Raw genomic sequence first — 71124 nt, 5'->3', positions numbered from 1 at the left:
GTGAACACGAGTCAATTTGATGGTCATGCAAAGAAAAAAAAATTACTCATCTTCGCACTGGATTTGCTCAAGTAGGGGCCCCAAGGGGCAATGCACAGTGGGCCCCACCAACCAGACCAATTGTTCACTCTTGTATGTTGTGCATGTACAAAGAGAGGATACGGCCCCTCTTAAGGTCCTATCGGTTCATTTGATATTGTTTAAATGGTGTATATTCCCAAATAAATTTGCATTCAATCAAATTACCACAAAGCAATTGACACTGTGGCGAACCTGAACCTTGCAGTCATCATGTTGGCCTGAACAAATGTGAACACCTCAAGCGGTTTCCACTGTACTTTAAGGCAGGATGCAGGCATCTTTAGCCATTCAAATTATTCCCGTATACACAAAATGAACAGAATAGCTCACATATTGCCATGAATACAGAACTTACACAGACAGCAAAAACCTATGCCAACAGTAAATAGTATAGTGTTTACACATTGCAGAATCCCAGCTAATATTAGCATATCCCATCCCTCATAATTGGCATATGACCTCCTCGTTGTAAATGTGGTATGTGAGGTAAACTTATTCCATGGTATAACAGAGCATTATGAATAATATAGCAGTTTAAAGTGTGCGTGTAAAGACAGTCTTTGGCTCTTGGAGTATTTGGGTGAATAGGACAATGTCAGCCGGGTTTCATACTGATGGCCTTAACAATAGCTCAGGTATCTGACAAGTCAGATAACGGACCATCCTTATGTTGTCCTTTTTACGGCTCATCAAAACTATTGGGACTAGTAGAATGTACACTTTCAGCTTAATATAACTAAGGGGCCTTTAAAACAACATTTCTCTAGATTTTTTTTACATTTTTTTGATATACTCTGTTCACACCAATCTGTCTTATCTTACCGATTGTGTTGGCTCTGTGTGCTGAAATGCTCTCAATGGAGGGGGACGTTTCTGTTGAAATTTGAATGAACCGGTGGGTAAAAAGAAGCTTACATGTTCAGTTTTGGAAGAATCATGTTCGCTAAGTCATTTCCGTCCAAACAATACTTGCACTTATTGCTTGACTTTTGAGATATTGGAAACAGATTTTGTGTGTGTGTGTTTGTGCGTGTGTGTGTGTGTGTGTGTGTGTGTGTGTGTGTACTGTAGGTCAGTAGGGCTTAAACCAGTGTTTTCTGAAAATTCACATATAGCGCCTTTCAGACTTATGACAGCACAGCTGACTGTGATTTTTCTTTCCCGAGCAAGTCCTCTCTGTTTCTTGACGTTTTGATACGGTATTTTTTTCCTCTTTTGTGAAGGCATTTCTAAGTTGTGGTTCTTTAAAAAAAGAAAAAAAAAGAAACCCATTAAAATGGAAAGCTCGGTTCACGACATGTGGCTCTAATAAAAAGAAATGATGGGCTGGAGCCATGTGAATTAAACACATTGGCACATTGGATTAGGCACATTGGCCCACTCGGTGCTGGCTCGGTGATCAACAGCAGACGCCAATGTTAGACAATGTCTGAGGAGTTGGCAATCAAATAGAGAAACTGAAAAAATCTGAAGGATGACAAGAAGACAGATGGAGGAGTCAAAATCATACTCATGAGATTATGGTGTTGAAATTGCTTAAATGCGTTGCAGTGGTGGAGCAAGTTGTCCGCAACTCCATTCAATTGTTACTCCGTGGGGTTTTTAACAGACAGTTTTGACTCTGCTATTCTTTGTCCTTTATCGTCGGTATTGGAAGTTACATCCAAAAGTAATGTTATAGATTACATGTTGGATTTCAATCAAAGTTACTAACGTACATGATGGTTACATTACCTTTTATGCATTATGTTGTGTATCAGTGTTAGAAATATATTTCTGTACTTCATGTTACTTTAAAAAAGTAACTGTTACTCTTCCCAGTATAAAGGCAAATATCTTATTATACTGTAAGTTGCTGAGGTAATGTTCTTTTCATTGTAACTTGTAGTTACACAGTGAGATACCCTCAGTACATATCGTAATCAGTCTTGCTTTAAGGGCTTTCTTGCAGATGTGTCCCGATTGTGCCGTTCTGACAATTCAACGGATAATTCTCACTGAAAAGTGAAATGAAAAACTTAAGTAATTCATTGGTTTTGCCCTGAAAACTCATCTATGGATGATTTTTTTTTTATACCACACCTCCTGGTTGGTTACAGTAGCAAACAGATGACATCCGGTCCACATTGCTGTCTCAGTTGAAGCACTCCACACCTGCCTTTGAACCTTAAACCGGACCAGGAAATGATGCAAATTAAAAAAATTAAAAATTATAACAAACATTTCATGGTCCGCATTACAGGCGAGTGGCTCAAGATCTGGTGTTGTTTGTTTGTGCATCTTTGTCCTTATAATTTAAATGCATTAATATTTGATGAATTACCACTACCTTTAAGCCATTAATTTGATATAAACACCTTTGATACCATATCCCACAAGGCTTGTTTTATACAATGTTAAAATATGTTAAACTTATATAAACTCTTGTATTTCTTTAATTTTACTGTCCATTTTTATACAAAGATCTTTGGCTTCTTGGTTTGGGCCTGGATACATGATGTATTCATCCATTTTCTGGTTTTATATGTTGTCGTTTTTTTCTATACAGCATCATTTTATACAAATGTTTCATAAGGCCTCAAATTGTGTGTATTTTTATGTCCGATTTTAAGCCTTTTTATCCATGTTTATACTTTAAGTAGATTTATATACAGTAATAAATGTCCAATACAAATGTGAAAGTTGTGTTGGCTTTACTGTGTTTACATGTAGGATTGGCCAACGTGTACCCTGGCTCTGCTGAATGTCAGAAGCTAAGCACGCGTAGGCTTGGCTAGTACTTGGATGGGAGACTTGTCGGGGAAGGGCCAGTAGAGGGCAGGCTTTCCTCTGAGCCTACCAAAAAACCAAAAAAAGTCCCGGTGCAGTGACAGGGATCCTGTGCTGTAGGAGATGCCGTACTCCCGATGAGATGTTGAATCAAGGCTTACTTACTGTGGTCATTAAAGATCCCATGGCACTTATCGCAAAGAGTATACGGGGTCTCCCAGTGTCCTGGCAAAATTCCCAACCTGGCCATCTCCAGCTGACCACCTAATCATCCCCCAGTGTAATTCACGCAATCATTTCTCTTTCGCCACCTCAAGCTGATATGTGGCGAGCGTTCTGGTGCAAAATGGCTGCCGTGCATCACCCAGGTGGGTGCTACACATTGGTGGTGGTGGTGGTGGTTTAGGCGAGTGTGCCCCCTTCAGTGTGAAGCGCTTTGGGTGTCTAGATAAAGCGCTATATAAATGTAATCCATTGTTGTTGTTATTAAAAGAGACAAGCTACTCGAGTTGAGACAAAATGCAGCAACAAGCCACAGAAAGTTGAATCTGTTCATCTGGACACAACGTTTATTGAGACAAACGTTTCATCACTCTAATAAAGTGACTTCTTCAGTCTCAACTGACTGCAGGTATCCCCACCCTTGTAAACAATACAGTGGCATTGTGTACTAGTCACAGAGGATTTGGGAATAGTTGCAGTTACAGCATTGTAAGATGGTGACAGATGTACTCGTGGCCCCGTCCGCCTCCTCCTCCTCCTCCCGGGTTCAGGGATGATATTAGCGTAACCGGTTATTTTCTTGCCCGGTGCGGGATTCGATACGGGGTGTACTGCACCACAAGGCGACATCACTAACCGCTCGGCTAAAGGGTTAGACCCGCTAGCTAAGGACTAATGTGTCTTATTAGTAGTTTACATTAGTATTGGCTTATTTATTTTAATTTTGGTTCCTTGTCTGTTGTGTTTATTGCTTTGATTGTATTTCTTCGTTTGGTAGAAGCATTAGCGAGGGTAGAGCTTTAGCTTACACTCCAGATCAATGGATGGCGGTAATGCGCCTAAAAGCCATTTTCCAACCGCCAATAAAATCAAAAGAAGACGAAGAAGAGGCGGCGCAGCGTCGCGGCTCACTCGCCCTGTGTTCGTTCAACATGGCGGCGGGACCAATATCCGAACGAAACCAAGGTAATTTGGTCGGGATATTTCAATTGGGCTTTCCTTTTGAGAAAATGTAAGCTTTCTAAAGTTTCCGGCAGGACTTTTCGTGCCCACAGTCTTAAACCCTTAACCTGGCTGTGCTATTGTTTCACAAGCCAGAGGATTAAGTCGGGACTTTGTCAATCGGGGGATCACATGGGGATACCCTCTTCTCGTTTGTATGGCTCTGCTGCTAAGTTAGCCATCCCAAGCGCCGTTTCAGTGATTTAATTGTCATTCCGTTGCATGGTTTCGCTATGGGCTTTCTGCTCATTGAGTCCATTTTCTAAAAAGTGATTTGAAGGGTTGAAGACGACTTGATAAGCGCTATTCTTATACTTTAGCTTATCAAGCTAACGCTGCTATTGGTCACCTTTCCGACAAAACAAAGATAGACGTCCAGCGGGGTTTATTCTTCGTTCGCTCATTTCATTTTAAAGTGGGTTTTTATTGCTCATTTTTTCTGGTCGTCACTGTTTTAATTTGTCCGTTTCTCTCTCATTTTAAGTATTATTATGGTAGTACTCCGGACATAGGGTTTTGAGATATTAATGTTCTCCATTCTCGCCTTTATTGAAATGTAGTTACGATAGAGCAGACAATTCAGCAAATGGTGCTGGATTATATCAAGTTATTTGTATTTATAAAATATAAAACCGGATTGAATCACGGCGCAATGCCGAATAATTGTGTCAAAGCCAAGAATGTATTGCAACTTAATTACACTTTACTTTGCTAGTCTTAGTATGTAGTTTTTACAGTAACTAGAGGCACTAAATCTGAAGATAAACCTGACCAAATGTGTTTTGTGTATCTCATTCGTGTTCTCAAATAGATGCCACTGTGTATGTGGGTGGCTTGGATGAGAAAGTATCAGAGCCTCTATTATGGGAGCTCTTCCTGCAGGCCGGGCCTGTGGTCAACACACACATGCCCAAGGACAGGGTAACTGGCCAACATCAAGGTGAGTATTGGCTTACTTCACGGTTTATGAGTACCCAAATTAAAATTTCCAATCGCTGAGACAGAATTTCGTCGTATCGTGTATTACTGTAGATCACAAAGATAATAAAATAAACATGTAAATCCACTGTGGCTGTTCGATATAGCTGTAAGGGCAGCACCTCTTTCTCTGTAGTCCTCTTGAGCAAGGCTAATGGCACAGCTTGCATGTGCCCTAAACAGGTTTTGTAGGCTTTATGTAACTTAAGCAAATTGTTTGATTATGCGGGTTAACACAGTTATTAGCTAACATGACAACCTTTTGGTAGATATGCATAGAAAAGTATTTGCAGGGCCAATTTCAAGGTAATGTGACTTGCAGGAGAAAAAAACGTTTTAAAGTGACTTGCGGCATTTAAAATGTCAACTTTATTATCGTGTTTTGGGATACAATGAAACTTTATTATCGTGTATTGGGATACAATGAAATTCTTATGCTCTGGCTCTCTCTGCCTTAACACAAAGGACGCAATGACAGAGCACACAAGGACACTTCACCCCCCCCCCCCAAAAAAACATCACAGACCGACATAAACTATGTGCACAGAATACATACATTATATACACCATATAGGAAAGTACACGATAACGCAACAATATAAGGTGCATATGGGGGCGTCAGTTGTTCAGCAACCTGACTGTCTGTGGAAAGAAACTATTGCTGAGACAGCTGGTGTGTGATCTGATGCTCTGGTAAAAAAATTTTAGATGGAAGGCACGAGAACAGAACATGAGCGGTGTGGCTGTTGGCCTTAATGATGTTTGGGCTTTCTTTTTGCAGCGAGTGGTGTAAATATCATTAAGTTGTGGTAGTTCCATGCCAATGATTTTTGCTGCTGTCTTTACATTCCATTGAAGCAGTTTGCAGTCCTGAGCAGTCAGGTTTCCAAACCACACTGTGATACAGCCTGTCAAGACATTCTCGATGGTACTATCATACACGTTCATAAGAGTTTTGGTACATACCAAAACGCTTGAGACGTCTCAGAAAATTCAGTCTCTGCTGTGCCTTCTTCAGGATACAATTGGTGTTGAGAGACCATGTGAGGGTGTCTGTGACCAAGAAATCTAAAACTGTCTACAATTTCAACAGATGACCCATTGATGGAAATGGGAATGTGATTTTCTCTGATCTTTCTAAACTCAACAATGATTTATTTTGTCGTATTGATATTTAGAGAGAGGTCATTATCATGGCACCAAATGGTTAAATCTTCCCCTTCTCCCCTGTAGGCCCTCTCATTACTGGCACTTTTTAGTCCAACTGCGGCGTCAAATCCGAAAATTTAACGATACTGTTGTCATATTTGGCAACATAACCATGTGTAAATGGACTGTATAATGGGGAACTGAGATGTTGTTGACATTAATGGTTTTCTTAAAACACAGTGGAAACACACAGTGGCAGGGAAAGGTTTAAAATGTCAGTTAAAACCTGAGCTAGCTGTGTGTAACATGCCTTGAGGACACAGGAAGGGGTACTATCTGAGCCAGAACCTTAAGAGCCTTAACCCTTATAAAAGGTTTACTCGCATCAGCCTCTGTCACCCGTAGATCAACTTCATCAGGTGGGCACTGCACTGCTGTCACTGGGTCCAAGGTATAAGCTTCAAAGTTGGCATAAAAGTTGTTAAGCTCATCCGGGAGAGAGGCAGATGTGTTGATAGGCACACAGGGTTTAGATGTATAGTCTGTAATCACCTGCAGCCCCCTCCACATGCACTGTGAGTCAAAGCCACTGATGTCATTTTCCAGTTTGTCCCTCTTGTCTTTTGGGGGCTTTGATGGCTCTCCTTAAGTCACAACCTGTATTTTTTTGTAACATTCTTTGCCCCCCATTTAAAAGCAGTGGTACACTCCCTCAGCCTCAGGTGAATGTCGGTGTTAATCCAGGGCTTCTGGTTGAGGTAGGAGCAACTAGTCCATACTGGGCTACAGTTATCCACACAGAATCTAACCTAGCCAGTGACCGATTCAGCATACTCGAGGCTGAATCCTTAAAGATTGACCAGTCTGTTGATTCAAAACATCCCTGAAGTTTGGATTCATGTTCTGTAGTCCAGCACTGTACTGTCCTCACAGTGGGCTGCATGTGCTTCACTTTCTGCTTGTAGGCAGGAAGCAAGCGCACTGACAGTTGGTCGGGTTTCCCAAAGTGAGGTCGTGGGATAGACCTATAAGCTCCCTTGACTGTGGAGTAACAGTGGTCAAGAATCTTATTGCCTCTGGTTGGGTAGGTGACATGTTGGTGAATTTTGGTAGCACAGATTTGAGGTTACAGTGGTTAAAGTCCCCCACCACAATTGAAATGGCCTCAGGCTCAGGGTGCAAGTTCTCCTGCCTGCTAATGGCTCCATACAGTATACAGTTTGTCCAGCACCACTGCGGCAGTAGCTTGTGGCGGTATGTAGACAGTTAACAACACGCAGAATTCTCTCAGGAGATAGAATGGTCTGCACCTTATTGTTAGTTGTTCCAACACTGGTTAACAGGACTGAGAGACTATTTTCATGTCAGTACACCATGAATTCTTAATAAAGAAGCATGCACCATCTCCCTTTACCTTGCCAGTTGTCGTCATGGAATGGTCCATGCGGTGCACAGAAAAACCCTCTGATTGTATAGCCCTGTCAGGTGCATTAGGGCCCAGCCAAGTCTCTGTAAAGCAGAACACACAACTGTCCTTCATGTCCCCTTGCGAGCTTATTCGGCAATGTAGTTCATCCAGCTTTTTGCCGAGGGACTGGACATTAGACAGCAATATGCTGGGAATCAGGGGCCAGGTAGGATGCCCTCGTAGCCTCACCAGGGAGCCACCTCGTTTACCTCACCTCCAGTAGTGCTGTTGGCGGCCACTACTCCATGGTGGTACCTGTTTGTCGGGAAGTCTCGTGGCTTGCAGCAGTTCGGAACATCTAATCTTAAGTCCAGTAGAGTCTGGCGATCATAGGTAATTGTGGAAAATGCATTTTGTGCAACAAAAGCGACATATTAACATTAAAACAAACAAAAAATGTGAGAGCAGCTTGTAGGGAGTTGCTATAGTATGGCACCATCTTCAATTTCATTACCCTCCAAAAGCAGTTCTTTCTGGAATGGGGTTCTTGTGGTAAAATAATAATTATTCTCTTTCCCTCCACCCCAGGATATGGCTTTGTAGAGTTCCTTAGTGAAGAGGATGCTGACTACGCCATCAAAATTATGAATATGATAAAGCTCTATGGCAAACCCATACGTGTCAACAAGGCCTCTGCGCATAACAAAAACCTGGATGTGGGTGCCAACATTTTCATTGGCAACCTGGACCCGGAGATTGACGAGAAACTTCTCTACGACACTTTCAGTGCCTTTGGTGTGATCCTCCAGACCCCCAAAATCATGCGCGACCCCGATACCGGCAACTCCAAGGGTTACGCCTTCATTAACTTTGCCAGCTTTGATGCGTCAGACGCTGCTATTGAGGCCATGAATGGCCAGTACCTCTGCAACAGGCCCATCACGGTTTCCTACGCATTTAAGAAGGATTCTAAAGGAGAGCGACACGGCTCGGCTGCTGAGCGTCTCCTCGCTGCCCAGAACCCTCTCTCCCAAGCTGACAGACCGCATCAGCTGTTCGCAGATGCACCACCACCTCCCTCTGCCCCCACACCGGTCCTCACCACGTTGGGGGCTGGAATCCCCATGCCAGGTAAGAATGAGAAAATCACTTTTCGATTTCCAATACTTTTCAGGACAATAGTCTGTGCATTTTTATTAGACTATTAAACTTGTGTAGTGATTACATGTAATTTTGACAGACTTATTGGTTAACAATAGCCCAGTTTTATTGACCACGTTGCATTGTTGTCTGGTTAACATAAGGACACAACATGATACATCAGAATTTGTTCAGTTCATTAGCTAAGCAAAGTGGCGGTAATGCCACAGGACATGTTGGTTTAACATCTGTACCCTATACATCTTCATAATCTATAATATTCTTAGGTCTAATTGAAGTTTTTGAATGTGACCATCGTGGTAGCATACCAGTCACACCACATGTGTGGAGATGGAGTGGGATAATAAAGTACTGAGGCATATGCAATCATTGGCGCAGTGGTTAACACTGTCGCTTCACAGCAAGAAGGTCCTGGGTTCGAACCCCGGGGTTGTCCAACCTTGGGGGTCATCCCAGGTCGTCCTCTGTGTGGAGTTTGCATGCTCTCCCGGTGTCTGCGGTGGGTTTTCTCCAGGAGCTCTGGTTTCCCCCCGCCATCAAAAAGACATGCATGTTAGGGTTAATACTCCCTACTGTCTGTGCCCCTAACCAAGGCATGGCAAGATGAACTGGTGTTGGTCCTCAGGCGCTGCACTAGTGGCTGCCCACTGCTCCTAGCTACACAGCTGGGATGGGTTAAATGCAGAGGAAGAATTTCCCCACGGGGATTTATAAAGTAGAAAAAAAAATCTCTTCTGGTGCATTTATCCTTTTTATAGCTGTGGTATTAAAAGTTAGATTCTGTTTTTTGAAGATATAAGTGGAATATGACACAAATTGGCATCTGAAAAATACTGTCTTCATGAGTTGTTAGCAAGATTACGATGTAATATTGCCAGGTAGAAATCCATCAGTCATGGTAGGACTGCATGTTATAGGCCTGTAAAGTGGATGAATTGAGCAGCAAATTGTAAAACGTCTGAATGGTAAGTTCCACTTTTTCCTTCCCGCACAGGTATGCCTCCTCCTGTTGCTTTTCCACCTGTGCCTCCCCCGGGATCGATGCCCCCAGGGATGCCCCCTTCCATGTCGATGCCCCCAAATGCAGGGGCACCAGGACCGCAGGCTGCTGCTTCAGGCCCTCCTCCTGGACCACCTCCCTTCCCCCCAGGTGGCATGCATCCAGGTAAAAAAACAAACAAAAAAAACACATGGTTGAAATCATATAATTGGGTCATGGTTCGAATTATTGATGTTGTTATTCTCCAAAACAGATTCCATGGCTTTATATGGTATGACCAAGTCACACCTACACCCTATTTATATTGCATTTAAAATGAATTCAAAGTAAATCTAGACTAAAAATAACTAAACCCTCTGCAACTGTGGAATTAGAAAATATTCCAGTCTGAAACATGACAACTCAGCATGTTTTTAAAAGCATTCTTTGGCAATCCAAAGTTAAAATGGACTGAATTTATGAAGAATGTATCATCCAGTCGAACCTTCATTCATTCCACGAATCTGTGTAACAACCCCGTAAAGATGGACACATAGATGAGAATCTGTATCTTAAGGACCTTGGTCCTCCGGTACAACGGCCATTACAAAGTCTCGTAGTCAATAATATAGAAACACATCCATCCACAATTGTTAGATTTCTAAACTTTGTGTACCACCAGTTTATGAAAATCATTAACAGTGAAAGGTGTTTAATATTTACACCATGTTTACTCATGCAATTAGCCACAAATCACAGCTTTAATGCACATGCAATTATTTAAGTGGAAGTACGAAGCAGCAGAAATGTGAACCGCCTCATGTCTGCCCATTCATTGGAGACTGCCACATGGAGGTGTATGGCATTTCAAATGAATTTTTTTAAATGTTAAGCGGTAATGTGACCATAATGGGGAAAACAAACTTAGAGCTTATTTTGCTAAACTTTTAAATTGGAGTTCAAGTTTTTTTTTTCTTCCAATAAATTCAAAATGGTCATTAGGCATAAGCCCAACTACCATATAATAACAGCAGTTTCTGAACTGGCTGTTCTGGGAAAGGAATAATGATTGAGATAATAAGGACACACACACTGTTTTTAGAGGACATTGTTTGGCTTGGACCACACTTTTTTATGAGCAGAATAATAAACAAGAAGTTGTGAGATTTCACATCATCTAGACGGGTGACAATTTGTGTGCAAGCGCCTTCTTTGGCTCATATTTACATCGAGTCATCCCTTTCTCTATGGTCATACAAAACTAAAGCAACAAAGCTCCTTATGCATGCAACATGAGTCCATCAATTGACTTTTTGTAAAACTGAGAGCCCCGCCCGTGAAATGTCCATTGAACCTTAAAGACAAACTCCGCTATTGTAAGTTTGATGTTGCATCAGCACTGTTGGTGGGCTCAGAATGATGTGAATCTGTTACAGTTTGCTCTGTGGCATTTTCCCTATCTTTCAGCTGTTTCTTAATCTAGCATAAACTATTGTAAATGCTTCAGAGCTCCTCTCTTTTGCTCCTGCTGGGGCATCATAATATTGTCAGATGTTGGCGAACACCGAGACAGTTGCTGTAAGTGCTGACTGGATGATCGCTACGTCAATCATTGTTGCAAATGAGCAATTGTTTATTTATGAAGCCTACATCTGTGTTTGATGTGAGCAAAATGTTGCCTGCCAACCCCAGCTGAATGGAGCGTCTAACATTTCTATGTAGGAAGTGTTTTGTGCAGCCTTTTTTATTTATTATCAGCACAGAAAGAGGCTGAGGCAGAGGGAAATGAGGTTTGTGCTCAATGTGCTTGGAAATGGCTTAGCTTTTGCAACTCACATTAAATCCTTGACTTGCATCGAAAGGCTTGTTTACGTGTTTCCCAGTAACACGGACCATTTATACAAAGTCCCCAATCGGTAATTGTCTACTCAGTGTAAATACGACGCCTCACAATAAAAATGTAATGTAATGAAACTCACGAGGCATCAGGTAGTTTACTCAAGAATGTATGATTTTATGTTTATTCCACAGGTATGCCGCAGATGCCCATGCCACCTCCTGCACCACCTGGTATGGTGCCCCCACCACCTGGTCCTCCAGGAGCTAACCAGCACCGGGCACCACCTCCACCCGGCATGCCACCGCCCATGGGCATGCCACCAAGAGGACCATATGGACCTCCCATGGGTGAGTACCGTGCCTGCTCATTAACTTTATCATAACAACAAAAAAAAACATTTTAAGCCTCAGAATAACAGGAGTGAAATACTGCCGTTGTGTAACTGATCAGATGAAGTATAGCCTAACACGAGGCATCTGAAGTGTTCACTCAGTCTTAACATACATTATGCACGGGAACATTCTCATCTGTCAAAATGAGGGTTACTGGTCAACCTTGTCATTGCTTGTTTTCAGCTAACACTGAGAATGCTGTTTACACTAAATTGTTTTTATAAGATGGCAGTTTATTAAAATTCCAATATCTTTCTGATGTAGAGTTGTAGGCACCTGATTGGATCACATCTCTACCTTGTTAATTTAACTCTTAATTGTAATTGCTGCCCTAATCTGATTATTTGTATCAATCTGTTTATTGTGTGCAGGTAAATGTGTTGATAGTCACTCCCTCTTTCCTCTCCTTTCCCCTCACATGATCATTAGGTCCCCCCATGCATCCGGGAATGAGAGGACCACCTCCCCCTATGCCTCCCCCTGGTTACGGCACTGGTCCTCCTCGCCCACCTCCCTTCGGCTTCCAGAGGGGGCCTCCTATGCCCCCGAGGCCCCCCGGCGCCCCACCACCACGGGTTCCCATGAGAGGGCCGATGCCGCCATAGCCTGCTGAAAGCTGCAGCAAGATGCTGCCATTTTGTTATTGTTTTTTTTCTGTTTAATCATTTCCACATCCACCCTGGTTTATATTCGTAAAAGTAATTTAACCATCACTTTGTATCTTTTGTCGTCATTGTACAGATGCCAGAGCTGGGAGGAATAAAGTTTTTAATACAAGTGTTGCACCTTTTTATTTTTTAAAGGGATGTTTTCTTTGATAGTTTTTATGTCTTTGAATCGTTTTTACTGTTTTCTAAAACAGATGGGTTCATCTATTTTTATTTTTTTGTTTTAATGGTGACCTGCCCAATGAAAATGTTGAAATGCCAAACTACTTTTCAGGGATACAAAGGTCAAAGTTTTAGTTTGGATTCAATTCTTTATTTTATATCAGTTGTAATTCAGGGGCCACTAATTTCTAGTTAGTAAATGCTTCTAGTAAAATAAATTTCTACAAGTCTGATTATTATTGCAGTTGGTTTATTCAAGAGTTGTCTCGATTTGCTCTCATCTCACAGTTCTACAATTTTTGGCTTTGATATTTTTATCTTCTGTGTTTTTTTGAAAAAGCAAAAAAATTGAAATGTCAGTTTGTCTTATGTTACAAGAATGAACAAGTAGGCCTAATCCATGAGTGGGCCGTCGTGCTACCCAGTCATCGTTTGGTATGTGCGAGGCAGTGGTCCCTGAAAATGTGAAGGTTGAAGATTATGCAGATTTTGATTTCAGCCAAACTGCACCTGCAGATGTAGACTCCCAACTGATTGACATGAAACCATTTAGTCATTTGGCGAGTGGCAAAAATTCACCACTCAGTGAAGCTGACGTAATGAAAAAGCCCTGAGGCGAGGAATGATGAAAGGTAGACTGTTGGGCACAGGAATAAACGAAAAAAAACATTTATAGGCCTTTATCGGCGATAATGATCCATGGCTATGAAAAACTTAAGATGTGTAAATAATTTCAGCCCCTCGCCCTAATGGGTCAATTTGAAAACCAGGTTTGACAAGGATATTGGGTTGGGCGCAGTGTAAAATTACAGGTTTTTATTTAAAATTAGATGAACAGCTCTCAGTAAGTGCCGTGTGTACTTTGTCGAACGATGCCTAATCTAAATGCACAAACCTAAATGATGCAAACGTGTCAATATCTTGTCAAACGTCTCTCCACCACAGGGTTTACAGGAGGCATTGACATGTATGGAGGGTCTCCATCTTGGAGCAAGACGACTGGTGTTTTCTGGGGAGACATTCTGTTTTTGCCCCCTCTTCTTCCTAACAGGCCTTAAGTGGGGCAGGGTGAGTTTCAAAACAACAGATTCAGGGTCTTGCCAGCATTAGCAGGGGGTTGATGTTTGCAGACCCGGGGCTTTTGAACCCCGGAAAACTGGCTGAAAAACACTACGGTTGGGGTGCCTTGCCCAAGCCAGGGAAAGAAAGAGTGGCTTTGCAGGAGGCTCAACCCACCCAGACTTGCACAGTCACTGGCTTGTGAGAACAGTAAGATCAGTTGTACTTCTGAATTCATACCTGCATGTACAGCCAACAAAGACAGCAGCCTATCAACCTGCCCAGAAACCCTTCAGCTGGGAACCCCCAACTAGGCTACCAAGAGTAACAAATTGGCTGTGTCCTGCTGTGGTATGGCACCCAAACCTACCCACAAGCCGACACGACCGGAGATGGTAGCAGTTACAGTTGGAAGTGGCCTGGGTGAGCAGCATGCCCCCTGGAATCAACGCACGTTTCTGGTTTGAATAGAGGTCCCCCCCCCCCCCACTATTTATAGAATTGAGGCGATCACATCATTGGCTGTCAAAGGAAGCTCACGTTTCTTTCGCGGGTCCTGATGCAATATACGGGATGAAGGCGAGCGAGTGGTTGGCATGGCAACGGGAGTCAGGTGAGCGCTCCGGGACACGTTTTCGCCCTGGTACGCACGCGCCATTTGATATTTATCGCCACACAGGGACGCGACCGGTCTCGAGCTGCGTGCCCGACACGAGAGCAGCCTCGCGAATTTCGGCGAACGTTGCCCCCGTCTGATCCCAGAGCGGCCGCGTGTGGGAGCCTCGCAGCTGCGACCGCGTTGCATTTCATCCCTGCGTAAAAACCAAAAGAGGCAAGAGAGGAGGAGGAAATTAGGTGCTGCGCCAAAGTCACGGTTGGGATGTTATAAAGACGGTGTATGAAGGTAAGTGGTCGTCACAGCCAAGCTCTGCTGCTGCTGCTGCTGCTGCAAGCAAGGAAAGCGGGGCAGATTGTGTGAAGATGTGCACCAATAACCCCCGAAGATGGGGGGGCGGGGGGGAGGCGTTAATGTGTTTCTTTTAAGGGGGGGTTGCATGGGGGAGGGGATCCCTGCGCAGTGTGTAGGCTTCCTGACGTTGCTGGCATCACTGTATATCACTGGGGTGGCGTGGATCTCTGGCCACACGTTGCACTATAGCCGCCACTCGGTTTTCCTAGCAGCGACACCGTCCTCCCCCCCCCCTCTCCCCCCCCCTCTCCCCCCCTCTCTCTCTCTCTCTCTCGTCTGGGAAACGCAGGGAGTGAGATTAAGAGGTGGCATTCATCGCTGCAGGATAAAGGTGAGACCGAGTCGTTTTGTGTCAAATTAGGCGATTTAATTTCATTGTGAATATATAGATATATATATATAGAGATATATAGATATATCTCTATATATATGTTATTTTGTTACATTAGGATCAAAGCTGCAAGCCCATGCATTGGGGCGTTTTAAGGAATAAAACGATGGGCGTGCTCTCCAAACCGTTTGCTCTACACAGCAATTAAAATCGATTTGTGAATGAAACGGGGGGGCCTATAATCCCGTCACAGAGTCGTGACAAAATTCTTGCAGCGTGATTTCTGTGAATTAGCCCGGGGGGGGGGGTCCGGCTACGGGGCTAGCAGACAGTGGGCTCGTATTAGTGATTATGGGGTGTTTTTTTGGGGGGGGGTTTCATCAGTAATGAGTCATGTGAGCTATCGTCGACCAGGCCGTTTTTAATCATCATCATCACCATCATCATCATCATCATCACCATCATCATCATCATCATCACTCAAGACCAGTAGCATATCAAAGCCGAATTGGGGGGCTAAAATATTGGGTTGATTGGTGTCAGAGAGGGATTTACTAGGGGGCGCAGGCTAATAAACGGGCTCTTGGGCTTGCCCGGTCGTTGGCGGGGCATTTCGCCAGCCGGAGGAGGCGCGCGTCGGGGAGCGACCTGTAGACGCTCCGTTACCAGCCTCACGACGCAGCCCGCAGGCCGGCCGGCCGCCCGTGCAGTGCGTCAGTACGGCTGTCTGCCTTCACGTGCGGCGGTGCCATCTTATATGTGAGAGCGGAAATACCTTCTTCATCCTGCGGCCTTCCTCCTCCTCCTCCTCCTCTTCATCTGGCCCTCGCTGCTAAAGTGATGCATCATGCAGGCCGAAGGCTTGTTCAGACGTCCTCAAATGGACGTCGATGAATGGACGGGGCAGTGGGGGAGTGGAAGCTTAGGTCTGGGTGGGCTATAGCACAGCCCTCTGGGTCCGTTCATGAGCCTTTTTGCCCTTTATATAAGGGGGGGGGGTGCAGGGGTAGGGTAAACAGGGCCCTTGCACTCTACCTGTTGCATAATAAATACAAAATCTTATGCACCCATCTGAGAGATCGTCACACGTGAAGCCTTATTTGGGACTTTCTTTGCTTTTTTTCCCCTTCCTCCTTATTTGGACCAAATTTTTTTTTCTTTTTTCAGAAACAGTTTTATTAGTTACTTGTTCACTATGCCCTTTTTTTTACGGCTCTTACTTTTATTCTTCTATAAATGACTAAAAAGCGTAGTTTTTACGGTCTGCACTGCTTCCCGTCCTGCGTCCAAGCCTTTCTGGCGTAGGCCCCACGAGGCACCAGGCCTCGTCCACTCCAGCTTATTTGTCAGCAGTGGTAATGGTGCATTTATATACTGCAAGTTTCTAGTTCACGGCATGTCGAAGGGACCAAATGCACCGCTTGTTTGGTCTCGGCAGGTTTAATTTCTTCTTGAAAACACAGATATAAACACTGTATGTCTGAGTAGACCTTCTTCCACAATCGGTCCCAAACAGTAATTATAATGATCAGTTTAATCCAAACAAAAAAAACATGCAGCATGTAATAGTATGTAATAGTAAACATGTCGCTGGTGTGCTGGCTGGCTGGCTGGAGCGTTGGGATTTACTGCGACATGTTATTTGATCAACAAGCAACACGCCGCCTCTCCCATTTTACAGCAAACGGTCGTGTTAAGAACAACGGTGATCGCTTGCTTGTTTAAAGGTGCTGTGTGTGCTGTCTCGGCTCTCCTGAGCTGCAAGAACCGACTCAAAGGCCCAGCCTCAGATTTGTTACATTGAGAAACACTGGAGTGTTGTTTGACTCACACACACCCTTTTTGTTATTCATATTGCTGAACAGCAGGGGTATGGATTCAAGTCAGATTATACGTGTAGTTTCCCCAAAACCGTTTGGCTTGCCCCATTGAGAATTATTTGTGACGTTATCATGGCCAATGTTGAAACTATGCTCAGCACTGAGAAGTTTCATCAGCTAAAAAGTGTGATTTAGGGTTGAATAACACATCTAGGAACATTTACATCTTTATTTTATGAGTCTTGTAACACGACATTTGTACGTGTTAAGAACTGTTTTCATAAAAAGGTAACGGAAATTATTTACTCTGGCCTACGTAATGCATTAAATTGAATACAAACCAAACAATTGGATGAGAATAATCGTTTTAATTTTCAAAATAGCATCGCTGATAGCAGATTTAATGGGAGCATATCACAACTCCATTGTCAGCGTGTGAATGACGTTCTCAGCCATGAAGCCCAATGGTTAAGCGAGGTGTTTGGTCCACCTGTAACTGAATGGATATCTATTTGTACAGATATGAATGTGAGGCAGGTGTGGTCTGTATCACTGCCCTCGGAAACTGTTGTTGGCTAAATGTATAAAAAGAATATCAATCCAAACAAAAAGGTCACCATCAGACAAAAACGGATCACCAAAATTCTTCTGAGAAGTACATCTCAGGTTGTTTTTCGGAACTACCAGCAAAATGCCTCCCCTCATCACAGCTCAAATGCTGATGGACCCCCTCAACAAATACATAAAGACCTGTTAAATAATCCATATAATGGACTAATCTCAATTTCCATCTTTCTTCCAGACACGAAAGCCGCCGTTTCTCGGTCAAGTGAACAAAAAGGTCAACCCCTCAAATTTGTGAGACACACGCCGACAACAATACCCCGAACCTCTTTGCCATGGAGGACGGCTATCAAAACCGGACTGCCTTCATCAAAGGTGCCAAAGACATTGCCAAAGAAGTCAAGCGGCAAGCCGCCAAGAAAGTTGGCCGCAGCGTGGACCGGGTGAGCGACGAGTACAGCAAACGCTCCTACAGCCGCTTTGAGGAGGATGATGACGAGGACTACCCCATGCAAGGCAGCCAGGATGGAGGCTACTACCGGGGGGATAGCCAGGCGGCCAATGACGAAGAGGGCGGCCACAGTGACTCCACGGAGGGCCACGATGAGGACGACGAGATATATGAGGGAGAGTATCAAGGCATCCCCAGGGCCGATTCGGGCAAGGGCAGCCTGGCTGGAGGCCCCGGCTCGGTCAGGGCCAGCGGGCAGCAGTTCAAAGATGTAGGGGTTTCGGAGGCCGAAAGGAGGAAGGACCAGGAGGAGCTGGCTCAACAGTACGAGACCATTTTACAAGAATGTGGTCACGGGAAGTTCCAGTGGACGCTCTACTTTGTGTTGGGGCTGGCACTCATGGCAGACGGGGTGGAGATCTTTGTGGTGGGTTTTGTCCTGCCCAGTGCTGAGAGGGATATGTGTCTGTCCGAACCTAACAAAAGCATGCTGGGTAAGTAACCTCACAAAACAGCTTTTGCCTACTTTTATTTTTTACCCCAACTTTGACCGAGGTTCTCGTCTCTTGTGCTTCATGTTTGGTATTTGTTTTTTCCGGGTGGAGGCTACGACATTATCACATAGGAGTGCGGTAGTATTTTGTCTGAGTCTTTCCAAAACGAGTTAAGAGTGTTGTCTGGGGCATCCAGGTAGCGTAGCGGTCTATTCCGTTGGCTACCAACACGGGGATCGCCCATTTAAATCCCCATGTTACCTCTGGCTTGGTTGGGCATCGCTACAGCCACAATTGGTCGTGTATGTGGGTGGGAAGCTGGATGTGGGTATGCGTTCTGGTCACTGCACTAGTGCCTCCTCTGGTAGGTTGGGGCACCTGTTCGGGGGGGGGGGGGTATAGTGTGATCCTCCCACGCACTACGTCCCCCTGGCGAAACTCCTCACTGTCAGGTTAAAAGAAGCAGCTGGCGACTCCACATGTATTGGAGGAGGCATGTGGTAGTCTGCAGCCCTTCCCGGATCGCCAGAGGGGGTGGAGCAGGGACCAGAATGACTTGGAAGAGTGAGGTAATTGGCCAAGTACAATTGGGGAGAAAAAGAGGGGGGGAAAAAATCCAACAAAAAAAAAGAAGTGATAGTGGCTGTGCAGAAGAGACTTGCTATCTTGAAATATTCTGTGGCAAGAGAGCAATTTAAGAACAGTCAGTCAATTCCTTTTCTAGAGGATTTTAGCTGAAATATCGTCTAGGGAGGGTGGCAAAAACTGGCCTATCAAGTCCACAGTGGAGCCAAGTACATCGCCTGGGAAAAGGAAGGACTCTCAAGTCAAGTCAAATTTAATTTGTACAGCCCTAAATCTCAATTCAGCTCCAGAGGGCTTTACAATCACATGACAATCTCCAACAGATAAAAATAGAATAGACACAAATGTATGGCACCGCCTATTCTTAGACCTTTGATATGTAAGTGGAAATAAAAAACTGTCATTAGACGTGGTCCTTGTAACAAAGAGGGTGAAGAACTTATCCTCACTTGCAGAGAAACAGAAATTTCTTGGACAACAATAGTGATGGAGTTGAGAAAACAGTCAGTGGTGCTGAGGAAAGAATCCGAGCTAAGCTAATTCATGAAAGAGTCCAGCAAAACGCTTGGCTCTCCCATCACTTCCTAAAAAATTGATAGTTAATAAATCCTGTTTATGAACCTAGACATATCTGACCACAAGAAGTGTAGTGGATTTCCACCTTGACATTATTCTTCCAACTTCTTTTTTTTTTTAAAATGTCCCCCCCTCTTTTTCCTCCCCAATTGTATCCGGCCAATTACCCCACTCTTAAACGAGCCATCCTGGTTGCTGCTCCACCCCCTCTGACGATCCGGGGAGGGCTGCAGACTGCCACATGTCTCCTCCAATACATTGCCAGCCACTTTTCACCTGACCACGAGGAGTTTCACCAGGGGGACGTAGCACGTGGGAGGATCACGCTATTCCCCCCAGTTCCCCCTCCCCCCTGAACAGGCGCCCCGACCGACCAGAGGATGCACTAGTGCAGCGACCAGGACACATACCCACATCCGGCTTCCCACCCGCAGACACAGCCAATTGTGTCTGTAGGGACGTCCAACCAAGCCAGAGGTAACACAGGGATTCGAACCGGCGATCCCAGTGTTGGTAGGCAACGGAATAGACCACGCCGCCCCTCCAACGTCCCTTTTAAGTTGATTCATGTCGTCATACCTGTTGACTTAAGCCTAGATTTGAGTCAGGCCTCAACATCTGTAATGGGGTTAATGTGTTAGCTTTCTGAATGCTGATGTTCACAGTTTGAACCCCTCTGGTTTGTACGGAGCACAATTATCGGCACCAGTGGGTTTACTGTCTCCCACTGTTGCAATTAGTGACTCCCACAGATGGTAGGGCGCCTGTACAGATGCATGTGGTGGAAATAGCGTGGGCCTCTGTGTGCATTATGGTTGCCCTGGAGAAACCTGCAGAAAGGAAGTGGTTGCTGACTCCAAATGTATCGCAGGATGCACATAACAGTCCCCCCCCCTCCCCAACCACCGTAGGATTTACGCAATGGTTGGATGTTAGCAGTGTAAGGAATTGAACATGCCAAAAAGAGGAGAAAACACTAAGAACGTAAAACCTTAACCAAACCATTTGTTCCATAGCACCGCTTTACTAGATTGGCATCAAATTAGATTAGCCAACATGACAATTTAATACTATTTCTCTCCTTATCTCTGCAGGTCTGATTGTATATTTAGGGATGATGGTTGGAGCCTTCCTGTGGGGCGGCCTGGCTGACCGGATAGGCCGTCGGCAGTCTCTTCTCATCTCTCTCTCCATCAATAGTGTCTTCTCCTTCTTCTCGTCCTTTGTCCAGGGCTATAGCACTTTTCTCTTTTGCCGTCTCCTCTCAGGTGTTGGGTAAGTCAATGAAAATAAATAAAACCACCATCAGAAATCAAACATAAGAGTTACTATTAGTTAGTTTGGGTTTTTTTATGCTATGGTTTCCTGTGGCTGTAATTGTTTCTCCCCGAGAAGTTTATCACAAGAAAACTCCTTGCCATTCTTGTTGGAGGGAAAACGTGTTTGCAGCAAATAGAAATAATTCAACAAATATTTCTCACAGTTACAAAATAAATGTATCATAATACTGAGATTGGATGGTAGAGAGGTGGGACTTGTCTTCAAATACAGCTGACCTTTAAGTATAGGTTCACTTGTTTTGAACCTTGTCCTCATTAAAATGTTTAGGATAATTTAGGATCATAAAAATCAAAAACTTCACTAATTGCTTCAGTATTGAGGAAGTCAACACTTTGCTGAATCTCTTTGCCGGGCAACAACACAGCCCAATGGGGTAACTAATCCAGTTATGTAGATATATTTTGTGACTTTCAGTCGGTTATCATCATTTGGCAGCCAACTACTAAGATGGGCATTATTTTCAGAGCAGCATTAATTTATGTATTTTCCCATTGAGATGACTATTGTCTATAGCTTACATCATTTTGATAGTATTTACTTCAGTGTATACTATGAATTTATACAAAGACGATTTGCATCTGCCCTTAAAAAGGTGGGTTATCTGCATTTCGGTGCATTTGCCGTCTACTGCACCACCGTTTAAGCCTTCAAAATCATGATACATCTTGTTTTTGACAATGGGAAACTGACAGCACGGTCGCACACATCTCCCTTTTCCATCCTATTATGTCGAAAATAGTCTCAAACCGGGCTGTGCGTCAAGTTAAAATGACCAAATTTTTCATTCCCCCAAGTGCTTTTAATGAGGTTAACGTTTTAATGAGGTCTGGATTTTTTTAAAAGTGAAGCTATTCCCTTTGTTTTTCAAGCTTAACTGTTTTGCTTGGGATAGCTGGGAGATCCATTTTAGACATTATTTTCTCCCACCAGTATTTCTGTGCCAGTCTTTTGAAGTTGCTTCTCCCCCTCCACACGGCTCTCCAGCATGGCATCAAATGCTTTGTGTTGGCTCTATAAATAGGGTAGCTGCTTAGATGGGTGCCTGAAATTTGCTCGCCAGTGTCTGATGCCAATTAGCAACCAACCTGGCAGTGTACACGAGGACAGGGTTGTGGGGAAAAAGTTAGACCTTGCTGATGCAGTATTAAAAATACTGCATAACGGGTGCCCGGGTAGTGATCTTCCCACACGCTATGTCCCCCTGGCAAAACTCCTCACTGTCAGGTGAAAAGAAGCGGCTGGCGACTCCACATGTATTGGAGGAGGCATGTGGTAGTCTGCAGCCCTCCCCGGATCAGCAGAGGGGGTGGAGCAGTGACCGGGATGGCTCAGAAGAGTGGGGTAATTGGCTGGATACAATTGGGGATTTCCCCCCCTTGTATCCAAGGGGGGTAAATCAAAAAAAATACTACATAATACTGCAACCTCTCATAGATATGGTATTTTGAATTAATGGCTAATCTGAGGTTTGGTCTTTTGTCTCATACCCTCTGCATTAGCGTAGCAAAATGGCAAATTTGAATTCTGAAATGAGCTCTGATTTTCATTTTCCCACACACGCACTTTACCCCCAAGTTTGTCTTTCTGAACGTTGTAATACGGCATTTAGAACGACACAAGAGATGCAACGATAAGTGCAAAGCCTTCACTTAACCAAGACCGAACACTAGCACAGCTGATGAAACAGCAAATGTAAGTGCAGTCATTTAAGGGTGGGGGATCCTCAGTTAGCTATGCTATCTGTTATCATAGCCAATTGTGCTTGTTTGCTGTGGTGAATACCACACCCAACAAAGTTCCAGTAAAAATCATTCAACGTGACAGAGGAAATGCACAGATAATTGCTGTAGCTTGCAAGTGTTCCTGTTTCAAACATCTTGGATGCAATATGCATTCATAGTAGGACATCTTATCCATCATGTCCCTCATATCTGTACTGTACCTTTAACACCAGCAGTGGCTGCATATTCAGTTTACTGACATTATGCAAAGGGGACCAGGTATTTCTGGGTGCTTATAATTGGCTGCAAAGTACAGAACTCGTGTTTAAGGCAAGAAAGGTATTCAAAACTCAGTTTATGCATTCAAGCATTCAGTCGTCTCTTGCTACAAGATAAAGACGGTTCAGCTCTGGTCTCTGTCGGTTTCTGATCTCTGCAGGATTGGCGGCTCCATCCCCATTGTGTTTTCCTACTATTCTGAATTTCTGGCCCAAGAAAAGCGTGGGGAGCACCTCAGTTGGCTGTGTATGTTCTGGATGATAGGGGGAATATATGCATCTGCTATGGCCTGGGCCATTATCCCACACTATGGTAAGTGCAATAACCAAATAAATAACCAAATAACCAACCAACAAAATAAATAATATCATGCTATAAGCAACCATCAGCTGTCAATGAAACAGCTGATGATTGCTTATGGCATGAAACAGGCTTGTACTGTCTCGTAGAGAGTTTACTTGACTAACTGGATTATTTTGCTCCTTATTTGTTGAGCATTACCCCTACCGTTGAATGTTTCTTTTAACAAAGTTATATACACTACCGTTCAAAAGTTTGGGATCACCCAAACAATTTCGTGTTTTCCATGAAAAGTCACACTTATTCACCACCATATGTTGTGAAATGAATAGAAAAGAGTCAAGACATTGACAAGGTTAGAAATAATGATTTGTATTTGAAATAAGATTTTTTTTACATCAAACTTTGCTTTCGTCAAAGAATCCTCCATTTGCAGCAATTACAGCATTGCAGACCTTTGGCATTCTAGCTGTTAATTTGTTGAGGTAATCTGGAGAAATTGCACCCCACACTTCCAGAAGCAGCTCCCACAAGTTGGATTGGTTGGATGGGCACTTCTTTGAGCAGATTGAGTTTCTGGAGCATCACATTTGTGGGGTCAATTAAACGCTCAAAATGGCCAGAAAAAGAGAACTTTCATCTGAAACTCGACAGTCTATTCTTGTTCTTAGAAATGAAGGCTATTCCATGCGAGAAATTGCTACGAAATTGAAGATTTCCTACACCGGTGTGTACTACTCCCTTCAGAGGACAGCACAAACAGGCTCTAACAGGTACTATTTAATGAAGATGCCAGTTGGGGACCTGTGAGGCGTCTGTTTCTCAAACTAGAGACTCTAATGTACTTATCTTCTTGCTCAGTTGTGCAACGCGGCCTCCCACTTCTTTTTCTACTCTGGTTAGAGCCTGTTTGTGCTGTCCTCTGAAGGGAGTAGTACACACCGGTGTAGGAAATCTTCAATTTCTTAGCAATTTCTCGCATGGAATAGCCTTCATTTCTAAGAACAAGAATAGACTGTCGAGTTTCAGATGAAAGTTCTCTTTTTCTGGCCATTTTGAGCGTTTAATTGACCCCACAAATGTGATGCTCCAGAAACTCAATCTGCTCAAAGAAGTGCCCATCCAACCAATCCAACTTGTGGGAGCTGCTTCTGGAAGCGTGGGGTGCAATTTCTCCAGATTACCTCAACAAATTAACAGCTAGAATGCCAAAGGTCTGCAATGCTGTAATTGCTGCAAATGGAGGATTCTTTGACGAAAGCAAAGTTTGATGTAAAAAAAATCTTATTTCAAATACAAATCATTATTTCTAACCTTGTCAATGTCTTGACTCTATTTTCTATTCATTTCACAACATATGGTGGTGAATAAGTGTGACTTTTCATGGAAAACACAAAATTGTTTGGGTGATCCCAAACTTTTGAACGGTAGTGTATATATATATATATATATATACACATATATATGCATACATGCATACATACATACATACATCTCTCACATGCCACCAACAGAACAACAAACAGGAAAGCATGAATATTCGTATCAAAGCAAATCTGAACATAAATTAGCATGAACTTGTGATATACTACTTTTACAATGTCCCGTTGCATCTTACTGTGTGTGTAATCATTTAAACATTTTATTGAGACTAGAGTCCAGTATGCACACATCACAAGTGAATTTACAAATGTAAGAGTTATTGGTGAATATACAAATGCAGTGTAAAGATAATTAGTGAGTATACAGATCTAATACAGACACCATTCTCTTTTAAGACTAATAGAAAATAACACAATAGAAGAAAAGAAGGAAGAACCCCCCCCCAACCCACCCAACCTAGGCACCCAAAACAAAACCAAAGGATCCTACATTATTGTGGTAACAGAAATCTGTAAATAGCATCAGATTGTTTGCTATCTTCTCCAAATATTGAATGAGAGGTTGCCAGATGGCATCAAATGAGTTCCCCTGATCACTTCTAATATATCTAATCCTTTCCACCTCAAGAGCATTGACAAGGTCATTAAGCTGCGTTTGAACATTACGAATGTCTTCACCCTCCCACAACATCAACAAGCATTTGTTAGCTGACATACGGAAATAGTTGATAAATCGTCTGTAATGAGCCTATGTGAGGTTGTTTTAAGTCTCTAAAGGACTAAAAACAATAGTTTGCGGCTCAGGCTCTATTCTTGAATCAAGAATTTCTAAAATTATCCTGAAAATGTTGCGCCAGTACATCTGAATCTGAGGAGATATTATATATAGCAGTGTACTACAGTGGCTTCATTAGACTGGCACTTATATCCCATAGAGAAGGAACAGGGAACCATTTATTCATCTTAGGTTTGGAGAGGTGCAACCTATGTACTATTTTAAATTGCATTAGACAGTGTCTGACATTAAAGGAGAGGTGTAAGGTCTTATTTTTTCCTTTTGTCATCCTTTCTGTTTTTTTCCTCCGCAGGGTGGAGTTTTCAGATGGGGTCCGCGTACCAGTTTCATAGCTGGAGGGTGTTTGTGCTGGTATGTGCGTTCCCCTCTGTCGCGGCCATCGCGGCCCTCAGTGCCATGCCGGAGAGCCCTCGCTTCTACCTGGAGGTTAGCCGATGATATTTCCCATGTGTCAGTCAGCGGCCAGATGTACTGAAACCATCCTTGCCACCGTCCCTTCGGTTTTACCCACATAGAAATTAACACTGTGATGAACATAATGATCCCATCTGATACATGATAAGAATAATGCAATTGTTGACATAACATACACTGCAAAAAAACAAAAACAAAATTTCTGTTAATTGGAGTGGAGGTATGCACTGGAGAGAAGAGAAATGAAGTCAGTAGGAGCAAGATGGAGCACATATGTGTGAACGAACAGGGAGGACAGTGGAATGGTGTGGATGCAAGGAGTAGAGGTGACGAAGGTGGATGAGTTTTAATACTTGGGGTCAACTGTTTAAAGTAACAGGGAGTGCAGAAGAGAGGTGAAAAAAGAGAGTGCAGGCAGGGTGGAGTGGGTGGAGAAGGGGTGATTTGTCAGGAGTGATTTGCGACAGAAGGGTACCAGCAAGATTTAAAGGGAAGATGGTTGTGAGACCAGCTACGTGCGTATGTTGTATGGTTTGGAGACAGTAGCACTGATGAAAAGACAGGAGGTTGAGCTGGAGGTGGCAGAGTTGAAGATGCTAAGATTTTCATTGGGAGTGATGAAGAAGGACAGGATTAGGAACGAATATATTAGAGGGACAGCTCAGGTTGGACAGTTTGGAGACAAAGCAAGAGAGGCAAGATTGAGATGGCTTGGACATGTGCGGAGGAGAGATGCTGGGTATATTGGGAGAAGGATGCTGAATATGGAGCTGCCAGGGAAGAGGAAACGAGGAAGACCAAAGAGGAGGTTTATGGATGTGGTGAGGAGGCCATGCAGGTGGTTGGCGTGACCGAGGAAGATGCAGAGGACAGGAAGAGATGGAAACGGATGATCCGCTGTGGTGACCCCTAACGGGAGCATCCAAAAGTAGTAGTAGTAATTTTTGTGATTTTGTATATTTTCCATGTGATATTGAGTAGCAATGTAAGATATTTTACAAAATCACTGAAATGATCACAGCACAATGGGACCGTGTCAGTAATATAAGAATTATGTATACCATACACCTATATTAAATGTAATGTCCCGGTAAGATGCATTCTCATTTAAAGTGGGTTTTTTTTCACAAATAAAAAATAATAATTGCACTAAAAAGTTAAAAACACACAAATGCATTACTGTACCCTTTGTATTTGATACTATTAGTGTCCTTTTCCGTTGCTCTCGTTGACAGAATGGCAAGCACGATGAAGGCTGGATGATTTTAAAGCAGGTTCACGATACCAACATGAGAGCGAAGGGATATCCAGAGAGGGTCTTCTCTGTGAGTATCTCTGGGTTGAATGGCTATATTCTCATCAGAGTAATTTATTTTTTTGGTCTGTGTTTGTAACCTGCAGTACAAATTCTGGGAACTGATTTGGAGACGGACAAGAAAAACAAAATCAACACCATGTCTAAAGTATTGGTGACATCTCAACGGCAGATCACTACATTATTGTTCTGCAATGAGACGCATTGGCTGGACCACATCATCTCGTCCCGGATTGATTATGTTATCACGTGCCTTTCCCTATTTGGCCTCCCTAGTCCATACCAGTCCTCGTCAATATTTTCAGATGTCATCTCAGAAGAAATTGAATTCAGCAGGAAAAAAAAAACTCATAATAGTCGATGCCCTTTCCGGAAGCTTTGGTCGGTCTATACAGTAACTCTAAAGATACGCAATAAAAGCTCTCAACGACAGCCATGACAATCACTCAAATTCCTTCACAAATATTTTACAAGCCGCAGAGGGAAATGATGCAAACATCTGAAAGAGCACGTCATCAGCATGTAATCATCGCAATTGACTTTGACTGCGGCATTTCTGCAAAGAACAACTCGCTAGTAGGCTGTGCTGTTTTATAGGAACTACGTGTGTGCGTGCGTGTGTGTCTCTGTTTGTGGTTGTTTTCCGTGCAAGGTCACCACAATCAAGACTGTGAAGCAAATGGATGAACTGGTTGACACCGGCACGGATACCCCCGTCTGGCAGCGCTACAAACTGAAGATTATGAGCCTCACCCAACAGGTTAGACAGACACATTAAGATGGGGACAAAACAAAATATGTCATGATTAGTGGTAGGAGTCAAACAGTGAAATGTTTTATCGTACGGTCTTGTAGGCTTCAGTCACTTGTAAACAGGTTTGCCTTGGTGGATCCTGGGAAGGTATGAACCAGGAAAAAAATACCAATTTCCTTTGACGTTGTCAAGCTTGATAAGGTTTCAGATGAATAAGGTTCCTGACACTTGGGGGGGGGGGGCTTGTATTTCCCCAAAGAGATTAAGAAGCAAATGATGCTGATATATTGAATGCATTCACCGTGATTTATCTGTAAATGAGGTGCTGAGAATTTTCCTTTAACACTTCAAGTATTGATGAAGACTATGAATGAAACGCCCATGGTAAATCACACTTGCAGTTAATGGTCCTGCTCAGGCCATATCCACACAGTAACATGTTGTTGTTTTTTTGGGAGGGGGGGGGTTCCCCCTTTTTCTCCCCAGTTGTATCCGGCCAATTACCCCACTCTTTCAAGCCATCCCGGTCACTGCTCCACCCCCTCTGCCGATCCAGGGAGGGCTGCAGACTACCACATATCTCCTCCGATACATGTGGAGTCGCCAGCCACTTCTTTTCACTTGACAGTGAGGCGTTTCACCAGGGGGACAATGTGCGTGGTGGGATCATGCCACTTCCCCCAGTTCCCCCTCCCCCCCGAAGCGACCAGGATACATACCCACATCCAGCTTCCCACCCGCAGACACAGCCAATTGACCTTTCGCCAAGTACCGCCCCAGAACGGTGCTTGTCCAATCCTACCTTAGCAACGGTCCGTCAAGCTTTCAAACAGACAGCAAAATGCTGAAACGGTGTGCCTATGGGATCTGCAAATCGGATACTAGATATGTGAAAAGTTTGGAGGGGGTGTAATTTTCTTTCCCTTCCTGAAACCCAGAACGCAAGAAGCGCAATGTGGGCAATAGATTTGGCAGTATAGCAGACCCCATGGCCAGCTTAATCCATCCAAAATCAACAAAAATACCTGTCTGCTCCAAGCTAAGCTTGCTACTAGCTGTTATTGCTAGCTAATACAGCTAACGTATTATTACTGTTACTTTTACCCACACGATGCGCTGATTTCTTCCTTCATGTTTTGGTGATTTCCGGCTACTTCCTGGATAGTTCTGAAATGATTGACGGGCATAGCAACAGTAACTAAGGGGGGCGGGACTTTGCGAAGGGTCAATTGTGTCTGTAGGGACGCCCAACCAAGCCGGAGGTAACACGGGGATTCGAACCGCCGATTCCTGTGTTGGTGTTGGTAGGCAACGGAATAGACTGCCACGCAACCCAGACGCCCGCAGTAACACGTTCTGCTGTGTACTCATCCACTAAACTGGAGTCAGAGTTCACGCCTCATCCACTGCGAAAAAGAAAACGCATTTCTTTGGCAAACGTATTGCCGCCATCTTCTCCAAAGCTGTATAATGTCCCCCGCATTGCCTGTTAATACTTGCTTTCACACTGTGGTCCGCATCGTCTCAGCACAAACACGCTGTACAGAAATGCCAACTATTCTGAGCTTGGCTTTCATCAGATTTCGACCTACATTGTGCAACACAAACATTTGCACGCCTACGTTCTCCACACCAATTATCTCCAACCTGTTCTTGTACCACCTGCCGACTGATTACTGAACAGCTTTTCTCTCATTTGAAAATGAAATCCTTCTATTTCGGTACTGAAAGTGTGTGTGTGGGGGGGGGGTCTCCATCACTTCTCACGACCCACTGTGCCTATGAAAAACAACTGGAGGTTTTGTCACAGCCTTTGCAAAGTCTGCCTTCAATCAACTGACAATTAGGTAGTAGCAGGAATAATAATAATGTGGCACGGTGGTTAACGCAGTCGCCTCACAGCAAGAAGGTCCTGGATTCGAACCCCGGGGTCAACCCAGGCCATCCTCTGTGTGGAGCTTGTATGTTTTCCCTTGTCTGTGTGTGTTTCCTCCGGGTGCTCCGGTTTCCTCCCACAGCCCAAACACATGTAGGTCAGGTGAATCGGCCGTACTAAATCGTCCCTAGGTGTGAATGTGTGTGTGTGTGTGTTGGTTCTGTGATCTGTGATGGACTGGAGGCCTGTCCAGGGTGTCTCCCCCGCCTGCCGCCCAATGACTGTTGGGATAGGCTCCAGCATCCCCGCGCAATCATCAATCTTGGGTGATTTTCCCTTTCCTAATAGAACAGACCAATGTCCTACGGAAATCATTTACGTTGATTAAATATAAATTGATTTTTCCCCAGAAAGTATTAGAAAATCTACATTAAAAAAACACTAACCCCTACTGCTCAGAGACCTTAAAAAAGTACAATTGGGAAACAAATATGGCAAATTCATTATTTTCCTCAGATTTGTACTTATTCAAAGGTGAGGGAGCAACTGTGGTAAAGGAATTTCAAAACCTCCACCAGTGAGCACAGATGGTTTAACGTCACCAATGTAGAAATGCTTCAGTGATTCAATGTTTGATATTCATAGAGTCTGTTCAGAAATTCTTTGCGAGTAGTTTTCTTCCATATATCCCAAGGTTTCTGTACGAGCTTGCGAAACTTGTGTGTGTGGTTTTCCTGTCGTAGGTGAAAAGCAATTTCCTCGCCTGCTTCAACCCAGAATACAAGCGCACCACGTTCATGCTGATGGCCGTGTGGTTCACCATGTCCTTCAGGTAATCTTCGTGCTGTCACACAAACCTTATTTTTCCCCCACCTACATTTAATGAAGACCCGCCCTACTCTGCATCTGATTGGCTAGTATTCGGCGCCTCCTTCGTTAGGTTGGTTAAACCAGAGCCCTCGAAAGAGAGTTACATCCACTCCGTAGACGGCAATGGGCCAACAGCAATGGCGGATCGTGTGAGCCCCGGATAGTTCCATACAGTGCGCATAGAATATGTGTCACATTGGAATATATCTATAGCTATATATAAATGTAAACATCTGAAAATATTGGTTAGTAGTGTAACCGGTTATTTTCTTGCCCGGTGCGGGATTCGTGGCTAGGGGCTAGCGTGTCTTATTAGTAGTTTACAGTAGTTACCAGAAATCGCGGCTAAGCAGTTCATTTAAATGACCCGCCAAGCTTCGTTTGGAACTATGCGGCGGCTACATGAACCACGTGACCCTCTCGCGTTCTGACCCGTTATTGACGCAACTCTCTCTTTCTAGGGCTCTGGGTTAAACGTAATCCACCCGTTAGGGTGGGTTAGGGTTAGGGTTAGGATTAGCCAATCAGAGGCAGAGTAGGGGCGGGTGGGGACAAAAAAGATAAAGCGTCACACAGCCATGAACTTGTTTTCCGGTCACATGTTGCTGTTTGACAAGCTGCTGGTAAGATCCGCCTCTCCTGCAGTACGCAGGAAAATGCTCAATGGCCGTTCTCTCCATCCAGGGAAGGGGTTCGCTGAGAGCTCCAGCTTCTTTTTTTTAGGGTTGGCGGGCCTCATGTTCACACACTTGCATTTTTGTGGGAGATGAGACCGTAGCTTACTGTCAGTCCCTGCCCAGCTTTTACCAGCAGTTTTGGTTATCTGTATCTGCCACGTTGAAACCACATCTAATAGCCTTGTGGCTGAAAAGCAAGGGTATCAAAGGAAGTCGTTGGTTTGAGTCCTGGAACCGGCGCTGGGTTGATTGAGGCCATGTCCATGTCTGATCCAGCAAAACTGGAAAATGCCGTTTTCATGTCCAAAACGGATCGAAAGTTGTCCAAATTTTCTGTGGACCATTATTGGGCCAAGCTTATCAAAAGTTGCAGAAAGCTATCTTATTTAGTTTTCAAGATGACATGGCGTCGAGGTCATTTGGAGGAAAGGTATACATGTATATGTATACACACGGCCCTGTGATGGCCTGGCTCCAGCATCCCGGAGAGCAGGATGAGTGGTTCAGGTAATGGATGGATGGATAAGTGCAAATGGTCTGAGGAAGGACCAAGCTTCTTGTTGTCTAAAATCCAATTTGTATTTATAAAAGGACTTCATTATATATGTATTAAAAAATACCACAAAGTGATGCAAACCCTTAATGTATATGTGAACATTTTTGTTTTCTTTTAGTCAGATGTGCCTTGATTTTTTTGTGTATAGTTAGTCTGTTTCAGTGTTTACAGTTTTCATTATAAGATGTTTAATACCATCCATCCATCCATTATCCAAACCACTTATCCTGCTCTCAAGAGTCACGGAGATGTTGGAGCCTATCCCAGCAGTCACTGGGCGGCAGGCGGATATTTAATACAAACATTTGACTTATTCCACACCCTGCCACAAGGGGAAAAAACTAGAAATTTTTATATTTTGACATATTCTACAATTATATGTAGTTTAGATATTGTTGCAGAATGGAATAAAGATCTGTTGGGGGCAGGGGGGGTGATGTATTGATCCATTGTGGTTTAGTTTTAAAGATCACTGCACTTTTGCTGCAAATTTCACAGCTATTACGGGCTGACGGTGTGGTTCCCTGACATGATCAAGTACATCCAGAAGCAGGAGTATGAATCACGCACAAAGGTTTTCACCAAGGAACGAGTGGAGCACATCACTTTTAACTTCACCCTGGAAAACCAAGTCCATCGCCAAGGGCACTACTTCAATGACAAGTAAGTGACTCGTGAGCTGTGCGTGTTTCTTATCTATTTCAAGAATTATCTTTAAAGTGCTAAAAATGGTATTGTGGTATTGTTTTTTTATGTTGCACAACCTTACTTTCCAGTGGCACTGACTTAGCAGACAAAACTACACAATATAACAATACTGACAGTAATCTTACACTTCAATTTTGCCTGCAAAAATGTAATATTTTCATCTCTTCTCACTGTTTTCATGTTGCAGTTTTGTTAATTCATTCAAGTTGCAGTTTTTCTTTCATCGTGCGACTTTTTTTTGTAACACCATGGTTAAAGTTTGTTTAATATTTGACGTATTTTCAAGGTTTCTCAACTTGAAGATGAAGTCCATGGTGTTTGAGGACTCTATTTTTGAGGAGTGCTACTTTGAGGACATCACCTCCACCAACACCGTCTTCAGAAACTGCAGCTTCATCGCAAGCCTTTTTTATAACACAGGTGTGGAGCTGCAAAGCGACTTGCGATTCAAACACTCAACATGTTCGCAGCCATAACATTTGTGTATCTGCCATGGCGGCTGAAAGCGTTTGCATGTTTAATAGTTAAAATTATTGCGAGCGGATAATTGCTGGTGTGCAAAATTATACGGTTGCATTTAAACAAGAATAATTATTGCTGCTTTCTCTCTTTCCCCTTTAGACTTGTTCAAATACAGATTTGTCAATTGTAAGCTGATAAACAGCACCTTTCTTCACAACAAAGAAGGGTGCATGCTGGACTTCAGTGACGACAACAATGCCTACATGATATACTTTGTCAGCTTCCTTGGTACATTGGCTGTGTTGCCAGGCAACATCGTGTCGGCTCTACTGATGGACAAAATTGGACGTTTACGGATGCTGGGTAGGTAAACATACTGAATGTTGGCAGTGCGGGCAACTCCCCAACAAACACAAATGATAACAGCTGAAAGCTGGAAAATATGTTTGCTTGGTTTTTTTTTTCTTTATCGCTTCAATTCAGGATTTTTTTTCCCGCCTCTCTTTCTCTTGACTCCACACAGCGGGATCCAGTGTCATATCCTGTGTCAGCTGTTTCTTCCTGATGTTCGGCAACAGCGAGTCAGGGATGATCGCCCTCCTGTGTTTGTTTGGTGGCATCAGCATTGCATCGTGGAATGCCTTGGATGTGATAACTGTGGAGCTCTACCCCTCCGATAAAAGGTAACAGGAAATTGCTGGGTTTTTTTCTGTCATGGTTACGCAGAAGTGTGGACTTATGTCAGATGACGTGGACTCGAGTCAGACTCAAGTCACACATTTGATGATTTTAGACTTGACAAGTTTTAAAAAGACTCAGAGCTCAGAGTCTTTATGAGTATCAAACAACTACGTGAGTCATACAGGACTCACCTATTTGCCATGCGACCATTCCTAACTTGACAGCTTAGCCCAGGGGACCAAATACAACTTATGCATTTCATCATGTCACCTTAACTCATCGTGGGCCACCAGAAACATTTCCGAGGGCTGCCATTGGCCCGTGGGCTGTTTTTTGAGAATGATGGCATGAAGTGACTCATAACGTTAGCGCAGTAAAATGGTGTAAAAAAAACATTGGTCGATGTAATGTCCTGCTGTCCCGCCACGTCAAGTCTTACTGCCGAGCCGACGTGATGTGAGCATTTACATAGCTGAGCTGGGGGATTTTCCTAAATGGTTAAAAGCATTTCAGTGGTCCAGGTAGCATAGCGGTCTATTCCGTTCCCTACCAACATGGGGATCATCGGTTCAAATCCCTGTGTTACCTCCAGCTTGGTCGGGCGTCCCTACAGACACAATTGGCCGTCTCTGCGGGTGGGAAACCGGATGTGGGTATGTGTCCTGGTCGCTGCACTAGTGCCTCCTCTGGTCGGTCAGGGCACCTATTCAGGGGGGAGGGGGAACTGGGGGGAATAGCATGATCCTCCCATGCGCTACGTCCCCCTGGTGAAACTCCTCACTGTCAGGTGAAAAGAAGCGGCTGGCGACTCCACATGTATCGGAGGAGGCATGTGGTAGTCTGCAGCCCTCCCCAGATCGGCAAAGAGGGAGGAGCAGCGACCGGGACGGCTTGGAAGAGTGGCGTAAATGGCTGGGTGCAATGGGGGAGAAAAGGGGGGGGGTTAGTTCAGTGGTGGCAGTTGTGTAATCCAATTCAATTCAATTCAATTCAAAACTTTATTGCAGACTCAGGGTCCATAACAGACAAAGAAAGACAAATAGGCAAAAGACAAACCCCAGACAATACAAAGGGTAAACACAATAAATAACATAAATGGAACAAGTCAGTGTGTTATAAGAAGGCAACTATGCCAGTGGTCCCACTGCCGAGGTTGGTAGCGTGTGGCACTGAATCTTAGTCAAACTGTTGATGATTACATTATCAGAGTCAATGAGCCGGCAAATAAATGTATACATGAGCTTTCTTAGAAGAGCCTGAAAGGTACTGACTCCTGCAGCCACAAACATTTCACTTGCACTACACCATCTAGGTCTTTCTATTAGTAGTCTTCTCATAGCATCATTATAAGCTACTCGAAGCCTCTGTAAGCTTGCTTTTTTATAGTTTGACCACAGGTGTGCAGTATAGAGTGTTGTACAATATGCTCTGAACAGGGACATCGTCACACTAACCGAACACAGACCAGCGCTACAGGGACTAAGGATGACAAGGTCATCCGCACACATAATATGGTTCACCAAGGTATTACCCATCATGCACCCAGTGTTACTTTCAGCTGCTTGGACAAATCTTCAATATATAAATTGTAGAGAACTGGAGACAGAATTCCCCCTTGTCTGACACCATTGCTGACCCCAAATGGGGCTGAAACACTATTACCCCATTTCACTTGCATAGTCTGGTGGGCATACCAATAAGCTGGAATTCTCACAATGTATTTAGGCACCCCTCTTTGACTCAATTTAACAAACAACTTTCTATGATTAACATGATCAAAAGCTTTAGAAGCATCAGTAAAACACATAAGAACTATGAGTTTTGGCCTCTATATTTGTTTACAGTTTCCTTTAAGGCACATATATATATATACATAAGTCAGTACCATGTATAGCTTTAAAACCAAACTGGTTATCCGTGGAGTTGATAAATTCATGCACTCTATCCAGCAATATTCTTTCTGGGACTTTCGACAGTATGCTGGCTAGAGCTATAGGCCTGTAGCTATCTAGGCTGCATACTTTACCGGCTTTGTCCTTAATGACTGGCACCAACAGTACAGACATTGAGTCTGGTAACAAGCCATGGACCATAAAGCCGGTAAAACAAGTAGCAAGGGGAGGCGCTATCCTCAGACTGGCATATTTAAGGTGTTCAGCAGTAATATGATCTAATCGTCCACGATGAGGCAATTCTGCATAAATGTGGGTGTTCAGAGATCGATGTCTTAGTTGTATGGGCTCTATATTTTCAGTCATTCATAGTTATCTCCCTAACTGTATTTTTGCCATGTGTTTACTTTTCCTCTCAGCACTTTTAGCCAGCAGAACTCTTGAACCCTTATGAGCCAGCACACAGCTTGAGATTCTTACGCAGGGACCGTTTATCTTTTCGTCGCCAAGCTAACGGCTAAAGATCACTGAACATTTGCTGTCAGGGGACCCTTTGGACTCATTTGTCTGAATGTTCATCTTGAAATCTGGACAGCATGTGTTGGGGTTGTGTGTGTGTGTTGGATGCCATTTACTTTCTTTCACTCGCTTCCATTCAGCGACCCCTGCTGTTGTTTACCCATCATAAGCAGCATATTTTCACCTTTATTCTGAGGACGACGGTTGTCACAATTGAGAGTCTCCCTGGTTTACACAACTAACTGATGATCAGTTGAGTAGATTTCAATGAATTCATTGTATGAGTTGTAAAATATTGCCGCGAGACAAAGTGACACCCATCATTTTGAATAAAATGTACTGCATATTGAAAATAATACCAAGGGTGCTGATATTTTTAGTTTATTATCTTTCGTCATCCACATTACGGGATCACAACAGGGCCTATATATGGTCCAAGGAAATGCTTCACAAGGATCTGACACATTTAATCCAGGAGAATATAAAGCTGCCGCTAATATGATCAGTATTATTCTGCATATTCATTATTCGAATGTCAAATTTGTGTACCGTTATTCGGATGCTTCAAATGAGCATCATCCTCTCTCTTTTTGTTTTTCCTTTCTCAGGACAACAGCGTTTGGATTTCTCAATGCTCTTTGCAAATTGGCTGCAGTTTTGGGCATAAGCATTTTCCAGTCCTTTGTTGGTATCACCAAGGCCGTGCCGATCCTGTTTGCTGCTGGCGCACTAGCTGCAGGTAGTTTCCTTGCGATGAAGTTGCCCGAGACGCGGGGTCAAGTATTGCAGTAATATTAACGTCCACTGACGGGCAGCTGAATCGAGCTGAAGCCGGCACAAGACACCTACACCACGAACAGCACTGCCCATTCAAAACCAAAACAACGGACCGACCCCAACCCATTGTAAGCCCAGAATCCTATGAAACATAACGTGTGTCATTCTTACACCACCGTGTCCACATTGTTTTAAAGAGAGCACACATTGCCAGAGAGATACGGCTCCCTTCCAATATGTAGAAAGGTCGACCGCACACGTCTTCGCGCAAGGTAAATTGTACTGACTATGTAGGGCTATGCACAGGAAGGATTAAATGTTAATTTCTGTCTCTGGTTACATAAGAAGTACTGGTATGAGAAATTGTTAGTGGTCTGTGCATTGACCTTTTTTGAGTTACACAAGGAAATGTCAATTACCAGAGAGTGCGAGCACACGAGGAGAATCGGTTTTAAACAGGCCATTTTTATGGGGGAAATGTGTCCAGGGATTTATTTCAGGGTCCTTTCCCCGTATTACATCTTCAGTTGCAGGGTTTCTCTTCTGCTGCGCTCCTTGGCCTCAGTAACCGGCATATAAAAACTCACGTGATGCGAATGTCAGTGGCCTCCTCCGATTCGTCCCATTTCCAAGTACTTAATGCAAATAGCTGTGCTAGATGTGGTTATATCTTCTTCTTTTTTTGCGACAGTCTTGCAAAATGCACACCCCTAACAGTTTGATGGACATTTCCAAAGCAGTAAAACCGACACCCATATTGCATAGGGAAGCGAAACCCACTTTTTAGATTTACAAGGCGCTGCCACTGTGCACCAGATATTATTACCATAGACATTACAGTGCACTCAACTCCACCTGGGCTGAATTTATTCAGCAATATATTGTCACATTTTTACCATTCCACTTTATTGTTCTTGCATAAATCCAGACAAATGGTCCGTTTCAGCCAAAAACCGTAAAGAGGTACGGGGATGTATTTCACAGGATTCTCCGATGTAAATGGGTAAATGCTCCATCCAGAGCCAGTGTTCAGTGCTCTAAATGTCAGTGTTGTTTTGTTTTTATTTATTGATTTATTTTTCCAACTGTTGTACAACTATCAAAATACTGAATGATATGGCAGTATAACTGTGTGTATATCAGTGTTCTGTGTTTGTCATGTAACACTGGACCCTGTCTGAGGTGGATTTCGGTCAAATGCTGAATATGGTAGTATTCATTATAGCAGAAATAATGTTTGCCTAAAGTGTGTCTGTGTGCGAGGGCATGTACCTGTGTGTGTGTGTGTGTGTGTGTGTGTGCATGTGTGGAGTGGCTGGTTGACTCTTTTGCTTTGTGTATTTTTCTTTTTTAGTGCGGCAAGTAGTTGAACGAACAGGCGAACACGCGGAAGAGCGGTAAAAACATCTTTTAGGCCCACGGCAACTACTCGGGGCCACAGATTTTAATGCAGATCCAGTCATGAAAACAACGTTTGAGATTACATTGTTGAACCAAAACGTCGACACTGAGCTCATATTACTTTAACGTGGTATTACATTCCAGTAGCACAATATTATAAATGTACCAGTTCACCTCTTGTGCTTAGTTTTGTATGAACTGACGTATGATATTATCTACACTATTTTCATTTCCATCTTTATCTATGCCCGCTTATCCTGGTCAGGGGTCAGGGGTCGTGGGTTGCTGGGGTTTGCTGGAGCTAATCCCAGCATGCAGTATCCAGGCTTAAAACATATGCAGTTTACCGAATAGTTCATTCGTCGTGTGAGGTCTCCATCACGTGACACCTTTTCTTTACCTCTAAACCTGAATCAAAATGGACCAAAACGAGCAGTCGCCCTGAATTCAGCCGTGTCGTCTTGGCCTGACGCCACCGCACAGAGGGCACAGGGCACAGCGCGTTGCAACTCACCCGCTTTGTCTCATTTTAAGGGCTCTAATTCAAACATTCCCTGTCACCGTACCCCTGCGTGTCACAGGGGGATCACAACTCCATAACACAACGTAATCTTCTTCAAGATCCATCATTCTGAATAATATCATTTATCGAAGCACTAGTTGCCACTGTAATTTTAATTGAATGGAAGCACGCCCCCCCCCCACACACACACACACACATACAAATTGTTGATGAGTTTTTGAGAGGCCGGTTTTTAGCGAATGTGAGCCTGCGTATTGGTAAATACACTGTAAAAAATAATCTGCTGGTTTAACTTTTAAAAAAAAAGGTCAGGCAACCTATTACAAGCCCTTTTCTGAGTAATATCAGCTATAGTGTGCATGCACACGCTTACTTACTTTTTTGAAGTTAAATCAGCAGGTTATTTTTTTTTACAGTGTATGATTTCTACTTCTCGCCATGTTCATATAATTTCTCCACGAGGTGTATGTACGTAACTTGTGTTTGGCGACAATCAACTGAATGAGTTCCTCTCGTTTGTGTGTTCGCGTGCAAATCAAGGGTGTTATTGGTCTCGTTCACACTCGCGAGGAGGAAGAGCTTCCTCTCGCGGTGAACCCGTTTTCCGACCTATATCGAAACAAGCGCACCCTCGCCTGGGGTTTACAAGTTAGCATGTTGACTAGGGAAGTTGGATTAACTGACCCCTTAAACTGTTAAGATATTTTTGTGTGTGTGTGTGTGTGTGTGTGTGTGTGTGTGTGCGTGTGTGTGTGTGTGTGCACGTGCATGTGCGTGTCGCTGTGTGAGGGATTGTCAGAATAGTTTGTTCCCGTGTGGATGTGTGCCGACCGACTGTGCGTGTATATGGGTTGTTGTGCTAAATGTGTCTGCCACCTATTTTTCTACTTTTTCCTGTCGTGTTTTCATCCCTGTGATGAATGCAGCTCAGTTGGGGACCACAGAACATTATTTACAGTTTGAGGAAAAGTAACACATGGAATATGTGCAGTATGGACTTCAGTGTGTCGTTCTTTACAGTGTCAGACTTGGGTGCTCTTTTGCTGACTCAAATCACTCTGCTGAGAAAAAGGCTGAACATGACCCGACCTCCGACAACTACTATTTGGCCTATTTGATTGTCAGTACCAGAATGTTACGTGCACCCTGCTCCAGTGTTTGCCAATATGGAAAAACTTGGATCAGATGTAAAATTCACCCAATTTCATCCCAAATTCCCTTAAGGTCAACCTGATCGTTAGCATGTTTGTATCGTACTGTCTGATATCTTGGACGTCCTGTATGCCAGCTGTTTTTGTCTAAATCGAGAACTAGTCTTCTTTTCGTTGTTGTTGTATGATGACACTTTAGCTGTGTTGCTTGCAGTGGTTGTTCTTGATCAAAGTGGGGTTGAAGTTGGTGCCACTCCAGTGTGTGTGTGTTTTGGTTTTGAGAGTTAGCGGTGAGCGTGCTCCTTGCATCCCCCTTGGGCCCAGGTTAGAAATTCCACACACGCCCGTCTACCTGGGGAGGATGCTTGTAAATGTACCGCTTCACCCGCCCCGTCACGAGCAAGCCCAGGCGGAGCCAGAGGAGGCCCTCACACTGAGGCAGAGAGAAAGATATATATATATATATGTGTGTGTGGTTAAACAAAAGCGATGCAGAAAAATTTAACACCGGGTAGACCGGGGATGGTTGTAGCATCTTTTGTTTCAGCATCTATAACTCGCCGAATTTTTGTGTTAAGCTCTCAAATTTTGACACAAAGTAACCTTATTTGACTAATACACATAGCAATGGTTCCAACTTCTCCAACGATATCATAGAATTCATTAATTGATGTCAAATCCAAGGAGTTCTGTTGTTACAACCTGCCCCGCTGCTGGGGTAAGTTGTAACAATCAGAGTGAAGAATTAAAAATCGAGACCCCGCCACAAAATATGCATCTGAATATGTTCCTGTGGTTCATCAAAAATAAAAAGAACTCACAAATGACTTCTAAATCACTTTAAGAACGACTGCAATGCACAATAACGAGCTGTTGCTGATACTTCTAAAACTTTAGAGGAACTTTCTTCTAGAAGATATGCACTAGGCTAAACGAAGAGCAGCGTCCTTGTGTTTTTGTTTGCTCTTAACAGTGGTGCTGATCCTTTTAACTTCAAGCTCTCTTAGAGAATGCCAGCTATGCAGTGGAAAAAAAGTGTGTGTGTGTGTGTGTGTGTGTGTGTGTGTGTGTGTGTGTGTGTGTGTGTGTGTGTGAGATCCATTTATTCAGTCACGGTGTTGACAGATTTATGTAGGTCTGCCAGGGGTGCAGTCTTCATGGGCCCAGAATTTGCAATTTACACATCTGATCCACTTTTCTTTGGGTTTGGAATTTACAAAGAGCTCCACGTGCACAATACATAAATCTTCTTCTCCTGAGGGGTCCAAATCCTCTTCCTCGTCTTTCTCGGATCTCTTTTTGGCTGGCTTTATCTCTGCATGATTTTGTTTGCTTTGCCTCTTTCCAAAAATGGCCCTTTTCACATTCTTTTTACTTTGCCTCTTCTTTTCTTCCTCTTCCAAAATGTGTTTAGTTGTCATTATGGGGTCAGTTGTAACACTTTTTTAAAAAATGTGTTACAACTAACCCCACCCCTATCAGCATAGGTGGATTATGAGACTATGGGGCCCCTGGGCAACCCCCCCACCCTCCACCCCTGGCAGGGCAGGTACACTGACTTGCAGCCAACAGCATAATAAACTAAATTCACCTGTACCTCAACAGGATTTACAGCACACATACACACAATTAACACCAACAGCTTATTAACGCTTATCTAAGCTACTCTTTCCTTGCGTTTTTCAGTCGGACTTCTGGGGCTCTGTTATTGACATGCATGACTAAGCCCTTTTACTAGGCGACAAGAAATGCAAAGTTAATAACAGTGACTTCACGCAGAGGCTCTGGCTTAGGGGCCCCCGAGCCCCTGGGCCTGGGCCCGGTAGGCCCGTTCGGTAATCCACCCATGCCTGCCTGTCATTGTTTAGCTAGCTGTAGCAGCATGGCAAATTAGCATAGATGAAATGCCTCACATTTTACCTAGGAGACCTACGTATTTCTAACCTCAACAGTATCAGTACTAATCAAAATATAGACATGGTCCAAAAAATTACTTTCTTACCTGAAAATCAGTGTTTTGGCTGTAAAATCTGTGTACTTTTACACATGGCTATGCAATTTCTCATGCAAGGTCAGGAAGGAAGTGGTCATTTATGAAACTGATCACATGATTCTTAGGTCATCCCTTCTTGATTATAGTGATGCTGTTACAACCATCCCTTTGTTACAACCATCCCCGGTCTTCCCTAAATCTTTGTCCACGCGAGTCTGTTTAACAGCAGGGGGGGGGGGGAACAAAGACGAAGGAAAAGCAAAGTGAACACTCACTGGTTCTCAGCAACTCTGAGCTAAAACGAAATCAGTCTTTTTTTTAAAAAAAAAAAAGGACCATGGTGTTTAAACTCATCAAAAGAGCGCCCCGTGTCAGCTGAAAGCTCCTGTCCAATATGTAAGACTTTTTCTATTTAATGTTACTATGTGCAGGATTTTTCTTTTGGACATACCACCGTCAAACGAGTTATTTGTGATCCTGGTTGATGGCTGGAGTCACAATAAGTGTTTTGGAAGTGGTATGGGATGTGGTCAAAACAAAGACAGCACTAGCATAAAGATACCCTTCAGCGATGATGAAGGAGGGGCGGTGTTTGTAACGGGGAGGTCGACTTTTCGGGGCAAGGCTTGGTCTACATCTCTGAGGATGTTGGTGACCTTGGTCACCTGGATGCTCCATCTTTACGAGAAGGAGTGATGAAGGACACCGTTTGATATCCTTAAAATGCTCGATTGGGATCATATCTGGTTAATGTTCGTATCGAGGAAAGACATGCATCATGGGATCATCCGTCCGAACAAGTCGCCCACTTTTTCCAGGGGTGATTTAATCCACCCGAGCCGGAGAATGAGAACAGGGGGACTTTATGCGGGTGTTCTCCTTTAGTTTGACTCTAGCCTGTATATTCAATGAGAAAACTCTAAATGTGACTTTCAATACGAAAAATCAATGTAACGTGTGTAGAAACTCTAGATGTTTGTACGTGCAAGTTATCAAAAGTCGTGGAACAAAAGATCAAAAAGGAAAACAAGTTTCAAAGGAAAAAAAAAAAAGCTCAATATGACCGAACTATTGTATGTCGTCTTTGTGTTTTGTAAAAGAAGATCAAAAAGATGTTGGTCAGATTCAATATTTACTTCTGAATATTGAGAATATTTTAGTGATGCTGAAAAGGTGCTGTACTTATTTTGTGAGAATTGTTGAATATGCTGGGAATTGCACTTGTGTGCCATTTATTTATCCAGTTCTATGAAGAAAATTATAACAAATAAAAGAAAGAAACTCATTGTTGGTGTCAAGTTTGGGGGGGTCACGTGAATTTCAACTGATCATGATCCCCCCTCTCCCATTTAGGACCACAACTTGTTCAAACACATACAAGGTGCCGTTGTTTGAGGTCACCGGGTTGACTGATCCCTTGGGCACACAGCCATTTGACATACGTGTCAGTTTCAACAAGGTTCACGTTTAACTTTCATCATATACATATACAAAGTACCTCCAAATGCAATGAAATGCATGGGCCCTGGCTCTCAGCTCTTATATATATGGAAATAAGTCAGAAATCCCACAACATAATAGATCACTGAAGTTACATAAGGACTGTTCATTACTCTGACCTCCTAGGGGTAAAAACGGTCTTTGAGGCGGCTGATCGGAGCTCTGTAAGCGTCGTCCTGAGGGAAGGAGGGAGAACGGGGAGAACGGAGCGTGTGCTGGGTGGCTGGTGTCCTCCGTCATACTTGGGGCCTTCCTTCTGCAACGGGTGGTGTACATGTCCTGAAGCTGTGGCAGTGCTGCTCCCACGATGTTTGAAGCAGTCCCCCCCCCCCTTTTCTCCCCAATTGTACTTGGCCAATTACCCCACTCTTCCGAGCCATCCTGGTTGCTGCTCCACCCGCTCTGCCGAGCCGGGGAGGGCTGCAGACTACCACAGGCCTCCTCCCATACATGTGGAGTCGTCAGCCGCTTCTTTTCACCTGACAGGAGTTTTGCCAGGGGGACGTAGCACGTGGGAGGATCACACTATTCCCCCCAGTTCCCCCTCCCCCCGAACAGGCACCCCGACCGACCGACCAGAGGAGGTGCTAGTGCAGTGGCCAGGACACATACCCACATCCAGCTTCCCACCCGCAGACGGCCAATTGTATCTGTAGAAATGCCCAACCAAGCCAGAGGTAACACGGGGATTCGAACCTGCTACCCGTGTTGGTAGGCAACAGAATAGACCGGTTTCCACTATCCTGAGTTGTTTGTGCTCCTGTTCAGTCAGGAATGCCCAACCACACCAGTCTATGGCAGTTTGATAGAAATTAACCAAGATTTTTGTGGACATCTGAATTTAAGACCAAGTGTTGTGTCTTCTTAGTGACAACTGCTGTTTGAGACCAGGGGAGATTCAAATGCCTAACAATCTGAAGTTCTTCACAATTTCAACAGGGACATCGATGTAAACTGGTGTCGGAACTGTCTGACCTCCTAACCCCCCCCCCCCCCGTTTTCAGTTATGGAGTTATCTTGACACCATACGATTGGTCTCTCAGCTCCTTCCCATAGGCATCTTCATTGTCATGTATCAGTCCAATTACTGTGGGGTCATCTGCAAATTTCACTATGCTGCTATTTTGGCAACATCATGTGTGAACAGTTAAGGGACTAAGGCAACAAGCCTGCGTTTCGCCTGTGTTGATAACTATGGTAGATGGTACCCACTCTCACTGTTTTGAGGTCTGCCCGTCAGAAAGTCAACCATGCACAGAGGGAATTACATTGACCGAAGTCCCCAAGTTTAACATTTTAGATGGTACAATTGTATTAAATGCACAGCTGTAGGCAATAAGGACCTAGTAACTAAAAATTAGTCTGAACGCACACGAGTCCTTAACCGAATAAATCCTGTATAGAAACTCGCAGTTACGTGAATTTCATTTGCATCCTATGGTGGATATTTTAGTCATGTCTGGATGCAGCCACTTGGCATTTGAAACTCAACTTTTAAGTGATTGCACTTCCATTTATGCCAAGTATAGGTCACGTTGCGTGAAAAGAAATCCTTTCAAGGTTGTGAGCTACAAACGAGTGGAGGGCTTTATTTAAACATTTTCATCAAAACTCAATTCGTCAGAAGTGGTCACATGATGGGGAAACAGGGGAAGAGGGCGATGCCGCACTGGTTCCGTTTGTTCCGCGCCATCTTGATATAGCCTCCGTCTCCATAGTGTATACCCCAGCTACAGTAAAGAGACACCATTAAACTTTTCCCAACACATCTTCAATTCTATTGCAGGCTTGTAAAGATGAGTGAGCAACCACCGAGTTCACTTTCACAACTGACATGTATGGTTCAGATAAAGCTGATCCCAGACATTATCACAGACCTGTTCTTGACCAGCCAGTAATCACGTCCATTTTCTGTGCCATACCCCACCGCCAACACCCCATGGTTAACATCCTTAGTACACGCATGGTCCCTGTACACACCTGTGGTGCATTTTAAAAAAAATAAAATCTCAGTACTGACGGCTTGAAAAGCAGTATAGGCTGAAAATTCAGTTTTCCTAGTTATGTTGTACTGTCAAATTCACAGCATCGTGGTGGGTCAAGTTCTTGATGCCCCAGGCAGGGTGGACTCCAACCCACTCACCATGACGGTAGAAGACGAACTTGGGTTGTGAGGCATCAATAGCAACCGAGATGGGACCAACGAGGGCCAAGGCTTCTTTCAGCACATCTTCGTCCCCTTCTGGTAGGAAGACATAGGACGAGCAGTTGGCGGCCCGATTCTTGGCATTATACTTGCACCGACCGCCCTTAAAGACAAGCAGTCAGTCAAGTCAGTTTTTAAAAATCAGCCAAGTTAGACCATATACAAGACATTGACATGGCTCAGTTGCACAAGAGGGAAAGTAAAATTAAGGGCCCAGAGTAAAGTGAGACAAATATGCAAAATGAAAATGGAGTGTAGATCCAAGTATGACCAGTATCAGGTATAACAATGTGCCACAAGTAGACACTGATAAGATCCATTACAATGAAGCATTTTGTATTTCACACAAATAACAGTATTTGGTGGGTGACTAGGTATGCCACAAACTCATTTCCTGAAATGCCAAAGAAGCTAGACCAGACTTATAGCCTAAGAGAGCAGTCAATACGTTTTAACCATATGGCCTGCTAGCATCAGTTCTACGATTCAAGTCTACATGACTCACCCTGCCCATGTAGGGGTAGGCCGCCTCAGAGTCAATGCCTTGGTTTATAATGACATATTTGAAGGCATTGGCCATGAAGCCACCATTACACCCATGGTTGCCATATTTATTGGAGCAGTCCACCAGGTTCTGAGGGCTCAGAGACAACAGGGTACCTGTGGTCCTCTTCAGCTGCCCTTCTAAAGCACCAACAGCACTGAAGGCCCAACAAGAGCCACAGGAACCCTTAATAGAAGAAAAATAAACAAATAAAAATTAATGAACCTCAGACATGACTTCACAGAAACTCAAATTAGTTTTAAATTGTTGGCAACACAACTCCATCTCCAGATAGACTTAATTACAGTCTGCTTAAGAAATTCATTTTCCCAACCACATGCGTTGTGTAGTTAGTCTTGGAGTCGTTCACAACTAGTTTGAACCGGACACCTAGTGCAGCTGATAAAGTACCAAGTATTTAGATATTACCTGCATTTTGACCTCCGTCACCAGGCCCTTCTTTCTCCAATCCACAGATGGAGGCAGTGTTTGATTGAGCCTTACAAATGTAGAGGGACCTCTCTCCAGATCAGCTGGCACACGAGTACCTGTGAGGATGTGTGTGATTTCCTCAATCGTCTGCCAACAAGAGAAAAGTCAAAGGGCATTTTCTGTTAAAGGAGGCGCATTGCTCAGCGCATTTAGGAAGGATCCATCTTTGATTTTAATCTATGCATCTGAGCACTCAAGGCACCCTTACAATAGGACTGATTGGAATTGCTGGGGGGGGGGCGCTTCAGAAGAATTATATGGCAGACTACAGATGTGTATGTGCCAGCACCAAGCTATGGAGAGCAGATGTAGCTTCGATCACAGTAACAGATGTGAATTATAATTTCCCCAGCTTTGAATATTCATTAGCAAACACTTACTACAGCACCCTACTTGGAAAAAAGCTTGGCCCTGGCATGTACACGGTGAACTGTATGAAAGACATGGGAGAAAGGCACATCAGCAGCCATACAAACAACCTCACCAGGTCTCCTAGGTGGTTCATTGCCAGTTCATAGGAGTGCATTCCCAGAGTGGTTTCCAGGTTATGGACGTTTATCATATCCAGGTTCTGTTCCCAGATCCGCCTGCGCCCCAGTTCTTCAATCTGGGGGGGGGGGGCATGATGATTCAATAGTGGATTTTAAAAGATAGATATCATTTGCACAAACTACAGATAAGAACTGGTACTAAACAGTCCGGTCACATCTAGAACGCTTGAGTACTACTTCGCAAAAAAAGGTTCTAGATAGTTGCTTTAGCCAGACTCTCATGCTGACCACCATCTGCACCACCTTCCCGTGGATCTTATGGGGACAACCCAGCTTAGTGTGGCTGACACAGGTAGGTCCTGCGCCATGGAAGGCCGACAGAACACCCCCCCCCCCATTTTGAGTAGCTTTTTTGGGGGGGGGGCATATTTTTAGACAGCAACCCCCTTCCACAGTATGCAAGACTGAAAATGAAACCCCAACATTAGACAGGGGCTGAAATGTTCACCTGTTGAGAGTAAACTTTATTGTGCATCTTCTTCCACAGCTCCCAGTGTCGATCCAGGCCCTCAGGGGTGACTGAGGCCATTGCAAATCCACTCATGAGGGCGAGAAGCAGAGTCCCAAACATTGTGTCCAGATCTGAGCAAAAATACAGTAGGGACCCAACTCACTGTCAGTTTTCTCAAACTGAATGACCAGGTTATACTGAGGACACCAACAGCTGATAACTTGACAGCCAACATTTGACCACCCATCAGGAAACAGTGAAAAGCTGGTTACAGACATGTCATTTAACTTGCCATAGAAATAAGTCACGCTGCATATTATTTTAGACCGCAACTCAACGAGTTTGAAAACCTCGAGATTATTCACGAAACTAGGCTTTTTAAGTGCAACGACCCAAAAAAACAACAACAAACAAAAACCCCCAGTAGTCTGTCGTTATTATCAGTCCTGGCATGCCTTGCTCAACACATTTCAGACACGGTGTTAAAGCGCGCCTGTGATTCGCGTCAGCGTCAACTCACCTGAGATGCAGCGGAGGGCGGAACCGGAAGGCACGGCCCACGCCAGCCACTTATGAAGCCGCTCCGTCCACACGTGGACGTGACTAAGCTAATTGGGATGATTGCCTGTCCGTACGGGTCTGCCAGCGCACTGGCTAGGAGGTAATCATTACACCATTAAGGTTCGGCCAGGCAGGATTTCACTCCCCGTGACATTTATAATGGAGAAGAGTCAATCAAATCTGTCAGTGGTGAAATACGATGGAAGATGTAGAACCTATTATCATGTATTGTACTAAATATAACTCAGAGAGGGAGACGTTAAGAAATACGGTACATGGGACAGGGCAGGGAATGGAGTTTATTTATAATCACCCCCGAGCACAGGACAGGACATCAGGGAACTCAGAAGGGGGTTAATGGGTTATATAATACAACCAGGATTAGGAAATAGGTGTGATTTTTTTTCTCTCCTATTGACCAATCAGCATTCAGATGAATGCCGTGACTCTATACACTCCGATGCAATAGGTGGCGGTGTGCACCTTTAAAATTGGTTTGCGATCAGTCAAATAAGGAGGCGGAGGAAGAAGAAGAAGAAGACTATCAGCGCTCTTGTTGTGATTGTGCGTGCGTTTGCCCTACGTGTGTATTTTTCATTGGATTAACGACGGAAAGTCTCCAAAGACGTCGCAAATAGGTGTAAAGTGTTTATTTTATTTCATTTAAACACCAAGATACTGTATAGTGCCCAGCAATTTGGCAAGTTATACTCACCGTGTATACATTTTTATTTTGTTACTTAGCCATTTTCGTTTCAACTCGGTCATCTTTATTTTAAGGACGTACACGTATCCCCAATATTAACAAAGACATTGACGAAATAAATAACAGAGCCTGTGTAAGTCGTGATGTAGTAGACGCGGGGCCTATTTGGAGAACCATAAGCAGAGTTTGTGAGTTGGTGGGCTATAATTTGATTTTAGAATATAAACTTTTTTTCCAGCGCTCTCTTGGGGGCCCCCCAAGTGGCCACTTATTTATGACTGGCCGGCCCTGAGTAATGTGTAGACTGCTACACAAACACGAACAAACAAACAAAAATATTATCTTCTGAGCTGTCAAAAACTTGACCACTGAATTACAAACATATACAACAGAATTGAAAATGGCCAAACAAACCAAAGAACATACAGCAAAACCAGTCTATAACAACTGACGTCATCCCTGGTGGGGAATTAATCAATGCATAACTGTAAATGGTGCTGTCTGTGTATTTTGAATCATTTTCAGAGTTTCACAGTGTTCAAACCTTTCTTACGTAAAACAATAACGAACAATGAAACGGAAAATTGCTTTGCAACCTCCCTGCAGCACCATATGTGGGTTAAAACCGGGTAAACCACAGAGCTATAGTGGGTGATTTTTGATCCATTATTATCTCCACTGTGTTGAATGTGTTGTCACAGTGTGGGGTAGACGGCAAAGCTGGCGATGCCACAGAGATTCCTCTTGTTCCTTGCAATTCGTATGAAGCCTCCTTCCCCCCATGCGGTTCCCCAGCTGGAAACACAAAAAAACAATCATGCCTAATGTTTGTCCACATGATAGTTTGGATAGGCCTGAAAACCTCACAGATCAGTGATTTGGAGAATAATAAGGTATATTTTCCTATACATATGTTCTTAAACTATCCAAAGGAGTTGAATCAAGTGCAACTGGACTTGGTATTTATCCGTGAAGACGTTTCACCTCTCATCCAAGAGGCTTCCTCAGTTCGTGCCTTTCTGACTAGACCAAGCTAGTCTGACTGGCTGGTGATGAGACTCAGAATTTATCCTCTTTGGAGTCGTTGTCAGAGCTATTGATGTCCATGGCTCTTTGTGTTCAAATTCTGAGTCTCATCACCAGCCAGTCAGACTAGCTTGGTCTAGTCAGAAAGGCACGACCTGAGGAAGCCTCTTGGATGAGAGGCGAAACGTCTTCACGGATAAATACCAAGTCCAGTTGCACTTGATTCAACTCCTTTGGATAACCATGACCTGGATGAATGAGAACATTCACAGACATGTTCTTAAACTAGATTACAAATGGCCACAAAAACTGTAAATCATGAATCTATTGGTAAAAAGACTAGCATATTTGGAAGAGTATACACATTCCAACAAGCCCATGAAGCCAGAGACCTCTAAAAAGGGTCTGCAGCGATGAAAAGAAAATGTTAACATGTCTACATCAAGTTTCTCATAAAACTGATGAATTAAATAGCTGTGACATCTAACAATAAAGGATAATGCCTGAAAAAAATACATTAATTGCATTAAATTTCTAAACCAGTTTAATCAAAACCCATTATCTTACATGTATTGTGATTCATGATTTCACTTTCATCCATTAGGCATCCTTATGCATTATGCTGTGTTTTTCCAAAATAGCTGGTCAGATGACTGACAATGAGCCAGCAAACTTACTAACTTTAATGACCAGAGTCCATGGTATCCCCCTAATTTCAACAGATGGCAGCTCAGGATATGAATAGAAAAAAAGCTGTATAGCTGTCAAAAAGCTATACTAAGCCTAAGAGGGATATTTTTTGTGTTGCTGGTTACTTGAATATGATGAGGCTTAAATCCTGGCTTTAAAACACACATCACACAACTACCTGCACCTACACCCCTACAGCCACAGGGTGGCAGTAAACACGTATCAAAGTAGGATCACAGTGTTAAAAACAGATTTTGGAGAGTAGAATATATTATCTATCTATCTCTCTATCTATCTATCATCTATCTATCTATCTATCTATCTTCTGTCTCATGAGACATGTCTCAGAAGACACTTTGTTATTCTTTTTATTTTTTATTTTCTTCCTTGTACTAAACCGTTGTGACAGTTTGTGGTATATAACAGCCTGCTGCAGAGGCACAATGTGGGATTATGAGGAGAGAAGACAGACGTGATAAAGGTCTCCCTAAATGTCTCCCAGAGAGACGCCACTTAAGTCAAACATCTCGGCTTGCTGTCTTGTAGAAAGCAGACGCAGCTGGCCTTTGCGTGGTCGTGTTGTCTGGGTGGCAGACAGAAAGCACGAGGAGCTGAGAGAAGATGGGCTCTTTTTATTGATCTGGGTTTGAGTGTCGTGTCATATGGTAGTATTTTTTTCAACAGGAACTTGCTGGACATGGCGGAAATCCAGCTCTCAGCTGACTTGAACTTTATGACACACATTCATGGTAAGATCGATCAACAAGACAGAATTTACTCACCTGTTTTTCACTAGCCAGAAGTCCTGTCCTTCGTCTGTGCCGTAGCCCACCACCAGGACGGCGTGGTTGGTTATTTTGGGGTTGCAGTCTGGCTCATTGAATAAACCTGAGAGATGCAATTGACAATATCTCAGCTACAGCATAGGAATGGAGTATAACGATAGAATAGCATCAGCATAAATAGCACATATTGTTTTGTATTGTAGCGAAGTTGCTACCCCGTCAGAATTGTGCCAATTGTCCTGTTTTACCCATCAGGCACTGCGTGCAGATTGTCAGTTATTAAATGTTTTGTAAGTGTTTTATGTGTTTATGTGATTACTATTTGTTATGGTGTAACTGTAGTTGTCATTCTCTTGTGTTGTGTAACCTTGGAACTGAAACCCTGAACAACTTTGTTGTTCGAGTAGATGGCACCCATGTATTGTGTCACATCTCTGTAAGGTCTTGTTTCTGTGTGAGTTCAATAAAGGGGCTGCAAAGTTACCTTTGTCGTTGCTTCTACGTTTACCACAGTATCATCGGTATAAAACTAATCTACAAACAGCCCCTTATTAACACCTTTGACGCCTGATTCCATTGTTAAGGGATTTTTTTAAGCCTCTGGGACGCCCCACCGCATCCCAACGGATTTTTTTTTTTTAATTTCTGATTTTTCCCTTTTTTCTCCCAATTTAGTGGCCAATCGATCCCTATTTTAGTTGAAACTCCCACCCTCATAGTGTGTTGCGTTCGCCAACTGCATCTCTCCGGCCGGAAGTCTCGAAGGCGAGTCCCAAGGCGACTCCAGGCCGAACCACTGCTTTTTCCGACACACACACACACACACACACACACACACACACACACACACACACACACACACACACACAAGCCGACTCCGCCCCCCTCGCTGCTTCATCGAGTCCGGCCATCGTCGGATCTGACGAGAACCGAGGCGCGAACCCCGGTCCCCAGTGGGCAACTGCATCGACACAAAGCCGATGCTTAGACCGCTACACCACCGCGGAATTTTTTTAAGGGTTTTTCTTTTAAGTCTGTGGGACTCCACATTACGGAATTTTTAGTCACGGGTTTTTTTTTAGTTTTTTTTTTAGTCATGAATGACGGCCCCGACTCTTTCTTGCCTAGTCTGACGTCGCCTTGACGTTGACCAATAGGATGACAGAGTGCTCTCTGGCGCACATGGGGAAAAGAAAGCGAGGCCGCTATCGCTGATGGCAGGTAGACCGGCGAAAACGAGGAAAGGGTCGTTGAGCGGTGGCAACACGACCCCCTACCTTTTTAACGTTTCCTCGAGGGAGGACCATGATAGACTCAACAAAGATTTGCTAAATGTTGGTGAGAAACAGCGGAGGCACTTAAGTAGACCGGTGAGTAGCTAGTTAAGCTATTGTAAACTACTAATAACACACATTAGCCCCTAGCTAACGGGTCTGTCCCTTTAGCCGAGCGGTTAGTGATGTCGCCTTGTGGTGCAGTACACCCCGTGTCGAATCCAGCACCGGGCAAGAAAATAACTGGTTACACTATGCTAGGTTAGCATGCCCCAGTAGCACTAGCCACAACAGCGCCCACAATCGCCCCCCCCCCTTTGTAGCTTTGAAACACAGGACTGCCAGAATCACACACAGCGTTTCTGTAGCCATGACTGACAATTTCTTGACCCTCATCCTCGACGACTTATGAACTCGCGCAAGATCAGAAAGGCAGCATGTTTTGGTCGGGGTCGTACTTGTAGTGTTGCCAGTCTCCCGGCCAAGACACGGCAAGAATGTATGGCACTATGATTGCCTAATCTGACTTGGTGACCATCGTGAAAGACAAAAAATATCGTGTTGTAGAGGAGCTCAAGCAGGAGTCGTGACAAATTTCTCTTTCGGCTACACAACGTGCACTATTTATTCCTTCCACCATTACAACAAATAAACTTGCGCAGCGGAAGTGTGTCACTGTAAACCCGAACCGAGGAAACAGCAGCTGTAAACTAACGTTCCTACTAGCTCAATAAGGGGAATTATGTAGCCCCATAACCACTACAGTGTAGTTTGATCCTGGTTTAAGCTTTACTTGTACTTCTAGACTTGGTGAATACTTTTTTTAATTAGTGTAATTTAACTGAACATATACGTTTCACTCCCAACAGTATACAAGTATACTTTTGGAAGGGTTATCTTTAGGATTAGGGTCAACTAACCCTAACCCTAATCCTAAATTTAACCCCATATTTACAAATCTGCTTCTACAGACTAAAAAGTGGCCCGGTTTAGTCCCAAAGAGCACCAAATAATATACAGAGATATATTTTAGTTCAACAAAGTTAATAGAAATATACTTAAAGGATACTGTTTTTTGCAAGGGACTTGTTAAATTTGTGTTTAGCTTCCCTGAAACTTTCAGTACTTTTGCAAACTGCTCAGAAAATTAAATTCATTGTCATACAAAAGTCCCCACCGTGATAATTCCTGTGAGAAAACTGGTAGTATCTACATTTTGGGAACAGAGAAGTGATGCCTGTTTGCACTGAAGTGTGGTGATTTGTGTGCGTGAGTATGTGGTAGTTATATTTAGGTGATTTTCTTTTTCAGATTCATTATAAGTCATTGATGAAACATGGGGCAAAAAATAACATGGTGAATGGTGGTCTGCCATGATCATGCCAGAGTAAAGATAAAATTCACTCTCGACGTTTTAAAACAGCTGGTTTTGCCCCTTAAACTTTTGGAGAAATTGAACCATTGCCTTAAGTCAGATACAATAATTCACTAAGAGCTCAAATTTATTTTTTCCTCTGGTGTTCTTCAAACGTATACCTAGGCCCAGAGTCAGACAGGTGACAAATGAAATTAAAGGAAAAACCAACATAAATTGTCTCAGTAAGGTGTAGGGCCACCATGAGCCTCCAGAACAGCTTAAGTGCTCCTTGTCGTAGATTCTGCAAGTCACCGAACTCTACTGGAGGGATGGACACCATTCTTCCAAAAGGTATTCCCTCATTTGGTGTTTTGATGATGGTGGTGGTAGAGAGCGCTCTCTAACACGTCAGTCTGAAATCTCCCATAGGTGTTCAGTTGGGTTGCGCTCTGGTGACTATGAAGGCCATAGCATATGATTTACATCATTTTCATTCTCGTCAAACCATTCAGTCACCCCTTGTGCCCTGTGGATGGGGGCATTGTCATCCTTGAAGAGACCACTCCCATTAGGATAGGAATGTTTCATTATAGGACTTTATCCTATAGGTGATCCTATTTTATCCTATGGATGGGTGATCACTCAGAATAACTTTCTATTGATTTGCACTGACCCTTCCCTCTAAGGGGACAAGTGGATCCAAACCATGACAGGAAAATGCCCCCACAGCATATTAGAAGCCCCGGACCCCCTCACTGTAGAGGTCAGGCATTCAGGTTTTTCCTTTAATTTGTCACCTCAGTATATGCATAGTGTCTGTCCGGAACTTACCTCCTTTATAATGATGGAAGGATGGTAGCAGGGCATTGATGCCAACTGCAACCGGCCCCACTGTTGCAACAACAGTCTGAAGAGCCTTCTCATCTCCATGTGGCAGGATGTGGAATCTGGAGCAGTAGCCAGCCTTCCCCCTAGTGGAGTAACGACACTTTCCGTCCTTGTAATACAAACAACACAAAACTGATTACACTCATCTTTTCCCATCTGGTATAGAACATGCATCACATTTCCACAATCAAAAGTAGATCATAGCAAACATATTTTTCAAAGTACAATGGTATATGCAGTGTGCATTATAAAAATATCAACTTTTTTCTGCCTTGAAGATGTGATGTACATTACATACAACATAAGATTATAATGACAAAATATACAACCAAGCATCAGCATCCAAAGTCTTGAAGTTTCACTTTCAATCTATGGAGATTTCTAAACCAGTTAACATTAGTTTGACTGTGAGAATTTTATCAATTTGGTTTTGTCCTATCCTACAAATGACATTAAGAATCAGGACTTGTCAGTGTCAACACAAAACTGTACACTATTTGCATTTGCATCATATTTAGAGCAACAACAATGAAAACCACTGAGAATAACCTTATATTCGTAGGGGTAAAAGTTGTCAGAGTCGATGCCTCCGTTGCGGATTATGTAGCTGTAGGATTTGGATATGAAGCCCCCTCTGCAGCCGTGATTTCCGTCTGTGGTGCTGCAGTCCAGCAGGTTCTGTGGACTCAGCGGTACCAGGACACCGGTCTGTCTCTTCATCTGGCCCTCCAGCGCTCCTGCAGAGCTGAAAGCCCAGCAGGACCCACACAACCCCTTCAGGTGTCAAACACACAGTGTGGGTGTGGGTGTGGGTGGGTGGGTGGAAAAGAAAGAGAGCGAGCGAGATGGGGGTAGTCCGAGAGAAAAAGAGACAGAGAGAAAAAAGGGAGAGAGCGGTAGAGAGAATGAAAGCAGCAGATAAGAAGCAAAACAGCGAGAGAGAGAGAGAGAGAGAGAGAGAGAGAGAGAGAGAGAGAGAGAGAGAGAGAGAGAGAGAGAGAGAGAGAGAGAGAGAGAGAGAGAGAGAGAGAGAGCCAGAAGTAGTGAGAAAGACAGCGAGAGACAAGCAAAAAGAAGAGGGAGAGGGAGAGAAAAAGGGAGGTAGCGATAGAGAGTAGAAGAGAGTGAGAGAGAAAGATGAGCAATAGAGAAGGAGCAAAATAGAGAGGGAGAGACAGACATGGGGTAAAGGGAAAGAGAAGGGTAGAGAAAAAAGAGTGAGATATGCAGATGGGGGTGGAGAAAAAGAAAAATGGAGAGAGAGAGAGAGAGAGAATTGTCAGAGCAGTCCTTCCAAATGCCACTGTGTCTTCCATAAGGGGCGGTTGTTTTCTTTCTCTTACTGGTGTACCTGGTTTTTGACGGGGCTGACCAGGCCTGTTGTCCTCCAGTCCACACTCACAGGTATTGACAAGTCACGTGATTGCTTAGTGGTCCAGTTTCCAAAATGAGCGCGGTCCTCCACCTTTAAGCCATTCAGCCTCTCATTGACCTCCTCTGCTGTCTGATCAACAAGCCATAAATGTACGAAACGTTTAAATAAAATCAGAAATTAGTGTCAATTTTTAGATAAGTCGCTCTTAGTTGGCTGTCATTGCCAAAAGTTAGAGCTGATGATATAAGACTCACATACTTTTTTTGGGGGGGGGGGATTTTTCCCATTTTTCCCCCCTTCTTCTCCCCAATTGTATCCGGCCAATTACCCCACTCTTCCGAGCCTTCCCGGTCACTGCTCCACCCCCTCTGCCGATCTGGGGAGGGCTGCAGACTACCACATGCCTCCTCCGATACATGTGGAGTCACCAGCAGCTTCTTGTCACCTGACAGTGAGGAGTTTTGCCAGGGGGACGTAGCGCGTGGGAGGATCACGCTATTCCCCCCAGTTCCCCCTCCCCCCAAACAGGTGCCTCGACCGACCAGAGGAGGCGCTAGTGCAGTGATCAGGACACATACTCACATCCGGCTTCCCACCCACAGACACAGCCAATTGTGTCTAGGGACGCCTGACCAAGCCGGAGGTAACACAGGTATTTGAACCGCCTTCCCCGTGTTGGTAGGCAACGGAGTAGACCGCCACGCCACCCAGACACTCCATTAGTATCCATTTTTATATAAATCACTCTTAGTTGTCTTTATCATTTGCCAAATGATAGAGCTGATGGTATCAGACTCACAGATATACTTCTACTAGCACATTTTATGGTGCAGTCAAAAATGCGCTGTAATACAGTAAAGTTTAACTAAATCTAAGGGCGTGACATTTGCAGTGCAACATTGACTGGCAGCTTCTATGCATAGTCGCCTTCATGCTACATTACAGGCGCTCACAGCTATAGCTTAAAACAGGCACAGATTGTCCATTAAAACGCTAGCCTCTTCTGTATTGAATTAATCCGATTGTATGAAGGGAGATTACAGCCACTCCAGGACCAAATCAGGGTTTGAATTAAGCCTCTAAGGGGGCAGGTTTAATTTCAAATTAACACTGTTGGTCAGATTGGTCAGTAGCAGAACAAGCTTGGTTAGTGACAACAACTCATCAGTAGCAGAAGCTAAGGAGTGCATGCGCGCACACACACACACACACACACACACACACACACACACACACACACACACACACACACACACACACTAATCGGAAGGAGCATGGGTGGAGGCCATGGATGGCCAAATACAAGTCTTTCATTTGTGTTTTGGTACCTTTTTGTCCCTTTCAAAGCCAATCCCAAGACTCACTTATTCACCATACATTACCATGTGTATACAATAACAAGATACTGGATCATCATCAGGTGTATGTTAGTTAAAACACAGCTTTATTGTACTTTGCACATTATTAGAGCCACTTCAATAAACTTGGTTATTCATTCTCGATTGAAATCTGCTTTAACCAAAGTCTTACTTTAAGACACATCTGTGAAGTGGCTTTAGATTTCCACTTTAGGTCCCAGCCTGGGTTACCTTAAGGTGATGGCACCAGACAGCAAATACAAATGTGTTGTGGTGGGGGTGCAGGGGTGATTACCATGTCAGCTAAGTGGTTGAGTCCCATGGTGAAGCTGTGCTGTCCTGCTGAGGCCTCACGGTTGTGTCTCAGCACCCGGTCCAAATTCTTCTCCCATATTGATTTTCTGTAGACGAGCTCAGCCTGAATCAAACACAGTGACAACATGACTGGAGTTTGAACAAGTGTTTCAGTTTACATCAATATTTATATATATGTTTATATTTATATGTGTGTGTATTTATGTTGTAGTGTATTAGTGAACTATACGTGTGTGTGTGTATATACGTGTGTGTGTGTGTGTGTGTATAGATAGATAGATCGATAGATATAGATATATATTAAGATAGATGTAGGGAAAAAAAACTTTAACACATTTCAGTACAAACTTGTTTCTTGCGTCTCACACTCATCAGCTGCCGATGTGATTAAACAATAATTTAATTACATTGGCAGCTGATGAGTACATGACGCAAGAAACAAGCTTGTACTGAAATGCATTAAAGTTTTTTTTTCCTGCATCCATCTTAATATTCAGCTCCCCATTTATTGAGCACTTTTATCTACACCTTTGATGGTTTCCGGAAAAAATGGCTATATACATACATGCATACACTCACACACACACACACACACACACACACACACACACACATATATATATACATATATACACACACATATACATACATATACATATATATACATATATATATATATACATACACATATATATACACATATATATACACCCACACATACGTATGTACATATATATGTACAGTTTTCCAGTGTACATGTATATACTAGTGTGCCAGCATACATGTGTATTATATAGCAGTGTACTAGTGTATATGTATATCTATGTACAGTGTGCTAGTGTACACGTATATTTATATACTAGTGTGCTTGCATACGTGTATTTGTGTAGCAATGTACTATTGTACATGTGTATCTATACACTAGTGGGCTAGCATACATATGTACAGTTTATGTACATAGATATATGTATATCTATGTACAGTGTGCTCGTGTACACTATTTATATACTAGTGTGCTTGCATACATGTGTATTTGTGTAGCAATGTACTAGTGTACATGTGTATCTATACACTAGTGGGCTAGTGTACATATATATGTACAGTTTGCCAGTGTACATGTATATACTAGTGTGCTAGCATACATGTGTATTATATAGCAGAGTACTAGTGTATATGTCTATCTATGTACAGTGTGCTAATGTACACATATATTTATATACTAGTGTGCTTGCATACATGTGTATTTGTGTAGCAATATACTAGTGTACATGCGTATCAATACACTAGTGGGCTAGCATACATATGTATTTATGTAAAAGTTTAGCTGTGTTCATGTATATCTATGTACAGTGTGCTAATGAACATGTACTATATGCACCAGTGTGCTTGTATACAACTACAGTATATTTACATATCAGTGTGCTAGAGTGCATGTATATTGATGCACCACATCTATATGCATGTGATTGTGACTAGTACAGGTTTTGGGGGTCTTGCCTGAGAATCGTAAACCTTCTGAAACTTGATTTTCCACACTTCCCATCGTCTATCTAAGTCAGGGGTAGACTTGCCAAGGACCAGAAAAGTCCAAAGGAGTATTTCACACAGCAGCTGCATGCTTAAAAGGCAAAAATAAGACATGTCACAATCATGACTAATTATAATTCCTCTGTTTCTCTGACAGTTTTGACAAACCACTTTGTATTGCGATGCTTTCACAAACTTTGGAGTCATTTATCTGAGTAGCTCTTCAAATTAATGTTCAGATCATCAGTAATGTCTTCTGTATTGCTGCATAGGCCTTCTTTAAAACACACATAACTTAATATACAACATTAGTAATATCTAAAATCCTAGTGAACCAGTGACATTTGACTTGACTGGACTTTTAAATTCACAACACAAACAATGCCAACATTACACATTTTACAGATTCATAATCTACATCTACTTATCAACGCATCTGTCTGTATGAAGACCTGGTTTATTTTACAGAAGAATTTCTGCCACCCCACTCATAAACCTTCTGTGTGTGTGTGGGGGGGGGGGTGAATACCTTCTTAATTATATTAAGGTTGACATTTTGGTGTGTTACACAATGTGCTGGTTGCACAAAACAGAGAACTAACTGCGTGTCAGTTTAGAGACAGTGAAACTGTGTTGACAGTTTACCGCTAGTACAGATCAACTACAAACAGCAAGGCTGACACTGAAAGCAGAGGAAAAAAATGAGTAGGTTTTAATTTTTCTGTCCCGTCATATCAGTACATTGTATTAGCATACGGTTAAGCCCCTGTCAAAAAAGAGGAACTGTAAAAAATCTTTTTCATGTTCAAATCATTCGTGCTCTCACATTTATGTACAACCCATTGCCGGTAAGCTATCTGAGTAAATTAAATTTCAACTTGCCTTAAAGAATTGATGATCCCGTCCCTTATACACTGCCACAGAAATGAGAAACCGCTCCACATTTACCTTGCGACTGTCACCTGGGTCGAGTTTCTTTATTCTGGAGTTTATTTCCACTTCTCCGTAAACGGTTTACCTTCAAAAGAGGAAATAACCTGATGATGCAAACTGTGTTTTTGCCCATCTGTGTATCTGCTCACTCGCTTGTCATGTGAGTCTGATTTCAAACGTAATGTGCGGCGACCAGATGTTATAAAACCACTCCTCTTGGTTGAGTTGTCCTTTTCCTTCCTTGTAATTCAAAAGAAAACTTGGAATTTAAGCTCTCAAGTCAAACTGTCATGAGGTAATGAAGACTCAATGAACTCTGTCCGCAACAACATGGGCAACGGTCTTGGATTTCCTAAAACATCATATTATCACTAAAAACTAAACATCCCTATGACTAGCCACTGACTCTTTTAAAGCATGTGTCAGTAATTCCTACAACACTTGGCTCTTATGTTTAAAACCATTCAGTTTTTTTGTGTGTACGTAGACTAATTCTGCATCTGACCCAGATTAGATGATGATATTAAGAACTCCAGACTAGTAGTCGCTAGCTGAGTGCTATGCTAACACTAATATAACGCGTACTTTACTGTTCATATGAGGTTAGGTTGTTCAGTATAATCCTGCTCACTAAAGTAGATCTTGCCTTTTCTTCTAGAATTGACACATGTGCATGCCATTCCCTCAAGTGAATTCAGATTTAGGCGGCACGGTGGTGCAGTGGTTAGTGTGGTCGCCTCACAGCAAGAAGGTCCTGGGTTCGAGCCCCAGGGTAGTCCAACCTTGGGGGTCATCCCAGGTCGTCTTCTGTGTGGAGTTTGCATGTTCTCCCCGTGTCTGCATGGGTTTCCTCCAGGTGCTCTGGTTTCCTCCCACAGTCCAAAGACATGTAGGTCAGGTGAATCGGCCGCACTGAATTGTCGCTAAGTGTGAATGTGTAGGCCCTATGATGGACTGGCGGCCTGTCCAGGGTGTCTCCCTGCCTGCCGCCCAATGACTGCTGGGATAGGCTCCAGCATCCCGCGACCCCTGCGTAGGATAAGCAGTTTGGATAATGGATGGAATTCAATTTTAGACTTTTCAACTGTTAATCTGTAACTGCTCTCCAAAAGTCTTGATAAAAATACAAGAAGAATACAAAAAATAACAACACAAAAATATAAAAATACAAAAAAAAGGCAAATCCACACCACAGCCGGGATTCTCCAGCGCAGAGACAAGGACACAGATGGTAGATGAGAACGCAACAGCCCATTTATCAACAACAAAGATAAAGACACCTGAGATTAAGAGAGCAAAGAGACTAAAAAAACGACATCTATAAAAAGTCTTTCATCAGGGAGAGAGCTATGCCACATCTCTGTGGTTCAGCTCTCTCCAAGTCTTGGAGCCATGCTATCTGTCCTGAGTGAATCACACTAACTCAGGACGGCTGGTCCACACCCTACTCCTCCACAATGTATTTTACAATATATTACACTATATTATATACAAATCACAATACATTTGTTATAGTGTATTGATTTGATGGTGTGCTGAGCTTGCACTATGTGTGATGTCTGGCTGGAATGGAGATGGCTGTATGTCGCAGCACTGATAACTAAGAAAAACCATGTATGCTTACATTGGCCATCAAAGCATTTCTGATTCTGACTCTGAAATGGGAAAGCATGGAAAAGTGTATTGTGTTGCATAATGTGCTGCATTCATTTGGCCTGGCCTGCTATTGGCTTGTGTCACTGATCAAACTGTTCAGGCTCCTGGGTTGGGACGTGAAATAGCTGAGCGGTGCAGGCTCCGTGGGACCAGATGGCGTGGTCCTAATTCAGCACTGGCATCTCATATATGACAATAGAGCGAGGCTACCAACGCACCATGTAGTCCCGCAGCGGAGAGCGGAAAGAGGAAGTTCCACTTAAACACCTGACTGATTTTAATTATGTGGATTTTTTGTTTTGTTTTGTCTACATTGATAGTTTGCCATTTAATCACAGGTGTGGTTTCCATCCATTGTTTAGTGAGAGACCATTTGACACCCCTGTACAATCATCCGCCCTTTTGAAGGGTCGATGAGTAAGATGTTGATAGGGTTGACCTATGAAAGGAGCATTTTCCTACCGGGATTTTTGATTTGATTTGATTTATTTATTTATTTAGAGATACTTTATTGACCCCCATAGGGGAATTATGTTCTGCATTTAACCAATCCTAGCTGTGTAGCTAGGAACAGTCGGCAGCCGCTGTGCAGCACCCGGGGACCAACTCCAGTTCGTCTTGCCATGCCTTGGTCAGGAGCATAGACAGGAGTACTAACCCTAACATGTATGTTTCTTTTGATGGCAGCGGAAACCCACCGCAGACACTGGGGGAACATGCAGACTCCATACAGAGGACGACCTGGAATGACCCCCAGGGTTCGAACCCAGGACCTTCTTGCTGTGAGGCAACAGTGCTAACCACTGACTGCACTACCGTGCCGCCCAAATCATTAATGTTTGTCACACTTGGTTTAATGCTTGGGGTTTCTTGGTCAGCCAGGGGCCCGAAACGATCCATTGGCTCTCACTGGGCTGAGCCGGAAAAATCTTTTGAAATTAGGCTGCAACTTTTAACCTGTTTTTGCAGTTTCCCAGCAAGTATGCATTTCATATAATGTAATTTTGTGGTTGTCTGTTGTCAGTTTCATGCAGTGGCTTTGCAGTGTCAAATGATCGCAATCTCTCTGCTTATATGGTCAGTTTTTGCATCAGGATAGCCACAAGAAGATGTCTCAAGATAGGGTCTGATATCTGTACGACTTACAAAATAGACACTCTGATTCTTTGTTTGAAACATTCTTTCATTGCCTGTATTTGGTGACCTCTTTGAGTGCACTATTCTTTTCTGTCTGAGTCAGCATGATGTCTGCCCACAGTAAATACAGCACTTCATGATCAATTACCTAACCAAAACTAGATGTGTTTCTGTGCATGGATCAGATCCTCTTTAAAACAAGGGCTTAAATCAATTCAGCCTAATTCATTTGTTTGCCTATAATTTTAGCATGGTACTTGAGGAAAAAATACACAAACCAAACAGATCTATAATTAAACATATACATATATAATGTATGCATGCGTGCATCTATGTGTGTGTGTGTGAGTTATTCAGAATAGATTTGTTTCTTATACTATTTAGCTCAAGGCATTCATTCAGTGTTAATCACCATGGAGAAAAGGAACTAAAGGCAGCGCTGTCAGGAAGTTTTAGATACATGAAAATGGGCACCACACCTCTTACTATTTTCACGCCATACCTGAATGACAGCTGTAACCACGGTTTTGCTTTTGTGTTCTTAAATATCGACATTTGGTTAGAGGATGGAAGTAGGAAGTAGCAGGAAGGATTGCGGTTTCTCATTTTGTCACCTCGTGATATGCAACATGAAAATGAGCATCCTGTCTCTCGCACAGCTCTGCTAATGTTATGGGCCAGTCGATAGCTCCGTTTCCACAAACCCAAATTAGATCCAACAAATGTCCTGCAGATGGTACAATACATACAGTGATTTGTGAATGCTGACTCACAGTTTACAGTGTATTGGATATGCTAAAGGAATCCACTGTGGTGCCCACATCATCTCTAGCTGACATTCATGGAAACGTAAATGTCATATAAGGCTGAAAATTCATGCCTAGCAGTGGTCCATGCTGTTGAAAGCTCATCTGCCTTTTTCTGTTATAAGAACATTAACACGTTATGCCGGTATAGCAGTTTAAACAAGGACTTATTGAGTGATGCAATCAAGTCACAGTCAGGAACACTTTATTTGTCATTTTATTTCATGTGTGCATGAAATGAAATGAAATATAGTTTCCCCCAGCCCACAGCAGTGCAACACAAAGTCAAAAACACATATCCAAAAATGATCAAACTACAAAAAAATCACTGTCCAAGAGAACGAACGCAGGATGACTGTCAGAACTGCCGGTCTGCATGAGCTGGCAGTTAGCTTAGCCTGCCCCGCTTCCGCGTCCTGTCAGACTGCCCCCGGTGTTTCCTCCTTGGGCGCATCTCCGGCAGGACCATGGTCCCTGGGCCCACAGGATGCAGCAGACCAAGCTCTCCCAGCAAATCCAGGGCCAGCTCTTCCAGCCATCAAACGAAGACACAAACTTATACGTGGACAAAGACACCTCATGGATGGTACTGGGTGAGGCCGCTGCAAACGTGAATTCGCGCTGCCATCTTCCCACACCGGAAGCAGAAGACTGGGCAACTGGACGATATTGTAAAACCTGTTTTTCAATCAGACTTTAAAATCTGCAAAACTGTGTTGCTTAGAAGATATGTTAAATTTGTATTTTAAAAATTCTGTTCGGTTCCTGTACTGGGAAAATAGTGTGTGCCCTATGGCCATAATCATAAAGCTGCAGATTGGCAGTTCAATGCCAACAAATGGAGGGAAAAGGAAAATGACATAAAATGTATAACCGAGCCCGTGGTTTATCGTGCTGTCATTTTCCCAACAGTTTGAACTTGAACTGTTTGTTTTCCTTATCTGCTCATTACAAGACCGTAAAGATTCGCCCTGCAGAAAAAGTAATCATCTCCTAATCAGCAGTGTTACGAGGGGGATTTTCCAGCCCGAGACCGCGGCCTTGACCCCACGGGGCTTAGATCGGAAATCCTTAAGAGTCCATAGGAGTGACCACAATCTGAAGTGCTTTCATCAGTATAGACAGCTTTGACGTTTTTTTAGTCTCATATTTCACACACTGCAGAATTGATTTGAAAGTCTTAAATAGCCTAAAGCACATTTTAATCCAAATGAATACTTATTAAAATCTCAGCATCCCAAAAGAAAATGCATATTAATATTCAGACAGTTTTGCGTTTTCCAGTGGTACAAATGTAAAGCAAAAAGGAGGGGGAAATGGTTTAATGCATTTTAAGATACATACCGGGCAATGGAAATAGGAAAATCTGGACCACTGAGTGGGACAGCAATGGTTCCACTAGAAAATCATCTTGGAATAATATAAAACTGTTATATTGTGGGAGTGCAGGAGTGAGGAGACGGAGAGATCGAGCGCCAACCGCCGTCAGCCTAAGAAACCATGTGCAGGGGGGAGGCCCACGGGCGGTTCCGAGCGGCGCACGATGCCGGGGCGTTCCATGGCGGCAAACTCCTCCCTGGCGATCGCGAGCTTAGCAGAGCCGAGGCGCCGAGCACGTGCGTAGACCGGGGGGGGGGGCGTGTCGGGGGCAATATGGTGCTCCACGCCGCGCTTGGCCACCGCTGACGAGAACGTGAGTGTGGTGAGGTCAGGGAACTCTGCGAGCAGTCGTTGATACTGCAGCGAATTCGGGGGACAACGCAACCACAGGAAGTGCCGCGGCCGGGAAGCGAACCCGTATCGCTCGCACCGCAGGAGACGTCGCTAACCGCTCGACTAAAGGCTCAGACCCGCCAGCCAGCGGCCAGTTTGTCTCCTTATCCATGCACGTAGGTTACAATACGCATCTCCGGCGGCGAGCATGTTTGCCAGGCCGAGCGTCCCCGCACCTCCCAGTGTGCACGGCTATGTAGCGAAAGAGACGGCATCGATCAAGCGACAGTTCGTAACATCCGCCAGCAGCCTGAAGGCGCACAGGAAGTCCGCGCCCAGGAGGGGAACCGACACCGCGGCCATAACGAAGTCCCAGCCGAAACGCCGCCCGCCGAAACACACCTCCACATGCCTGGTGCCGTAGGTACGCATGGGCGTGCCGTTCGCGGCATCCATCGGGGGGGCCTTGTCCGCCGGCCATGGTGTCCGCGGCCGATGCAGGCAGGATGCTCCGCTGAGCGCCCGAATCGACCAGCAGCCGCCGGCCAGATGAGGCGTCCTTGATAAACAACAGCCTGCTGTCCTCGCCGGCCCCGGCGTTTCCCTGGACGCTGAAGCTGCATGGCGGGCGACAATTTCTGGCACCAAACGTGTTGTGGTAATAACACAACCCGCTGTCACGCTGGCGGCGGGCGGCCACCGCAGCCGCGGTGCCCGCTGCGTCCTCCAGAAGCGGGGGCGAGGTCTGGGCGGGGAGCGTCGCATGACCGAACTGCTGCCGGTTGGCGAGGGAAATCCTGTCCGCTTCCGCACCCAGAGCGCGGTAGTCTGGTGGAGGAGAGGGAGGAGCTGGCCAGCGCTGTGCGCACAGGCGCTGGGAGCTGCCGCAGAAAAATATGGGTGAAAATGAAGGAGGGGTCCGCCGAGCCCAAAACGGCCAACATCTGCTCCAGCAGCTCGGAAGGTTTGCTGTCGCCGAGTCCGTTGAGTGACAACAGGCGATCCGCCTTCTCCATCTCCGAGCTGCAACAGGAAGGCCTTGAGTGCGCCGTATCTTCCCACAGCCGGGGGGGTTCCAGCAGCCCCATAGCTCGGGCCGTCGTCTGGGCGTCCAACGCCGCCACCACATGGTAATACCTCCTAACGTCCCGCGTTATTCCTCCCAGCTCGAACTGGGCTTCAATGTGCTGAAACCATGGCCGGGGACTGTGCTGCCAAAACTCGGGCAACTTCACCGTCGCTGCTGAGATGCTAGCGCTAACACGAGCCATACCGTTAGCATAACTCGGAGCCGGAGCCGTGTCGTCATCGCTTTGGGTCGACATGTTCGTCGTCAACGTGCGGGGTCACCAATGTGGGAGTGCAGGAATGAGGAGACGGAGGGATCGAGTCAATTCCGTTTACTCGCCACACAACACCGATACTGCACAATCCCTCGTGGCAACCAGCTAGCCGCTAGGCTGCTGCAAACATGGCTCCACCCCGGAAACCCTAAGCAGGGCCTACTCAGCACTCTGAATGTCCGCCTTAAAGGAGCAGCAGCCCTCGGTGAATCTACCCTCATTTGTGTATCGCCACAATATTGTGCATTGTGTATCATAACATTGTGAGTTGTTTTAGAATATATGTCATTAAAAACTCCCATTGTGCACCAATTAACTAAGAGTAAAACGACACTAATTACATTTGTATTTGGTATATACATTGTATTTTGCATGCATTTCTGCTTAACCATTAATCATTGGTAAAATTATTGAAAACGAATCAGCAAAACGGTTGGATAGAGTTAGATCAAAACATTTACCAGTACACAGTATATGATGCAACAGTCCCTTGCACCATACTGGAGGGAAATAGTCACACAGAAAGGTAACAAACTGAAAAAAAAGGAGAACAAACTCTGGTTGCCAAATGAATGTGAGTTTTTCTTTGGTGTCCAGCAGGAGCTCAAAGCTCAAATTCAAAATGACTTTGTCTCTCTGTCCACAAACTGAACATGAAGAGGAGCCTTGGCTTTACCTACGAGTTCATATTCATAGTTGGAATTATATTTCAGGAAGGGTGTTTCATCCTGCATTCATAATCCAAGAAATATGACCGTTATTGTCTTCATTGTCAGTGTCTGACCTGAGAAAACATATGTAAGGTCATGTTTCCTGTCTTCTTATCATTGCGATGTCTTCTACATTGTCCCATTTAAAGTTTACCAGTGAGACTTTTAACCTCAGTACTAATGAAAGTAATGATAACATTATCATCATGTCATATGATATCATCATATCATATTATCATGGCAGTGCGAACTCACGTTTGCGGTGGCCTCACCTAGTACCATCCATGCAGTGTCTTTGTCCATGTCTGCATCTAAGTTTGTGTCTTCATTTGATGGCTGGGAGAGCTGGTGCTGGATCGGCAGGGCTTGGTCTGTTGCGTCCTGTTGGCCCAGGGACCACGGCCCTGCCTGGAGCTGTGCCCAAAGAGGAAGCACCAAGGACGGTCTGACAGGACGCGGAAGCGGGGCAGGCTAGCTAATTGCTAGCCCATGCAGACCGGCAGTGCCGATAACACCGAGGGCAGTCTGGCGGCTTTGCCTAGCATTGACTGTTTTTGGTGTTGTCATTTGGAGTGCGGGGAGGTGTGTCAAAGGTGTCTGGCTGGGAGAGCTGGCATTGAATCAGCTGGGGGAGCCTGGTCTGCTGTGTCCGGTGGGCCCAAGGATCACGGCCCTGACCGGAAAGAGGAGACGCCGAGGGCGGTCTGACAGGATGCGGAAGTGGGGCAGGCTAAGCTAACTGCTAGCCAATGCAGACCGGCAGTTCCAACAGTCATCCTGGCTGGTGTTTGTTCTCTTGGACAGTGATTTTTTGTTGTTGCTTAGTTTGGATATATGTGTTCTTAGTTTGGATATGTGTTTAGTTTGGATGTATGTGCTCTTAGTTTGGATATATGTGTTCTTAGTTTGGATATATGTGTTTCGTTTGGATATATGTGTTCTTATTTTGGATATGCAAGTTCTTAGTTTGGATAATATGTGTTTAATTTGGATATACGTGTTCTTAGTTTGGATATATGTGTTCTTAGTTTGGATATGTGTTTAGTTTGGATGTATGTGTTCCTAGTTTGGATATACGTGTTCTTAGTTTGGATATATGTGTTGAGGTTGGATAGATGTGTTCTTAGTTTGGGTATATGTGTTCTTAGTTTGGATATACGTGTTCTTAGTTTGGATATACACTACCGTTCAAAAGTTTGGGATCACCCAAACAATTTTGTGTTTTCCATGAAAAGTCACACTTATTCACCACCATATGTTGTGAAATGAATAGAAAATAGAGTCAAGACATTGACAAGGTTAGAAATAATGATTTGTATTTGAAATAAGATTTTTTTTACATCAAACTTTGCTTTCGTCAAAGAATCCTCCATTTGCAGCAATTACAGCATTGCAGACCTTTGGCATTCTAGCTGTTAATTTGTTGAGGTAATCTGGAGAAATTGCACCCCACGCTTCCAGAAGCAGCTCCCACAAGTTGGATTGGTTGGATGGGCACTTCTTTGAGCAAATTGAGTTTCTGGAGCATCACATTTGTGGGGTCAATTAAACGCTCAAAATGGCCAGAAAAAGAGAACTTTCATCTGAAACTCGACAGTCTATTCTTGTTCTTAGAAATGAAGGCTATTCCATGCGAGAAATTGCTAAGAAATTGAAGATTTCCTACACCGGTGTGTACTACTCCCTTCAGAGGACAGCACAAACAGGCTCTAACAGGTACTATTTAATGAAGATGCCAGTTGGGGACCTGTGAGGCGTCTGTTTCTCAAACTAGAGACTCTAATGTACTTATCTTCTTGCTCAGTTGTGCAACGCGGCCTCCCACTTCTTTTTCTACTCTGGTTAGAGCCTGTTTGTGCTGTCCTCTGAAGGGAGTAGTACACACCGGTGTAGGAAATCTTCAATTTCTTAGCAATTTCTCGCATGGAATAGCCTTCATTTCTAAGAACAAGAATAGACTGTCGAGTTTCAGATGAAAGTTCTCTTTTTCTGGCCATTTTGAGCGTTTAATTGACCCCACAAATGTGATGCTCCAGAAACTCAATCTGCTCAAAGAAGTGCCCATCCAACCAATCCAACTTGTGGGAGCTGCTTCTGGAAGCGTGGGGTGCAATTTCTCCAGATTACCTCAACAAATTAACAGCTAGAATGCCAAAGGTCTGCAATGCTGTAATTGCTGCAAATGGAGGATTCTTTGACGAAAGCAAAGTTTGATGTAAAAAAAATCTTATTTCAAATACAAATCATTATTTCTAACCTTGTCAATGTCTTGACTCTATTTTCTATTCATTTCACATCATATGGTGGTGAATAAGTGTGACTTTTCATGGAAAACACAAAATTGTTTGGGTGATCCCAAACTTTTGAACGGTAGTGTATGTGTTTAGGTTGGATATATGTGTTCTTAGTTTGGATATATGTGTTCTTAGTTTGGATATATGTGTTCTTAGTTTGGATATATGCGTTTAGTTTGGATGTATGTGTTCTTAGTTTGTATATATGTGTTCTAGTTTGTATATATGTGTTCTAGTTTGGATATATGTGTTCTAGTTTGGATATACGTGTTCTTAGTTTGGATATATGTGTTTTGTTTGGATATACGTGTTCTTAGTTTGGATATATGTGTTCTTAGTTTGGATATATGTGTTCTTAGTTTGGATATATGTGTTTAGGTTGGATATATGTGTTCTTAGTTTGGATATATGTGTTCTTAGTTTGGATATATGTGTTTAGGTTGGATATTTGTGTTTAGGTTGGATATATGTGTTCTTAGGTTGGATATATGTGTTCTTAGTTTGGATATATGTGTTTAGTTTGGATGTATGTGTTCTTAGTTTGTATATATGTGTTCTAGTTCGGATATATGTGTTCTAGTTTGGATATACGTGTTCTTAGTTTGGATATATGTGTTCTTAGTTTGGATATATGTGTTTAGTTTGGATGTATGTGTTCTTAGTTTGGATATACGTGTTCTTAGTTTGGATATATGTGTTTAGGTTGGATATATGTGTTCTTAGTTTGGATATATGTGTTCTTAGTTTGGATATATGTGTTTAGGTTGGATATATGTGTTCTTAGTTTGGATATATGTGTTCTTAGTTTGGATATATGTGTTTAGTTTGGATATATGTGTTCTTAGTTTGGATATATGTGTTCTTGGTTTGGATATAC

At 43.7% G+C, this 71124-nt stretch overlaps 5 protein-coding genes across 5 annotated transcripts in view; 3 read left to right on the top strand and 2 right to left on the bottom strand.

Annotated features, from left to right (window-relative positions):
• lix1l (limb and CNS expressed 1 like) overlaps positions 1 to 2762 on the top strand; it is a 13031-nt gene extending 10269 nt beyond the window's left edge. The window contains exon 6 of the mRNA XM_056298275.1: positions 1 to 2762. This exon is cut by the window's left edge and continues 1571 nt beyond it. The gene's annotated coding sequence lies outside the window, so the exon portion shown is untranslated.
• Positions 2763 to 3967: 1205 nt separating this feature from the next.
• On the top strand, positions 3968 to 13034 carry sf3b4 (splicing factor 3b, subunit 4). The gene is made up of 6 exons (XM_056298699.1): positions 3968 to 4038; positions 4886 to 5014; positions 8198 to 8740; positions 9765 to 9935; positions 11781 to 11936; positions 12411 to 13034. The coding sequence occupies exons 1-6, from the start codon at positions 4005 to 4007 to the stop codon at positions 12584 to 12586; spliced, it is 1209 nt and encodes a 402-aa protein (XP_056154674.1). The 5' UTR covers positions 3968 to 4004; the 3' UTR covers positions 12587 to 13034.
• Positions 13035 to 17890: 4856 nt separating this feature from the next.
• On the top strand, positions 17891 to 36996 carry LOC130128735 (synaptic vesicle glycoprotein 2A-like). The gene is made up of 12 exons (XM_056298441.1): positions 17891 to 18500; positions 20756 to 20936; positions 23163 to 23314; positions 25773 to 25906; positions 27130 to 27219; positions 27862 to 27969; positions 30583 to 30671; positions 32441 to 32605; positions 32937 to 33070; positions 33272 to 33475; positions 33636 to 33795; positions 36813 to 36996. The coding sequence occupies exons 1-12, from the start codon at positions 17891 to 17893 to the stop codon at positions 36994 to 36996; spliced, it is 2211 nt and encodes a 736-aa protein (XP_056154416.1).
• Positions 36997 to 45179: 8183 nt separating this feature from the next.
• On the bottom strand, positions 45180 to 47925 carry LOC130129160 (cathepsin S-like). Its single transcript, XM_056298965.1, has 7 exons — positions 47791 to 47925; positions 47276 to 47398; positions 46729 to 46878; positions 46261 to 46485; positions 45693 to 45858; positions 45427 to 45529; positions 45180 to 45279 (listed from the first exon to the last, which is right to left on the bottom strand). The coding sequence occupies exons 1-7, from the start codon at positions 47911 to 47913 to the stop codon at positions 45180 to 45182; spliced, it is 990 nt and encodes a 329-aa protein (XP_056154940.1). The 5' UTR covers positions 47914 to 47925.
• A 1657-nt stretch (positions 47926 to 49582) lies between these two features.
• Positions 49583 to 59745, bottom strand: ctss1 (cathepsin S, ortholog 1). The gene is made up of 7 exons (XM_056297912.1): positions 59626 to 59745; positions 58109 to 58231; positions 56432 to 56584; positions 55630 to 55854; positions 55024 to 55189; positions 51559 to 51664; positions 49583 to 49855 (listed from the first exon to the last, which is right to left on the bottom strand). The coding sequence occupies exons 1-7, from the start codon at positions 59743 to 59745 to the stop codon at positions 49756 to 49758; spliced, it is 993 nt and encodes a 330-aa protein (XP_056153887.1). The 3' UTR covers positions 49583 to 49755.
• Positions 59746 to 71124: the final 11379 nt, after the last annotated feature.

Source organism: Lampris incognitus, chromosome 18 (assembly GCF_029633865.1).
Source record: "Lampris incognitus isolate fLamInc1 chromosome 18, fLamInc1.hap2, whole genome shotgun sequence".
Lineage (NCBI taxonomy): Eukaryota > Metazoa > Chordata > Actinopteri > Lampriformes > Lampridae > Lampris > Lampris incognitus.
This window is presented reverse-complemented; position numbering and strand designations above follow the sequence as displayed.

What these genes read in the sequence shown, in the direction of transcription:
- sf3b4 (XM_056298699.1), top strand. Translation starts at nt 4,005, where the DNA reads ATGGCGGCGGGACCAATATCCGAACGAAACCAAG. An exon ending in AATATCCGAACGAAACCAAG is followed by an intron (nt 4,039 to 4,885) that starts GTAATTTGGTCG and finishes GTTCTCAAATAG; the next exon opens with ATGCCACTGTGTATGTGGGT. An exon ending in CCCAGGTGGCATGCATCCAG is followed by an intron (nt 9,936 to 11,780) that starts GTAAAAAAACAA and finishes TTTATTCCACAG; the next exon opens with GTATGCCGCAGATGCCCATG.
- LOC130128735 (XM_056298441.1), top strand. Translation starts at nt 17,891, where the DNA reads ATGGAGGACGGCTATCAAAACCGGACTGCCTTCATCAAAGGTGCCAAA. An exon ending in GGGCACTACTTCAATGACAA is followed by an intron (nt 32,606 to 32,936) that starts GTAAGTGACTCG and finishes CGTATTTTCAAG; the next exon opens with GTTTCTCAACTTGAAGATGA. An exon ending in CTCTACCCCTCCGATAAAAG is followed by an intron (nt 33,796 to 36,812) that starts GTAACAGGAAAT and finishes TTCCTTTCTCAG; the next exon opens with GACAACAGCGTTTGGATTTC.
- LOC130129160 (XM_056298965.1), bottom strand. Translation starts at nt 47,913, where the DNA reads ATGTTTGGGACTCTGCTTCTCGCCCTCATGAGTGGATTTGCAATGGCC. An exon ending in TGAACCACCTAGGAGACCTG is followed by an intron (nt 46,879 to 47,275) that starts GTGAGGTTGTTT and finishes TCTTGTTGGCAG; the next exon opens with ACGATTGAGGAAATCACACA. An exon ending in TGACGGAGGTCAAAATGCAG is followed by an intron (nt 46,486 to 46,728) that starts GTAATATCTAAA and finishes TCTTCTATTAAG; the next exon opens with GGTTCCTGTGGCTCTTGTTG.
- ctss1 (XM_056297912.1), bottom strand. Translation starts at nt 59,745, where the DNA reads ATGCAGCTGCTGTGTGAAATACTCCTTTGGACTTTTCTGGTCCTTGGC. An exon ending in TTTACCCCTACGAATATAAG is followed by an intron (nt 55,190 to 55,629) that starts GTTATTCTCAGT and finishes TTGTATTACAAG; the next exon opens with GACGGAAAGTGTCGTTACTC. An exon ending in CTTCCATCATTATAAAGGAG is followed by an intron (nt 51,665 to 55,023) that starts GTAAGTTCCGGA and finishes TGCATCTCTCAG; the next exon opens with GTTTATTCAATGAGCCAGAC.